Source organism: Hyperolius riggenbachi, chromosome 1 (genome assembly GCF_040937935.1).
Source record: "Hyperolius riggenbachi isolate aHypRig1 chromosome 1, aHypRig1.pri, whole genome shotgun sequence".
Classification (NCBI taxonomy): domain Eukaryota; kingdom Metazoa; phylum Chordata; class Amphibia; order Anura; family Hyperoliidae; genus Hyperolius; species Hyperolius riggenbachi.
Window position 1 is genome coordinate 214,629,622 of NC_090646.1, and position 72,089 is coordinate 214,701,710.

Below are 72,089 nucleotides of genomic sequence, written 5' to 3' on the forward strand. Positions count from 1 at the left end.
CCCCACTGTACAAGTGTGGTGACAATTTTACATGGCTTGCAGCAGTGGCATAACTACAAGTCATGGGCCCCCAGCAAAACTTTGATGGGGCTGCCAATGTTTACACCCTTTCCCTTACCTACCCCTAATGACCCTCACAACATCTGGGCACACCTTTCAAGCGTGATAAAACAAGTGTGCCCATCATAATGTTCATACCCTTATGAAGTATAGCCAGAAAAACACCTGATCTGAAGTATAGACCCCTTTATCAGAGGGAGTGAAGTAGTATTATGGGACCCCTTACAGCTCTCGGCGCTCTAAGCACCCCTGCAGTTGCTGGGCCTGCTCCCCTGTAGTTATGCCCTGGCCTGTACAGTAGTGCAGAAACAAGTCATTTTGCATGTTTTTTTCTGTCTTTTTATCTAATCATTTTTCTATTTGCAGCTCAACGTCATGACACAGGAACAATCCCATTTCCAGCCTGTTCATTGGACAACAGAGTACATAATTTAACAAGGTGGTTGTTTCAAGTAACTGGGTAGCACGTAGCAATTTCACTGGTGCTTACACCAGTTACAAGGTGCATTGCACAAGTGGCACAGCTTGCGTTACCTAGGTAACTACAGCATTGTCAGTGTAACACAAATTATGCAAGTAGTGTAGTAACAATGCGCATGTCACCTATTTGCACAACTGCAGTTACATGAATTAACCCCATGGGGTCCTCATTCTCCTCTTCGTTTCTGTAACCATGTTTCTTGTCCCAAAAATGATTGGTCATCTTCACCTTGTTGTAATCTGTTACAGGCTTCAGGTGTATGCATGTGCACAGTAAGAATGTGAAAAAAAACTTGATTTAAAAATGTCACACATATATTTAAAAATTTCCTCAGATTGTTGTGTATAGACAAATCAGGTCCACTATGACTTAAAAAGAAACACAACCTAACTACCTCAAAAATTACTTATTTTTTTTAAAGTAAACCTCCCAGTTGCATCTGAACAAGAGAGCTTTTCCAGAATGTGTAAGGGAGGGATAATGTGGACATAGGGCCAGTGCACACCAAAAAGTACCAGTGTATCTGCAAACACTAGCGTTTTTTGAAGCTTTTTTGTCAGAGCGATTCTAGCATGTGCAGAGTGATTTTCTACACATGCCTAGCATTTTTTGGAACATTTTGGTATAGCATATTTTATTTTTTGTTACAGTAAAGCTGTTACTGAGCAGCTTCTGTAACAAAAATGCTTGGAAAAACTCTCTGATCTAGCGTTTTTCAGAGCGGTTTTCCACTTTCCTATACTTAACATTGAGGCAGAATTGCCTCAGAAATCCGCAAAAATGCTGCAGGACCCGAGTTTGCGTTTGAGGAAAAAACAAATCGCTCTGGTGTGTACCCGTCCATTGAAATACATTAGCCAAGCGGTTTTCAAACCGCAAGCATTCTTAAAAATGCTCAGAACCTCTCTTGTGTGCACCAGCCCTCATACTGAGACTTTAGTTGAGATATATTGCGAAAACAGCAATCAGGAGGCTGAACTGTTGACTTTTTGGGCAGTTCAGCATCCTGTCTGCCACCATCGAGCGCCATCCGGGTACAATAAAAATGCAGATGAATGGCAGCGTTTGTAACACCTCGCGTGTCAATGCTTTACACACGGTGGCATTTCCCATTACGTGTCACCTTGTTACCATGTCACGTCTGAGCACAGTTGGGCTCCACTCTCATATGAGTTCATGGGGGTGCCTGTACTGCATCGGTACCAACTGCTGTATCGGTACCATGTGCTGACAAGCACTGGGCCTTCAGCTGCCCGTATGAAAAAGCCCTGCCAGTTTGCAAATCAGATGAATTTTGTAAGATAAAATCTATTTCTTGCCTGGAGTTTTGCTTTAGAACAAAATACTAAACATTACAGTGCGGCACATTGCACTATCTTTGACGCAGGAAACAGTTAAGTGCAATTTTGTAACTGATTGGAGCAAGTGCTAAAAATAAAAGGCAATGTGTTTATATCTCTCTCCAGAGAAATTGCAAGCTCTAAGCTTCAAGCATATCATTAACAGCGGTTCCTGCATTAATCAGACATAATCCTTAGCTCCCGTCCAGGAGGAAGCTTTCTCTAAAGTTTCCTAGGAGCGCGCTAGCAATTCATATTATAAAATTGGTTAGAGGATTATATGGGGTTGAGAAACATGAAGTCTACAGCTAATAGCATGAATTCAATCTTCCTGGAAACATAGCGGGATCTGACACTATTCACTCTGCATAGTCGAGAGATATGAGACTCACCCATAAAATTCATTTTAAATGATAATGCCACATAAGAAGTGTATACATTTGTCTTTCTCTGACTAGCAGAATAGTGGAAGAGAAATGTCTGCACTAAAAGTAAAAAGCACTGGCATAGATTGTTACTCTGCCACTGACTGCTATGAAAAAATATGTTCTGTATGGGTACAATTTACAAATCTTCTTGGAGAGATGTGTTTTTTAATTATCTTTTTTTTTTTACAATATTTTAAGAGACTAAATATTCCCATACAAAAGTGTTATAACAAAGAAATATCCAAAACTCGAGGGGTCTCTCTCATGAGAAAATACATAATTATATTAATGTTAAAAAAGAGATACAGTTTTACTCTTAAAAAAAAAAGAGAGAGATACAGTGCCACAGTTAGTCTGGACTGTTTATCAACTTATTTTTCGAGAAGGTTGAGGAGAAAGTCCATGATTTCCCTAAATACACATCCCCTGTTCTCATTTTTTGTCACTCAATTACCACCTTAGGGGCTCATTAATACCATAATACTTTTCTTATCTTATTCCTCTTCCACTCTCCCTTCCTCTTTAAGGCCTGGAACCCACTAGGAGTGCTTTTCTGAGCGCTTTGTGATTGAAAAGCTCTTGCTAATGTAATGTTATGGGTGTGATCCCATTTGAGTGAAGTGATTATAAAGATCCCCCACAGCATTGCATTAGCAGAGCTTTTTCAAATCAACAGTGCTTAGAAAAGGCCGCAAGTGGGTTTGAACCCTAAACCTTTGAATAGGTACTTTGTACCTCTGATCTGTCCTCCAAGATTCTCTCTGCAATCACCCACCCCCAGCCCCCCCTCATCCAACCATCCAGTCACTCCACCTCTTTTTCCATCACCCCCCCCCCCCCCGCATTCCTGCAATTTTCCAACTCTTCTTCTTCCTACAACATGTCGCTATGCCAAGATACTGAGCATGGATCCTTCTGCATGATGCAAAGGAGTCATTTATTGAAGGACGTACTGTATCTAAATACAACATCTTAAAAACACATGGCTGACATGTTTCAGACTGTTCTTAATCCTTAACCATAGCCAAGATGTCCCTTTTACAAGCTGTGTATCTTCTTAATGCTAATCATGAGCTCCTAGACAAGTGAAAACATAACTTGCAGGGTCTGGTTGTGGCAATCACTCTATACCCGCAGTTTGTGTATAAGCCACGAAGGTTTTGTGCGTTGAATTGCACTGTGGATGTAGTGGTGGAAGTGGCAAAATACCTGGATTAGCGACCTTATAGCCACATTGAAAATGCCTAGAAAATCAGTATATGGGGTTTTCGAGGTGTTGACACCACCAGTAATGTAAACTCAACCTTAGAAATGGTTAAATAAACAAAGGCCTATGTGACATCACTGAGTGTCCTTACTTAAAGATAGTTATGTCACATTACACAGACTAAAGAGTAGCGTGTGGAGAAGCCAGTCTATATAGGAAGAAACTGAAAACAAAAAGTGCAATATAGAGTTGATTCTCTAAATGACATTAAAATTGCCCTGCCCAGTTTTTGTCAATTTTATCGGCTGTTGTGCAACATGAATTATATATACAACATGTGCATTGTTTCTATAACATAAAGTGTGTTATAGTAGAAATGTGCACAGTTTAGACATATCAGTGGCACCAGTAGAATTGCCGTACTTGTGCACTCTCTGCACAATTGGGAACACTAAGAAATCCGGCCTCGATTTTTTGTCAAATTGGTATTTTGTCTAAAATGGTAAACATAGAATTGGCGATTCTTGGGGTACATTCAAGAGGCAGTGCGTGTTATTGTTGCAATACATGTGTTGTATATATAATGTGATTTGTGCTTGGAAGAACAAAGAGAAATCGAGAGCCCGATATGGTGTAGTATTGTTAAGTTGGTTGTGGTTAAAAGCAAAATATTTAGATATACTCACAAACATGGGTTACCCATAGGCAACCACTTCAAGTGCAGGTGGGGGAGTATTAGAACCTGACCCCACTCAGGTTTTTAAGATGTCGCTCTCTGTAGATAGGAAACGTGGTAGCACCCCTCCACCGAGGGTGGACTCAAGATTTCAGCAAGGCTTGGTGTACAGAGGCGCCAGAGTAGAATAAAAATGTTTATGTAACGATCGGTGTAACACAGAGAGGATCTGATTATCGGTGATCTGCAGTATCACCGAGAATACAGATATATACCCGATTATTGATGATCTGCAGTATCACCGATAATCAGATATATCTTCTAACCTCTGGACACCTGAGTAAGATGAGTGTTTGGTGCAACAGTAATACTTTGAGGAGAGCACCCGTATCGAGGGTGCAAGGCAGTAAGAGATACTGCCCAAGAACAAGCTCCTTCCAATGGCCTAAGGCTCCCCAAGGGGAGGAGTCAGAATGAAAGTGGGAAGGACCAGAGTGTGAGTGACACCAATGGTGGAGTGTCTCTGACAGATCTGTGAACTATCTCTAAACAGAGAAGATAGTTATCGAGGTTGGACAAGCCAGGTCGGCAACAGACAGACAGATAAGATACAGAGGAAGAGATAGAGTCCTAAGGCAAGCAAGGTTTGGCAACGGAGTATCAGATATAGCGAAGTACCAAATAAGAGATCAGAAGAGAGGTCAGGAAAGCAGAAGGTCATAACAAATAATCAACAATGTCTAGTCTATAGGTGTGAGCTCCTAGATCATCGACACCCTGGAACTAGTTTGAAGAATAACAGGATGGTAATGCTAATTCCTAATCTTGGGTGTGAGCTCCGTAGTCATAAACACCCTGGAACTAGTCTGAAGTATAACAGAATGATAACACAGATTCCTAATCTTGGGTGTGAGGTCCTTGATCATCAACACCCTGGAACTAGTCTGAAGTATAACACAGAATGATGACACAGATTCCTAATCTTGGGTGTGAGGTCCTTGATCATCAACACCCTGGAACCAGTCTGAAGTATAACAGAGATAACACAGATTCTGACAATAAGGTCTGAGTGCTACCACGTAGTGATCGCAACGGCAGACAACCAGAGAATGATCAGCACCCAGTATATATAGCAAAGCACTCTCCAGCGCCTCCCCTAAGTGCTGGACCAATGGGAAGTGGTACTGCTGTCAGCTGACCGGCCTGGTCAGCTGACTCCCTTCTGGCTGTCATATAAGTTCTGCCTCTCAGCGCGCGCGTGCGTCCTTCTGAACCTGTGTGGACTATCAGTCCCAGCCACTTAAGACATGTGATGTAAAGCACCCGCCGCGCTGGACGCGGAAACCGCCGCACCGCTATGAAGGCATGCGGCGGTTTCTCCGCGTTCGGCCATACTACTAGATGTAGGCCTACGCGTGCCAACCGCCGCGTTGGACGCGGAATCAGCCGCCTTGTTCTGAGTACACGCGGCGGCTTTTCCGCGTTTTCTCACAGTACCCCCCCCCCCCCCCCGAGGAGTGGACTCCGGACAGCTCCTACCCGGCTTCTCAGGATGTAGGGTGTGGAATTCCTTCTTTAATTCATCCGCATGCATGCGGCAATCAGGTACCCATGTTCTTTCCTCTATGCCATAACCCTTCCAGTGAACCAAATACTGTACCGAGTTCTGTACTATACGTGAGTCTAAAATCTTTTCCACTTCATACTCAGATTGGTCATCCACCATCACAGGAGGAGGAGGAGTGGAACCAACATGTACTGCTGGCTTAAGCAGGGATACATGGAACGATCTTACCCCACGCATGCTGGCAGGGAGATCAATGGCATAAGTAACATTGTTGATTTTCCTGGTTACTGGGAAAGGGCCCACAAATCTGGGTCCTAACTTGGGCGAAGGCTGTTTTAAAGTCAAATGACGACTGGACACCCAGACCAAGTCTCCTGGCCGGAACTTCCACTCTATGAAACGTTTCCTGTCAGCTTGACCTTTCTGACTCTGAAAGGCCTTCTCTACATTTTCTTTCACGATTCCCCAAATGTTCTTAAATGACTCTTGCCAAGCCTCCAAAGCTGGAAACGGAGTGGAAGCTACTGGCAGTGGGGAGAACTTAGGCAACTTTCCAGTTACCACCTGAAATGGAGAGAATCCAGAGGAAGAGCTTTTCAAATTATTGTGTGCAAATTCTGCAAACGGCAAGAACTTGACCCAATCATTTTGCGCATCCGCGACATAACCTTAGAAACTGTTCCAGTGACTGGTTAATTCTCTCGGTCTGACCATTGGTCTGTGGGGGTAGCCCGACGAAAACGACAGTTCCATGCCCAATTGATGACAAAATGCCCTCCAAAATTTAGAAACAAATTGGACTCCCCAATCTGACACTATATTTTCTGGGATGCCATGTAGCCGGAAAATGTGCATGATGAAAAGATCGGCCAACTCCTGGGCCGAGGGGAGTCCTTTCAGGGGCACGAAATGGGCCATTTTACTGAATCTGTCGACTACCACCCAAATGACCGACATGCCTTCAGACCTCGGGAGCTCACCCACAAAATCCATGGACAAGTGGGTCCATGGTTCACTCGGGGTGGGCAAAGGCTGCAATGTTAATTTACAAAGAGACACGCACACCAAGCCAATTTGAATGCTTATAAAAGTGTATTCATAATTTATACATTAATAGTGCTACATGCTGGTCTGAACTCTCAGTACCAGTAGAAAGATTCATAACATACATAACATACAAGATTGACATACAAAATACAGTATATGGGATGACCCACAGTTAACTGGAGAGATGCTAAAGCAGCAGTATGAACTCATATAAACATAGTCCAAGGCATAGGGGCTATCTGTAGTTCAAGAGAGCATCTAACCAGAATGGGTCCATAGGAGAACCAAGTTCCCTGTAATGAATGTCCAGAGACCGAGTCCCAATGTGAGCATAAGCGTGGAACAATATAAACAAGCAGAATGAGATGAGGTGCTGTACCCCTCAACTTTTTACCCAGACGTCGGCGTTTCGGAAGTATTTCCTTTTTCGATGGGTTCAGAGCAGAATAAGTTACCACAGCAAGGCGGGTGGGAGGCAGCGTCCTGATGGTTATGGCGTCCAGTGCGCATTTAAATACACGCACATTATGCGGAGGCAGAGGGCGGAGGCAAGTCGTCACACCGGGGCCGGCCCAGTGACGCGATGACATCACGCGGCGTGCGCCGCCGCGTCATCGCGTCACATGCTGTATCCAAAACGTCTCCATAGCAGCGGTGGGCGGCGTATGTAGCAAAAGGCGCCGCCTGCATTCCACACACTGCCGTTTGTCATGGGGACCAATGGAACAGCATAGTAACAGGATCTACATGGGAGCACATAACAACACAGGCTTCATAGCGCTTTTCATCTAGTGATCCTGGCGACTTGCTATATAGACAACATGGTGATAGATCGGTGTGAGGACCTTGAAAATGCCTATAAATAAGTGGAAAAAGCAGATATTAGTTTTAATCAGGATAAGTCCTAACTTGGGCGAAGGCTGTTTTAAAGTCAAATGACGACTGGACACCCAGACCAAGTCTCCTGGCCGGAACTTCCACTCTATGAAACGTTTCCTGTCAGCTTGACCTTTCTGACTCTGAAAGGCCTTCTCTACATTTTCTTTCACGATTCCCCAAATGTTCTTAAATGACTCTTGCCAAGCCTCCAAAGCTGGAAACGGAGTGGAAGCTACTGGCAGTGGGGAGAACTTAGGCAACTTTCCAGTTACCACCTGAAATGGAGAGAATCCAGAGGAAGAGCTTTTCAAATTATTGTGTGCAAATTCTGCAAACGGCAAGAACTTGACCCAATCATTTTGCGCATCCGCGACATAACCTTAGAAACTGTTCCAGTGACTGGTTAATTCTCTCGGTCTGACCATTGGTCTGTGGGGGTAGCCCGACGAAAACGACAGTTCCATGCCCAATTGATGACAAAATGCCCTCCAAAATTTAGAAACAAATTGGACTCCCCAATCTGACACTATATTTTCTGGGATGCCATGTAGCCGGAAAATGTGCATGATGAAAAGATCGGCCAACTCCTGGGCCGAGGGGAGTCCTTTCAGGGGCACGAAATGGGCCATTTTACTGAATCTGTCGACTACCACCCAAATGACCGACATGCCTTCAGACCTCGGGAGCTCACCCACAAAATCCATGGACAAGTGGGTCCATGGTTCACTCGGGGTGGGCAAAGGCTGCAATGTTCCCACAGGTGCCAGACGGGAGGGTTTGCTTTTTGCACACACTGCACATTCTCTCTCATACTCCTTGCAGTCAGTTGCCAATGAAGGCCACCAAGCACACCTAGCAACAAGGTCCTGTGTTCTGGCAGCCCCAGGATGTCCAGCATTTTTGTGGGAGTGGAACATCTGCAATATCTGGAGACGAAATGGCAATGGTACAAACATGACCCCTTCAGGCTTCCCCTCAGGAACATCCTGCTGGAAGGGACTTAAAGTCTCCATCCAGTTCTTCCAGGTCTCTGTGGCTGCCAATACCACCTTCTGTGGGATAATAGTCTCTGGGTCTGAGGGCTGTGCTGTCTCTGGCTCAAAGCATCTGGATAAAGCATCTGCTTTAATGTTTTTACTACCCGGAGTATACGTAATTACTAATCTGAATCTCGAGAAAAACAGTGACCATCGGGCCTGACGGGGACTTAATCTTTTAGCCCCTTCAATGTATTCCAAATTTTTGTGATCAGTGTAAACTGTAATCGTATGTTCTGCTCCTTCTAGCCAATGACGCCATTCTTCAAAGGCCAATTTAATGGCTAGGAGCTCCCTGTTGCCTATATCGTAGTTTTTCTCTGCTGGTGAAAACCTACGAGAAAAATAGGCACACGGGTGTAATCTTCCCTGCAACCCAGAACGCTGAGACAGCACAGCCCCCACCTCGACCTCTGAGGCATCCACCTCTACGATAAAGGGATAGGATGTGTCGACGTGTCTCAAAATGGGTGCAGAACAAAATAGTTCTTTCAGAGTGGAGAAAGCAGCCAGTAGTTGGTATCTGCCCCTTTCTTAGTGAGACTGGTGAGGGGTGCAATGACTGTGGAGTACCCCTTTATGAACCTTCTATAGTAATTTGCGAACCCTAAGAACCTCTGGAGAGCCTTCAGTCCCACTGGCTGAGGCCACTCCAGGACAGCAGAGACTTTGGCAGGGTCCATAGAAAGGCCCGAGGTAGAAATTATGTACCCCAGAAAGGCGACAGATGTTACCTCAAAAATGCATTTCTCCAATTTAGCATAAAGCATGTTCTGTCTTAGCTTGTGCAAGACAAATCTGACATGAGCCCTGTGCTCTGAGAGGTTATCTGAGAAGATTAGTATATCATCCAGATATACCAGGACAAATTTACCCAAAACCTCCCTGAACACCTCATTAATGAGTTCCTGAAAGACGGCCGGAGCGTTACACAACCTGAAGGGCATCACCAGGTACTCGTAATGCCCATCGGGTGTGTTAAAGGCCGTCTTCCACTCATCGCCCTCTCTGATCCGCACCAGGTTCTATGCACCCCGCAAATCCAATTTTGAGAAAATCTTAGCATTGGTGATCTGAGTAAATAAATCGTCTATCAAAGGCAGAGGATAGCGATTTTTTACTGTGATTTTATTCAGACCCCGATAATCAATGCATGGCCGTAGGCCTCCGTCTTTTTTCTTTACAAAAAAGAAACCTGCTCCAGCGGGTGACCGGGAAGGGCGAATGAACCCTTTAGCTAAATTTTCACGGATGTACTCCTGCATGGCCAACTTTTCCGGCCCAGACAAATTGTAGAGATGACCTCTAGGGGGCATACAACCAGACCGGAGATCGATGGGACAATAGAAAGGGCGATGTGGAGGAAGTTTATCGGCTGATTTCGGACAAAACACGTCTGAAAATTCAGAATACTGATCCGGCACTCCCTCCATGTGAATCTTGGTCTGGCCCAAGGTCACCTTTGCTAAACAATGATGAAAGCAATGGGACGACCAGCTCGTTAGCTGACCAGTGGCCCAATTAATCTGAGGGGAGTGAAGTTTTAACCAGGGCATGCCAAGAATGATCGTGGAGGTTGTCATGTGTAACACAAAAAAATGCAAACTCTCCCTATGCAGCACCACTATAGTGACTCCCACCTCTGGAGTCTGCGACAAAGGACTGTTAGTCTGCAGAGGAGAATCATCCACTGCCGTAACTTGAATAGGTGGTTTTACCGGGGTGAGCGGAATACCCAATTTTTTTGCAAATTCGTAATCCATAAAATTTGCCACTGAGCCTGAGTCAACAAAGGCTTCAGTGACTTCAGATTTATCCTCCCATGAAATACTACAAGGAAGAAGCAATCGTTCATCATCTAGGGGTAAAAATTGTACGCCTAGGGTATTACCCCCAACTACTCCTAGGCAGTAGCGTTTCCCGATTTCTTAGGGCAATTCTGTACTCTATGACCCCCCTCTGCACAATAAAGACAAAGCTGCTCTGCTATCCTGCGTTTCCGCTCCACTTGAGACAACTTAGACCGGCCAATCTGCATTGGTTCAGGTGGAGGCGAAATGGGAGGAGGTGGAGTCACAGGGGGCGCAGCATGGGACACCATTCTCACATAGTTTCTACCCCGGGTCTGTCTCTGGTAGCGCAGCCGACGATCTATTCTGATGGCCGATGAAATGGCCTCATCGATGGACTTAGGTTCAGGCTGACTTAACATAAGATCAGAGACCTCATCTGACAACCCTGATAGGAAACAATCTAAAAGGGCAAAGGTATCCCACCTGGCTGATACTGACCACCTCCTAAATTCAGCAGCATAATCCTCAACCGGACTCTTGCCTTGACGTAACAGTTTGAGCTTCCGCTCAGAAGTCGAGGCAATGTCTGGATCATCGTAAATTATAGCCATTGCTTTAAAAAATTCCTCCACAGAAGTCAGGGCTAAGTCTCCGGCGGGCAGACTGTATGCCCAGGTCTGAGAATCACCTGATAACAAAGTTTTAATAAATGTGACCCTTTGGGCCATAGTTCCTGAGGATCTAGGTCTCAACTCAAAGTATGATAACACTCTACTCCTAAAAGAAGTCAGATCTGTGACCAGAAAACTTTTCAGGTACAGGCATACGTATATCTGTGCTAGGAGGAGATCGCACTTCATCCACAGCTGTCTGGAGGGTTTGTATAGACCCGGACAAAGCGTCAATGAATGCCCGGTGACTACCCAGCACATGGTTGATGTTATCCACCGAAGTGGTAAGTGTGCCCAGACGGCCGGTGAGTGCATCCATTTGCATTTGGTCTGCCGTTCTGTAACGATCAGTGTAACACAGATAGGATCTGATTATCGGTGATCTGCAGTATCACCGATAATCAGATATATCTTCTAACCTCTGGACACCTGAGTAAGATGAGTGTTTGGTGCAACAGTAATACTTTGAGGAGAGCACCCGTATCGAGGGTGCAAGGCAGTAAGAGATACTGCCCAAGAACAAGCTCCTTCCAATGGCCTGAGGCTCCCCAAGGGGAGGAGTCAGACTGAGAGTGGGAAGGACCAGAGTGTAAGTGACACCAATGGTGGAGTGTCACTGACAGATCTGTGAACTATCTCTAAACAGAGGAGATAGTTCTCGAGGTCGGACAAGCCAGGTCGGCAACAGACAGACAGATAAGATACAGAGGAAGAGACAGAGTCCTAAGGCAAGCAAGGTTTGGCAACGGAGTATCAGATATAGCGAAGTACCAAATCAGAGATTAGAAGAGAGGTCAGGAAAGCAGAAGGTCATAACAAATAATCAACAATGTCTAGTCTATAGGTGTGAGCTCCTAGATCATCGACACCCTGGAACTAGTTTGAAGAATAACAGGATGGTAATGCTAATTCCTAATCTTGGGTGTGAGCTCCGTAGTCATCAACACCCTGGAACTAGTCTGAAGTATAACAGAATGATAACACAGACTCCTAATCTTGGGTGTGAGGTCCTTGATCATCAACACCCTGGAACTAGTCTGAAGTATAACACAGAATGATGACACAGATTCCTAATCTTGGGTGTGAGGTCCTTGATCATCAACACCCTGGAACCAGTCTGAAGTATAACAGAGATAACACAGATTCTGACAATAAGGTCTGAGTGCTACCACGTAGTGATCGCAATGGCAGACAACCAGAGAATGACCAGCACCCAGTATATATAGCAAAGCGCTCTCCAGCGCCTCCCCTAAGTGCTGGACCAATGGGAAGTGGTACTGCCGTGCCGTCAGCTGACCGGCCTGGTCAGCTGACTCCCTTCTGGCTGTCATATAAGTTCTGCCTCTCAGGGCGCGCGTGCGTCCTTCTGAACCTGTGTGGACTATCAGTCCCAGCCACACCAGACATGTGATGTAAAGCACCCGCCGCGCTGGATGCGGAAACCGCCGCACCGCTATCAAGGCATGCGGCGGTTTCTCCGCGTTCGGCCATACTACTAGATGTAGGCCTACGCGTGCCAACCGCTGCGTTGGACGCGGAATCAGCCGCCTTGTTCTGAGTACATGCGGCGGCTTTTCCGCGTTTTCTCGCAGTTTAAAAACCATCTAAAAGAGGGGGATGTTCAGGTGGACTTACCTCCCTCAAACATATAAAACTCAATTGAGTCACAATATATCAATACAAAAATATTTTATTGAACTCCACTTAGTGCAACGCGTTTTGCAGGTGTGATGCAGAAGTGATGCAGAGGCGCTCACTTCTGCATCTAGACCCATTGAGTTATACTCCTGTTTGCCTGATGAAGCAGGACCACACCTGCGAAACGCGTTGCACTAAGTGGAGTTCAATAAAATATTTTTGTATTGATATATTGTGACTCAATTGAGTTTTATATTTTTGAGGGAGGTAAGTCCACCTGAACATCCCCCTCTTTTAGATGGTTTTTAAACATTTTTATTCTACTCTGGCGCCTCTGTACACCAAGCCTTGCTGAAATATAATGTGATTTGTTTGCACAACATGCTCTATGTAACTGGTGTAAATACTGGCAGTTTTTGCTTTGCGAATGTACCCAAAATGAGAAATCAGGAATTAGTAAAAACAAAAATTAACAAAAATTAGCTGCTGAATTGCTTGTTCAACCCTTTACAAATAGCACCCACAAAGTTATGACAAATTCCTGCAGTTCTGTTGCAATGCTTGTGGATTTTCAAGTAATTTTTTTTCAAAAATAATAAACTACTGTATGAATACAGAGTAGATAATACTTGGAAGTGAATATGTTCCAACAGAGTACATCCGGGATGGCTTTGGGCAAGCAGTGAATTGCACTGCAGGCTATTTATATGGAAATACACACCTATTCCTCTATGATGAGTGTTTAACAGTGTGTGGTATATTCCCTTTTTATAATTACTTATGATAAATGGCTTATGAAATTCTGGTGGTCTGAGTAATACTTTGCTATAGAAGTGGAGGCATATATTGTACATATAAGAAGACACAGGGGGGATAAAGAGGTGCCCAGAGGTACAGTGGGATGTGAAAGTTTGAGCCTTAACTTGAACTAAGCCAGTGGTCCTCTATTTCCTCAATAGCTGAAATCTCTCAGACAGCTTTCTGTATCCTTCCCCTAAACCATGATGGTGAACAATCTTTGTCTTCAGGTAATTTGAGAGTTGCTTTGAGACCCCCATGTTGCTACTCTTCAGAGAAAATTAAAAGAGGAGGTAAACTTACAATTGACCCCTGTAAATTCTGTTTCTCATAACTGGATTCACCTGTGTATGTAGGTCAGGGGTCACTGAGCTTACCAAGTCAATTTAAGCTTCAATAATTAGTTCTAAAGGTTTTGGAATCAATATAATGCCCAAATTTATGCACCTGCCTAATTTTGTTTAAACAATTATTGCGCACTTTCTGTAAATCCAATAAACTTCATTTCATTTCTCCAATATTACTGTGTGTGTCTCCTATATGATATATTTAATTGTCATTTTTTATCGTAGCAACCAACGATTTATACAGGAAAATCATGATGATTAACAAGGTTGCCCAAACTTTCGCATCCCACTATACATATATAAAATTAGATTAAAAACTACTAAAAGTGGAAAAAGGAGGTGATTTACCTCAATAAAGATAACGTCATATAGAAATTACATTTATCATGCACTGGCACCTTAAGGTGCCTATACATTTTCTGATTTGGCGGCCAATCGACTATCCGATTCGATAATTATTATTGGGCTAAAATTGGTTGGATGTATTGATCGGACATGCTGCAAGATGTTGGGCCAACATGCTCAGTTGGGGGTGCGGACTGCATCAATACTTTATCTCTCCTCTTGCCCCACTTGGTTGGGTCGGCAAATGTGTGGTATATTCCCTTTTTATATTTAAACTAGTTGACCTGAACCCGTTTAAAAATGGGCTCTAGGTCTGTCACCGCCGCCACATATCAGCCCGCCGTGCGCAGACACCCACACCCACATACACGCCCGGCCGGCCCCTGGCCCACCTGCTCCTGTCCCAATGGCTGTCCGTGTGGGACATGCACAGTAGCACAAACACACAGACTCACACACACAGGGACAGGACGCAGAGACACTTAGATATTATTATATAGGATGGTTTATGATAAATGACTTACAAAGTTCTGATGTAATTGGTTAAGAATGTTGCATAAAGTACGTTGAATGCCTACCTTCAGATCACACAGCCCTTTTATGAGTCTTCCAGGAGTTACGTATGAAAGATTTGCTGCCTCATTTAGCTTCACTTTCTTTATTCGAATATAGCCTGGAAGCTGAATGAGGAAGCTGGGAGACTAGGATATGCACTGCTATGAACCGCCAGACCTCATATTGATAATAAAACTCCTAAGCCTACATCACATAAGCCTACATCTCCTAAGCCTACATCACATAACAGAGCCCTGCATTCTCACACACGTGCGTGCGAACAGGCGCACACACACACACACACACACACACACACACACACACACACACACACACACACACACACACACACACACACACACTGTATATTATACACACACATATATTATACACACACCTATACACACACACACTCATATTTCATACACACGCACACATTATACACACACATTATACACACACAAATCATTTTTTGCTTAACCACCCTGGGGTTCTATTAAGATCGCCAGGGCAGCTGCGGGAGGGTTTTTTTTAAATAAAAAAAAAACTATTTCATGCAGCCAACTGAAAGTTGGCTGCATGAAAGCCCACTAGAGGGCGCTCCGGAGGCGTTCTTCCGGTCGCCTCCGGCGCCCAGAATAAACAAGGAAGGCCGCAATGAGCGGCCTTCCTTGTTTTGCTTAGATCGTCGCCATAGCGACGAGCGGAGTGACGTCATGGACGTCAGCCGACGTCCTGACGTCAGCCGCCTCCGATCCAGCCCTTAGCGCTGGCCGGAACTTTTTGTTCCGGTTACGCTGGGCTCAGGCGGCTGGGGGGACCCTCTTTCGCCACTGCTCGCGGCGGATCGCCACAGAGCGGCGGCGATCAGGCAGCACACGCGGCTGGCAAAGTGCCGGCTGCGTGTGCTGCACTTTATTTGATGAAAATCGGCCCAGCAGGGCCTGAGCGGCAGCCTCCGGCGGTGATGGACAAGCTGAGCTCGTCCATACCACCAGGCTGGTTAATATTTCAGCTCCCTTGATTTTTCCCCTGCCAGTGACAACTAGCCTGCAGATCAATGCGTATAACCATGCACTTGTTTCACTGGATAACTATGGTAATATAGGTGCTTAGGGGCGAAGCCAGGCCTCTCTGTTTTCCTGTCTCCAGTAAATGCTGCCACCAATGGTTCTCTAATAGCCCAGAGTAACATCAAAGCTAATTAGAAACAAATGAGATGTTTCTGCCAAAACTCATAACCAAGGGTTTTCTTCTATTACCTCTTTCCCATAACATTCAGGCTGGATATTGTCCACATGCATGTCTGTTCAGAGAGAAAACAGGGAAATAAACAGAGGACAGAGGGTCACAGTGATGTACTCTGTGCGAAAGTAAACACAATTCATCTTAGGGAGCACTGTGTCACATTCTAGGGGATGCATGCTACAGCTGAATCTGCCCTTGAAAAGCTGGGAAATGCATTCTACAGTATGTTACCTGATTTTACATTAATGCTAGGGTCAGGCCCTACCAAAGAAAAAAAATCAATGCATACATACTTGATATATGTATCTATATATTTTTCACTAGTGCTATTTGTTACCTTGTGGAATGTAGAGATTTGCTTGCGTAAGTATTCCTGTGTGCCACAACAATATTAGCAACAACAGATTTGTCAAGTCCTGTATGTTACAAACAGTGGCCTCTATGGATTTGTCTTATTTTACCAACACATCCCACAGGTAAATAATACACATTAACCCCTTGCCGACTGCTCCACGCCAATTGGCGTGAGCAGTGCGACAGCCCCAGGACCGCTCCACACCCATTGGCGTGAACGGCCGTCTATGGGGCTAGCAGGAGATCGCGCACCGCTCGGGAGACTTAGACGGCGAAACCACTGTCTAATAGGGTAGTACAGCGCTGCGATCAGCAGCAGCGATGTACTGGGGACAGCCGTGTGACAAGGCTGTCCCCCTGGGTGACACAGAAGCGATCGGCGGTGATAGGCTGAAGCCTATCACCGCCGATCGCAGTGATTGGCTGACTGGGGGACTGAGGGAGGAAGGGAGGAAAAACATTTGAAGAAATATGTTTTTTTATTTAAAAAATAATAATAAAAATATTTACCTAAAAAAATAAGCATAGGGGGAGCGATCAGACCCCACCAACAGAGAGCTCTGTTGGTGGGGGGAAAGGGGGGGGGGATCACTTGTGTGCTGTGTTGTGCGGCCCTGCAGCTTTACCTTAAAGCTGCAGTGGCCCAATTAAGTAAAAATGGCCTGGTCACTAGGGGGGTTTAACAGCGCAGTCCCCAAGTGGTTAATTAAATCATCAGCATGATCCAAAAGGAAATGTAATTCATCAGACCAAACCATTTCTGCATTCTGAAGTTCTGATGTTTACACACCTATTGTAGGCATATTTATTGGTGGACATTGTTCAGCATGGGCACTAATAGCACCATATGCAGTAAGCTACAATGCATTGGTCCATATGCAATTCACTTTTTTCTCCTGGGTGATATTTTCACAACTTTTAAATAAAATGCCTTAACCACTTAAGGACCGGGCTTGTTTTCTTAGCTTTGTGGTGCGTGGGCTCTCCAGCCCGCAGCACAGATCGTGTGGCAGCCAGGGCGACCAGACTTCCACCCTTTTTTCCCCACTAGGGGGACGTCCTGCTGGGGGGGTCTGATCGCCGCCGGCTATGTGTGACAAGCGGGGGAGCTCCTTAAAGGCCCCCACAGCAGTGATTTCCGCCCTCCCTCTCCTTCCCCCCCCCCCCTCTACCTTTTGCTGTGAGCGGCACAGGACGGAGATCCGTCCTGCACCGCCTCTGACAGGCTTCAGCCTATCAGATGCCGGCGATCCCCAGCCAATCAGAGGCCGTGGATCGGCGATCTCCTTTACTGCGCTGCTGCATGTTTACATTTAGCCTGCGAGCCGTGATCGGAGGCTCGCAGGCTGTTCACGGAGACACCATACGTGAACTGACATGGAACGGCCGCTCGAGCGAGCGGCCGTTTCCATGTAAAACCACTAATGACCAGCCGCCAAAATTCACATGCAATTGTGTGCTAAGCACACTAAGACACTAATGAAAAAAGTTCAAAAACCCGTAATTGCAAAAGTATAAATCCATTTATTGCTACATAATCTATAAAAGACAACGCAGTGTGTGCCCCAAAGTGCAAACCCCCCATAAAAAGACCCAGGATTCAAGCCCCAACACCACCCACAAGCAATACCCCTGACATAGGAGAGAAACCACCACAGGTGAATCTCCCTGCCTTCTACCCTCAGAGCTCTTATGAGACAGGCCTGCCTAACAAAGTTCTTGGTGTTGTCAGCAAAGCAACATGCTATATGGCATCTAGCTGGAGAAGTTCATATTATGGCATGTAACACAATTCCTGCATGCAGACTAAAGAAGCAAAACGCTATCCTTCAGTTCACCAATACAGATGAAATTTCTCAGTCTCTCCAATAATGATGGCACAAATACTCATCCAGCACGATCGCTATACACAGCTTAAGCGGCAGGTAACAGTTCATAATTCAAATTTATGGACATGGTGCAGTTGTAATCCAAAATGGGGTAATACTGTTGCTTACCAGCACCCTCCTATCGGCGTTAGGCGGTCGTTTGTGTAAGTGGTGTAACTATACACACTTCAACTTAACCACTCCAGCACACAATAAACCCCACTAATAACAGTTCTGCACACTATACACTATATAAATCATAGTTCTAAGTTGGTAAAACAGACCTAACTATAAGCTATCTCTCTCTGGAGTATACACTTCTCTCCCTGTCTGTCTCTCTAGATGTAGCTAGCACACAGAGAACACTAAATGAAGTGAAACCTCCTACCTTCAGCTCCATAAGCAATACTAGCCCACTTGGGATAAAAAAATAAATTAAAAAAAAATAAAAAAAATAACAGCTTAACATTCTGGCTTTGTAAAACATACTTCAAGAAATTAAATGATGTTATTACTGGCAGGAAAAAATTATGGCATTACTTTATTATGAGAAGACAATCAAAAATCATTAAATAATCACAATCAGGATTTTTTGCACCTTCTATAGACAGATTGAATTCATTGAGGCATGGACTTCACTAATGAGAAACAATATTATTCATCAATCAGGTGCCAGCATCTGGAATAGCAGTTGACAGACCAGCTATGCAGGCTGAAGAAATTTACTATTTGATTATTTTGAGAATGTGGATTCTTTTTTTATGTTTTTTTTAGGACATGAGAATCGGAGCAATATTCGCTAAATGGCAGCAAAGTTGCCATACACACCACACGCAGGGGGTGCAGAGCAATTTTACTGTTAAGCTAAGTTTCTATATATGCAATCATTCTGCATTTTCTTGAGTATTAATTATGTTATATGCAATGTTTGCTTTAACCAAATGTTTTACTACAAAGTAAAGCAACTGAACATCCTCCAAATGTTGAGCTTCCATTTTTTCCAGGACCAGGAGTTGGTTATTTATGCATCACAGTCAAATAGCCACCTAGAGACATACATTTGTTTAAGGCGTCTGTTTAATGGCGGATAGCGGTAGTAGAATATCAGTAAATTTACAGATATTCTACTACTTCATTCATATAGTAAACCATGATCTCTTCATTTCTAACTCCTTCATCTTCCTAGGCCTTACTGAGACATGGCTAACTCCATCTGATACTGCGTCTCCAGCTGCCCTCACATATGGCGGGCTTAAATTTGGCCACACTCCTAGATCTGATGGCAAAAAGAGGGGCAGGGTGGATATTCTCCTTTCTGAACACTGTTTCTTCAAACCTCGTACACCTGCACCTTTACTATCACTCTCATCATTTGAGGTCTGTGTCTCCTCTCATCACCCCTTCCAGATTGGTGTCATCTATCTTCCCCCTGGACTAGACCATACCATTATAGACCACTTCTCTGCATGGCTTCTCCAGTTCGTCTCCATCTGATATACCATCTATCATTATTGGGGACTTCAATGCCCATTGATAGCAACTGCCCCACTGTCACGAACCATCTCAGACTAGCCTCCTCTTATGACCTATCTTAGTGGTGTTTTGAGTATAGACTTAATCTTTACTCAACTTTGTTCTGTTTTAACCCTTAATTATTCTCTATCTCCTATTCCAGATCACATACGTATAACTTTCACTGTCTGTCTCTCTCTGTCTCCTCCTTTCCCACCACTCACTTTTGTAGGAATTATCACAACCTTGATCTCCAGTCCATGGCTGATTCTGTCATCCTACACCGACCCTAGCAATCCACTGACCCTGAAAAGACAGTCCAGAGTGGCAGTACAATGGTGAAGAAAAAGCACTACTGCTGAAGACTTTCAGCATTATAAAAAAAAAGCACTGCACCAGCTCAGGGACACTTTTTCCCTTGCAAAGCAGTCATACTTCTCCTCACTTATTTCTCCCCAGTCCCATAATCATAAAAAACTTTAACTCCCTACTCCACCTCCACCCCATCCCACATATTCATATTTATCAGCTGAAGATTTTGCATCATACTTTATTAGCAAAATTGATACCAAATGGAATAGCTTCAACATGCAACCCCTTTCACCAGTTCAATCATCTACTCCAACAATGCCAAGAGAAAAAAGGGTTCCAGGACCAGCTCATCAAACAGTAAAATTCAACTTTTAAAGAGAATCTGTATTGTTAAAATCGCACAAAAGTAAACATACCAGTGCATTAGGGGACATCTCCTATTCCCCTCTGTCACAATTTCATGGCTCCCCGCCGCATTAAAAGTAGTCAAAAACAGTTTTAAAAAGTTTGTTTATAAACAAAAAAAATGGCCACCAAAACAGGAAGTAGGTTGATGTACAGTATGTCCACACATAGAAAATACATCCATACACAAGCAGGCTGTTTACAGCCTTCCTTTTGAATCTCAAAAGATAATTTGTGTGTTTACCTTCTGTCCCCTGCAGCTCTCATGCACTGAAGAGTGACAGGCTGTGAGGCTGATTGTTTCTTCCTGCAGACAGCTCTGCCCGTGTCTGTAATTCCTCAGCATGTGTCAGCCCAGCTCCTTTCACAGCCTAACAGAGGAGGATTTTTATCCAGCTCTCTTCTCTCACTGATATCAGAGAGCAGAGACGCTGCTGGCTTATGTAAATAACACACACACAGGAGTGTGCATAGAGTCGCCTGGAGGGGGGCGTGCATAGCAGATCACACTGAAGAGTTGGCATCCTTCCAGACACAGGGCAACAAGTCCGACAGGGGAAAGATACATTGATTTATTACAGAGACGGTCATATTAGAAAGTGCTGCAGTAAGCCAGAGCACATTAGAATAGGTTTAGGAACTTGTAGGATGGTAGAAAACAGGATGAAATTTTTGTTACAGAGTCTCTTTAAAGAGATAAAGAGACTCTGAAGCGAGAATAAATCTCGCTTCAGAGCTCATAAATAGCAGGGGCACGTGTGCCCCTGCTAAACCGCCGCTATAGCGCGGCTTAACGGGGGTCCCTTCACCCCCAAAACGACCACTGCAACACTTGGTCGCAGATTTGGTCGTGATTTATTGCTTCCTGGAGGCAGGGCTAACGGCTGCAGCCCTGCCTCCAGTCGCGTCTGTCAGCGGCGCATTGCCGCCTCTCCCCCGCCCCTCTCAGTGAAGGAAGACTTAGAGGGGCGGGGGAGAGGCGGAGATACACGCTGACAGACGCGCGTGGGGCAGGGCTGCGGCGGCAAGCCCTGCCCCAACCAGGAAGCGCTCCCCGGGTGTATCGAGGGGGATTTGGGGGTGAAGGGACCCCCGTTAAGCCGCTCTATAGCGGCGTTTTAGCAGGGGCACACGTGCCCCTGCTATTTATGAGGTCTGAAGCGAGATTTATTCTCGCTTCAGACTCTCTTTAATCAACTTCCTTAAAAAAAGTGATGCCAAGCAGCAATAAAAATAGTAACTATAATAGATATAAATAGATAAATACTTATCAGGCACATGTAGTATGAGTCATCTTCCACACCTCTATCTCACTACATGTGCCTGATAAGTATTTCTCTTATTTATAGTTACCGTATTTTTCAGACTATAAGATGCACTTTTTCTCCCTCAAAAGTTGGGGGAAAAACTTAGTGCGTCTTATAGTCTGAATGTACGGTATTTTACAGTACAAATTGCAGAATGCGCAGCGGTAGTACTATCAACCTATCTGGCCATTCGCTGCAAGTCCCCGGTCTCCAGCCTTGATCTTTCCCAGCACCTCCTCTATCTCCAGCCAGGATTGGCACCACTTCCTCCCCCAGCCCCAATCAGCACCAGGGCCTCCTCCACTTCCAGCGCCGATCGGCATCAGCGTTTCCTCTGCCTCCAGCCCTGATCGGCATCAGCGTCTCCGTCTCCTCCGCCTCCAGCCCTGATCGCATTAGCGTCTCCTCCGCCTCCAGCCCCGATCGCATCAGCGTCTCCTCTACCACCAGTCCCGATCCTCCATTTGCATCCACGATCACCACCGCCTCCAGCTCCTTCACCGCCTCCAGTCCTGTTTGCCACCATCTTCAGTCACGATCACTACTGCCTCCAGCTACGATCACCTCTGTCTTCACCGCACACTTATTCCTCTGTCAACGCACCCTCTCTCTGCGTGAAAGGGCAAGAAGCAGCATGGCGGCTGTGAGGGGGCAAGAAGCAGCATGGCGGCCTCTCTGCCCCAGACTCTGGCAGCCCGCAGAGCAGAGTCGAGACAGGTAACACTTTTAAAAATAGCAGGCTGCTTCTGTGTGGGCACCAGGTGTTTACAAATCTGCTGTTTGCTTTTTGATTGAGAATTATGTGTTTCTATGTTTACCGTATATGTGTTCATATGTGTGATTTGTAATCTTAAGTGCTAGGCAATCAGTGAGGTCATTTTACTTTTACATGCTTGTTTCAATATCTTCAAAGTTGTTTAGGGTGCTTACTTATGAGGACAAAGTATACTGTACTTCTATCTTTCTGATTATAATGCCAGTTTGTATGTATCTTGGTTTGAACTCTGTAGCTTGTGACATAAAAATCAGCTAAAGGTTCCACAGACATCAAATGTGCTTTTATCAGAGGTGATGGGCAGTATATAGAGACAGAGTAGTGTGTGACAGGGGATATAGACAGGGAATGTATGTACAGAGGGGGTAGTGTGTGGCACAGTGGGATATAAATAGACCGCTTTGGGTGAAAAGGTCCACAAGATGCTTTTGGACCATGGACACACCAGGTTTGGTATATTTTTCTTTTTCCATGGATTTTGCCCTCTAAACCTAGGTGCGTCTTATGGTCCGGAGCGTCTTATAGTCCTAAAAATACGGTAATATTTTTATTTTATGGCATCACTTTTTTAAGGAAGTTGATTAAAAGTTGAATTTTACTGTTTGATGAGCTGCTCCTTGAACCCTTTTTTCTCTTGGCATTGTTGGATGTATTATGTACTTTTCTGGATGTTGCACCATCTTTTTGAATGTTTTTGCAGCTGATATATAGTGTGCACTCGCTACACCTAACCCCTCTACTATACTCAATCATCTACTCCACCTTCCTCACCTCTGCCTGGTTGCACACCCACTAGGAAATATCCCTCCCCTCTCTACCTCACAACCCATGCACTGGACTCTATTCTCTCCCCTCTTATTCCCCAGCTCCCCTCTTCCTTCATCGCTGCTCTTACAACTATTTACCTCTCCATCTCAACTGGCATTTTCCCTACCTCATTTAAGCAAAGCAATCATAACACTACCAATCAAAAACATTCTTTCGACCCTACAGTCCTCTCTCACTATCGTCCAGTCTCACTTCTTCCCTTTGCTTCCAAACTGCTGGAATAACACATTTCTCTGATTTCTTGCCTACTGACTCCTTTTTAGACTCCCTCCAGTCTATCTTCCGATCTCACCATTCCACTAAAACAGTCCTCACCAAAGTTGCACACTACACCCTCATTGCAAAACCCAAAGGCCAATTTACTGTACTAATACTTCTTAACCTTTCTTCTGCCTTTGAAACTGTTAATCCCTCTCTGCTTCTCCAGACACTCTCATCACTGGGTGTCAAGGGCCTAGCTAGCATATTTTTGGATTAGCTCCTACCTGTCTGGATTCTCTTTCACTGTTTCCTATTACAATACTTACTCCTCTCCACACCTGTTATATGTTAGTGTACAAAACTGTTTCACTACCGAATTAGGAGTACTGGTAATAAATAATCTGTTACACAATGCCCATAGGGCTAGACCAATAAGTACAAAAGTTTGATCACCAAATGGGACCCGTCTCATGTGTGTGACGCAATCTCACTTGAACACACGAACGATTTATTGTTTATAAAAATGAGGACATAGGGATCTTGTGATGTGGTCTATATAGTGTTTGACAGTAGCCAGGAGATGAGGGTCTTTGCTGATCCCCCCCACTGAAAGGTACAGGCAGTGGGGTGTAGCTATCTCAACCCTGGTCTGCTTGCTAAAGACCTATACATTGATCCTATTTGCCTCTAAATAATAATTACACAATTATAATATATATACCCCAGTTCCCTTCCGTGAAGGGTTACTATCTTGCTCATGACCCCTATGGGGTCTCCTTTCATGCGGTCTACTCTACATAGAGGTGTGTGCGAGACATTTATGCCCTGAAACCAGGGCGACGCACACTCAGTTCTGCTACTAATTGTGTAATTATTATTTAGAGGCAAATAGGATCAATGTATAGGTCTTTAGCGAGCAGACCAGGGTTGAGATAGCTACACCCCACTGCCTGTACCTTTCAGTGGGGTGGATCAGCAAAGACCCTCATCTCCTGGCTACTGTCAAACACTATATAGACCACATCACAAAATCCCTATGTCCTCATTTTTATAAACAGTAAATCATTCGTGTGTTCAAGTGAGATTGCGTCACACACATGAGACGGGTCCCATTTGGTGATCAAACTTTTGTACTTATTGGTCTAGCCCTATGGGCATTGTGTAACAGATATGTTAGTGTACCACAAGGCTCCGTTCTAGGACTTTATTTTCTCTTCTTCATCTATACTCCTGACCTGGGACAATTAATACACCTGGGACAATTAATACATTCTTTGTTTCCAGTATCACCTCTACGCTGATGACACTCAAATCTATCGCTCAGCTCCTGACCTCTCTACACTATTACCTTGAGTCCTTGGCTGTCTGTCTGCTGTTTCTGCATTAATGTCATCCAGTTTCTTCAAATTTAACATGAACAAAACAGAGATTGTGACATTTCTTCCCTCTCTCTCTGCCTATAGTTACAATTAATGTAGAAAATACCCCAATAACCTCAACTCCTAAAGCATGCTGTCAGAGGGTAACTCTGGACTCGGAGCTCTTATTTCAACCACATATTGTGATGATTTGCTCAGCTGCCTGTGCAGGCAGGCAGCTTTTTGACCATTGTGTAGGTTTGCATGCTGCAGGACTCTGGAAAGAAGAGCTTCTGTCAGTTTTGCAGCTTGTGCTTGCAGAGGAATTTGCATACGTTGTCATGCAAATTGCCTGGCCACATTCATTGGAGGCATGTACTATAAGTACTATGTCTTTCCCACAATGCTTGGCTGGTCATAAGGAGTCTTCCTGTGAAACACTCTGGAGAGTGTCAGCCATGCTCTTTGTTTGAGGATCAGCTTAGAGTAATTCCTGGAAACTGTGCTAGGCAGATTCCCTAATGCAGTTAGGATTGTTTATCTGTTTGTTTGTTCTGTTGCTGTTGTCCTGTCCCAGCGGTGGTCGACAGGAAATGGTTCTGATCTCTGTTCTTGGAGTATAGCTGGTGCAGCGGTTGCTACCAGCTATCTCTTCTGTTCTGTCTCCTTGGATCGCGCTAGCCACTTTTCGCTAGCGCTGTGGATCCTTCTGTTATGTCTCCTGGGATCGCGCTAGCCACTTTTCGCTAGTGCAGTGGATCCTTCTGTTCTGCTACTCTGTATCTGGATCGCGCTAGCCACTTTCGCTAGTGCTGTGGATCCTATCTCTCGCTTGTCCCTGTTTTCGTGTGTCTGTCTTGTCTGCTACGGACACTTGCTGGAGGCTCGGTGAGGTAACCGTTAAGCAAGCGTTCGCGTCCTCTGTTTCATGTTTGTCTGTCGATGGTTAGTTAGGCGTGCTTGTCTCTATTGTGCTTATCACGTGGAGACCGCGCATAACCGCGTGCACTGTTGCGAATGAATGCGGTGTTCGCGGTTAGCTAGCGTTTGTTATTTTCCGTATCTCCTCATTGTATGATTTGCTGTGCCTTTGCTACTCTCGTGCTCCGCCTTGCTGTAGCCTTGTGTCACGTCTGGCGATCGCACCTCTCGCGATCGCGTTCCTACTTCATACCTGCTGTGGTGTGTGCACAGTCGCAGGTTGGCGACTGGTTTTATGCACACACACACAATCTGTCTTTGTGCTCACTCTCAATCGCTTCTCTTGCGATTACGGTTCTTCCCTTCGTACAATTCCTGTCTGGCGTGTGTGGTAGGGCAGAGGAGCCGTTCCTCTGCACTCCACAGCTCCACCTGCCGACGGGAATTTCCCTCTGCAGGTGCATTGCACCCACTGCTGGGTTCCTGCAAATTTATATGCTTGTGGAGGAAATCCGCCGTGTCAGCGCACGTCTGGTGCGCTGACCGCGGAGACGATTCCACATTCATTACACATATTAACACATTAACAACCTCCTTCCACTTCTTTCTCAAAAATATCTCTAGAATGCATCCCTTCCTTACACAAGAGGCTACTAAATGCTTGTACTCGCTCTAACTAATCATGTCTTGATTAGAATACTTTAACACCCTACTCTGTGGCTTACCAAAAAAAGACTGGTATCTCTGCAGCCCCTGCTAACTCTGCTGCTCATCTCATTCAACTCTCCTCCCACTCCTCTGATGTTGTCCCTCTCTGCCAATCCCTCTATTGGCTACTAATCCCCCAAAGGATCCAGTTCAAACTCCTAACACTATCATACAAAGCTTTACATAGGCTATCCCGTCCATACATTTCTTTGCTAATCTCCAGATATCATCCATCCCAGAAACTTCACTTCTCCCAAGAGACCCTTTTGTTATCCAGGACTTCTTACGAGTGTCACCTCTCCTTTGGAACTCTTTCCCACAGCCATCTGTTATGCTCCAAGCCTAGACATTTTCAGACCTACCCTCATGACACACCTATTCAGACAAGCTTATAATTTGCTATAGCTAGAATTTAAAGTCTACTGCCTCATCTGTTAACCCATTGTCTACTTTCCCGGTGTCTGAAACCCACTACCCTCTTGATTGTAAACTCGCAAGTGCAGGGACCTTCCCCTTTTGTTTCCTGTTTCTGTGCAATTTATCAAATGAACAACTATCAGTATCGGTGATGTTGTTCAATGTACACATCAATTGTATGTATCAGTATTGTGTCCCTGGTTGTCCTGATTGTACAGTACAAACTGCTCAAGTATCTATGCTCCCCATTGTTGCATGTTTTGTACATTGTACAGCATTACAGAATATGTTGGTGATCTATAAATAAAATATCAGTAATATTTACCTATATTTTACTATGACCTAACTTCACCATACTTTCACACAGAACCCTCCCCTGGTGGTGCCTAACCTTAACCTCCCCCCCCCCATGGGTGCCTAACCCTAACCTCCCACCCCCGTGGGCAACTAACGCTGACCCCCAGTGGGCAGCTAACCTTAACTTTCCCCCACACCTAACCTAAATCTACATTTCCGGTCCAGTCCAGTCAGTTTTGTATCAGTTTTGTATGTGTTTCTCCGTCTTTGTTCACATATAAAAGGTGTACATTTCCAGTCCAGTCAGGTAAAACTGATAGAAAACTGATGCAAAACTGACAGGACAGGCCTGGACTAAAAATATGCAGATTTATGTGTAAACCAAGCCTAAGCTACTCATGGGGGTTACAGTGGACATGGGAGTTTTCTGAATAATTTCCTAACATGCTTTACTTGGGAGGCAGAAGTAGGGCCTAGCAAATTACTAAACTATTAATACAGCTACTGGTTAAATGGGTCAACTGCTATAATAACTGCTTTCATTTGCTAATCCCAAGATCTGCCTTCTGGATGTGGCTAATTAAGTAGTAGGATCATTTTTGCTCATCACTAGTAATCAAACAAGGCTCACAGTTACTGGTTAGTTAGGAGCTCTGTTTATTGTTCTTCACAATGACAGATTCATGTTTTTTTCACAGAACTGTCGGTATATGAGTTTAGGTAATAAGCATGCAAAGTATAGTCAATTGAAGGCTCTGCACTGACTGTACTGAGAGCATCTCCCTGGAATTGTCTGTGGTGCTTTCCTGTATCTCTAGGTTGACATCCTCTCTACAGATTATAAGATGCCCGCCTGCACAGAAGAGCTGAGGTGCCATCGCAGACGGAGCAAACCACACAGGCTTTGCACCAGAAACTCTCAGATAACAGGAATGTGATGCATTTATTCAAATCTTTGCTTTGCAAAGGAGAAATGTTAGCAAGATTCTGAAGTGTATAGGATGCACAATGTTTACTAATGGGCACCGCAAAAAGAGGAGGCACATTCTGACAGCTGATAGACAGTGAATCATAATAGACATAATTACAAAGCATATTCTTTTTCTAATTCACTGTGTAGCAGCCTGTCACACCAATCATCCCAAAATAAGTAATTGTCATGAATAGCACAAGGCAAAGCGAGTCTCTGCTATAACTTCATCAGTATGACATAATGTCACTAACAGCGCTCTCAGCTCGGAGTTCTGCAGCAGCTCTTCTCTGTCTTTCTATCACTGCCCTGATGGCAAGTGGCCTACAGGGTATAAAACATGTGATGGGGTCCAGAGCAGAATCATAGCAGGACCCTGGATTCTCTAAGCTCCATTTCAAAAGAAATAGACCTGTGTCATTCCAGAACAGTAACAAGCACTGTAGTACAGAATACTACATTCATAACTGACCTGCATACACAACATTAAAGAGGCACTGTAGTGACATATAGTAGAATGCAGAAAATGAATATTATTATTTATACCCAATTGTACGGTAATTTACCAGGTTTCAGCACCAACAACATAATGCTGGCCACAGGAGAAAGATGTCAGAAGACACAGTGGGCTATGCACAATTCACTTTTTCTTCTGAGTTTTCTTCTAGCAGATAATTGTTAATCTTCAAGTTAAAATAACGTTTTAGCACTTTGCAATGAAAAAAGTACCAATAAGTAGGCGAAAAAATACTGTTAAAATGATTTTGAGTATTTGCTTGTTGGTGGTTTATAGTGAGTCTGAAGCAAATTTAAAAAAGAAAAACAGATAGAGGGAAGGTCCTATAGAGTCTTCCCGTTCCTTTCCTGTTCCCCTCGTTCCACAGCTGGCTCCTTCATTCAAATCTCCTGCAATGGGAGTGCTCGCGATGACGGCCAGCTCCATACTGCTGCGCATGTGTGAGGGCACACTAGAACATGTTTTCACATGCGCAGTACGAAGTGGCCCAGAGACTGCTAACAGGTGAACTAGCACTGGAACGTGGGGACCATGAGAGGAACGGTAAGGCTCTATAGGACCCAGAGCCATCCCTCTCCTTAGGTATCTGTTTCTTTTTTTTTTTATTTCCGCTTCAGACTCCCTTTAAAGAGACACTGAAGCGGTAAAAAAAAAATATGATTTAATGAATTGTATGTGTAGTACGGATACTTACTAGAATATTAGTAGCAAAGAAAATATTCTCATATTTTTATTTTCAGTTATATAGTTTTTTAGTTTTTTTTTATAACATTGCATCATTCACTAATATTTGCAGTTTGCACACTACTTAGCATTCTAAATGATTTACAGAGCAGCAGTGAACTTTTGAACCCCTTCTCTGCAGAGAAAAAGAAAATACAGTGACTGACAGTTGAAATAACAAGCTTCAGAAGACAGAGCTCTCTGTGACTTTGAAAGTCGTAGAGCTCAATGGCTTTTTTGCATAGATAACAACTGGAGTTTCTTAACTCTTCCTGTACTGGAAACAATAGTGGACTCATGTCTCTACTCCTTATTTCTTAGCTGTACTACACATACAAATCACTTTTCTGGAAAACTACCAGGTCTTTTTGGAACTTTTCCCCACTTATTGCCACTGTTCTTAGTACATACCGTACTAAGCAAATTTGGTGGTTCTAACGTATAGGAGCTTTGCTATTAACCTCTCATGTTGGCCCATTGACTTTAATGAAATTGGTGAATTACCTTCAACGAAAATTAGCAGTATCACCTGATGTTCCGCCAGAAGCATTCCTACTCATTCATATTAAGGGTCTGCTTTGAAGACATTTTAATCAGGGCTAAATATGTATTCAACAGGCACAAAAGTCCTGAGTCTTTAAACTTTGCCCCTCAGCAGGTGGCATGCTCTTGGTCCTGACCCTCTTAGATGAACACGAGGCCAACCTCGAGTACTAAAGCACATACGTACCTAAGAAGAGGGATGCTTCTGGATTCTGTAAAGGCTTCCCATGCCATCTTCCTGACTCCCGTTGCCAAACGATGACCTCTTAAAACCGACTAGTGCTTGTTGGTTGCAACATTGGCGCTGCACTCCTCTTCAGGCATGAGCACGCCCATACTACACGTGCTTGATTGCGTTCACTACTGCGCAGGTGAGGCCGTGCTCGTGTAGGTGCAGCACAGTCACACTTATGTCAGAAGAGGAGTGTGGCCCGATGTTAAGGAAGCTTCCGGTGAATGGCAGCAAGAGCAAGGAGAACCAAGAAAGCCTCTAAAGGATTTAGTGGCTTCCCTCTTCCATGGTAAGTGAACCCGAGCTTTAGCATTAACCTGCTGGGCGTTCCGATTATGCGCAGCCGCACGGCTGCGCATAGTTTTTAATACCTAATTTTTTTTTAAATCATGTAGCTAGCCTCTCTGCCGTATCCCTCCCACCCCTCTGATCGCCGCCGGCGCCTATGCCCGTCAGGAAATCCCGTTCTGAATGGAATTTCCTTGAGGGCTTCCCCCGTCGCCATGGCGATGAGCGGTGTGGCGTCATCAACGCCGTGACGTCACAGGGACTCCCGATCCACCCCAAAGTGCAGCCTGGTGGCGATTAGCCAGGCTGCACACGGGGTCTGCGGGGTCGGCGGCGAGCGGCGGCGATCAGGTAGGACACGCAGCAAGCAAAGTGCTTGCTGCGTGTTTCCTGAGCGGTGGCCTCCGGCGTCTCTGGATGAGCCTAGCTCGTCCAGAACGCTAGGGAGGTTAAGCCATCAGACACAGTCAAAGAATTATGTGGAAATAACATAACTTTATATAAAAAAATTTAACAGGGGTGGTAATAGTAGAAATATTAGTGTGACAGGCATGCTAGTTTTAGGTATAGTTAATAACAGCCTTATATGAAAGGATTATTTATCTGAATGGTCTGTGCCTGTAAAGGGAGAGAGAGTGAGATAGAGGAATTTCCATAATCACATCTGATGAATGATCTTGGTCCAGAAAAAGAAATCACCCTGTACATTCCAACCACTAGAAAGCCCAGTGAAAACTGAAGAGAGACAAATGTTGAGACTGTCTGTCTGTATGCATAGTCTGTGCTTTCTGGCAACCGTAAGATTTCACTTTTTTATTTTCAGAACAGAAACTAAAAAGAATTATGTCAGATCAGAGCAGTCATCGTGTTTATTTTTCCACTTTGCTACTGCTAGTGCAACCACCTCTCCATAATGGAGCTTTTTTTTATTTTTTTTGCTTCAGTTTCGCAGACATACACAATATAAGTACCTTTTTTAAGGGTAGATAGGGCATTTAATATCATTATGACTGTCACTGACTTATTACGTATTATTATTAGTGAATTAATTATGTTATATTCAAGGGTTGTGCTAAACCAATTTTTTTGGGCCATGTGGGCTTGTATTGATCCTATTTTTAAACTCTAGGCATCCAGATTCCTGAAGAATAAAGGTTTTCATGGGGTAAAAATGATTTGAAGAAGGGACACCATGCTGTCCATTTTTGCAACGTGTTTTTACAATTGCAGAGAGAGACAGAAAGGGAGAAAGATAGTCTGGAAAAGTGTTCAATAGTGTTTATGTCTGTTCCGGACTCCCTAATCTGTCCTGACATTTTAATCCATGCCTAAATGTTGTGTCCTTTGTGAAACAGGTGCTAAGATAAGCAAAGGGATGCACACCTGGACTTGACTGTTACTCCTGAGAAGACTGATGAGCTGGAAAATAAAAGGCAAATCAGTTCAGTATGGGTGAGCCTGATCTTCAAAAGCATACATGCTTTGTGCTCAGATGTAGAAGGGGTGTGATTTGTGCCGCTATTTTTTTGTTTGTTTGTTTCAGGACATGTGTTAGGCTGGTTCTATGTAGAGAGGATTTCTCAGTGTTAAGTTTAACAAGACGCCCATTAAAGTAAAAATGAAGAGCGTAATTTTTCATCGCACGCTATGGCTGCATAGCATGCGAAAAGAATCATTAACAAGCGATATAGTCATTAAGATACGCTACTGAAGCAGCGCAGCTTTGTGAATAAACTCCATAGTCTTTTGCACCACACTGTAGGAAGGACATACTAGAACAGGTACAAAGACATGCAGCTAAATTCATTGGAGGAGTGGATGGTTTCACTTACCAAGAATGGTTGGACAAACTGGGCTTATTTAGCTTGGGGATCACCTAATGCCGGATACATGTGTTGTTTGACAACCGGCCAAAATAGTGCCACACTCTCCCCTGAAATACTTACCGAGGCTCCAACAAAGTCTGGCAGTCTCCCTCTATCTCCCCGCAGGCTTAGAGCGGCTTTCCGGCTTCCCCAGTGCACGGAAGCCGGAGTGTCAGCTGACCCGATGCGGAAGGCTGACCCAAAGCTGGAAAGCAGCTTCAAGCCCACGGGCAGATAGAGGGAGACTACTAGCCATCACTGGAGGCTCGGTAAGCCTGCCAGCACCCACAGAAAGCCCCCCAAAAGAGGTCCCTGTTATCCCTCAGGCATGCCAGTTAGTTGAGACTTCTGGATGCCTGAACTGTGCTGTACATAAGTTTGGAAGATACGCTTTTTGTCTCTAGGCTTGTACAAAGGACAAGGGGGCACAATTTGCGTATGGAGGAAAAAATGTTTTGCCATCTATTTCAGAAGGGGTTCTTTACAGTAAAAGTGATTAAAATGTAGCAGTTATTATAGCAAGTTCTAAATCTGCATTTAAAGGAGGCTTGGGTGCTTTCCTTGTATTGAAAGACAGCCGCGGCTATAATTATTAGGTAATTCATGGCAGACTTAATCCAAGGATTTTATCTCACTGCCACCTGAGGTGGGAAGGTATTGTTACCCTTAAAATGTTAATTGGCCAAGCTTTGTAAGTTGTTTTTTTTTTTTTGCCTTTCGCTAGATCAATTGTGATATGTGAAGGTGCAGGACATAAATGTACAAAATTATTATTACTATTATTATTTTGCCTAGTGGAACTTGATGGACAGATAGATCTCTTTTTTTCAACCAAACTAACTATGTATTTTTGAAAGCATTCTGCAGTGCCTGGAAGTCATATTCTTGTTCTAGTGACCTACTGGCCATAATATTCTCCAGATGAGCTTGAAGCATTATTTACTCTTACTAATGCTTGCCAAGAGGTAGATTTTCCTAGAGTTTCCTTGAAAAATGATTTTGTATTCACTACATGTAGCCGAACAGTGTAAACACAAAAAATAAGATATAACAGAGATTCTCTGGTCTTGCTATAAATTATCCACTATGCATTATTATTTCACTAACTTCGTGGAGATTCCGAGTCTAGACCGTCTAATTCATATTTTTGCTAATACGTATTATCAAATGTAGTCAGAGAAATCAGTTGAATTGTGATCTGCAGTGTGGTTTATTTATATTGTATCTAACTGCAAACTTTTTAAAATGATTAATGCTTTTAGAAAGGTGGCAGTCATTGTCTTGTATCCATTTTTTAGTCCAGGCTATACACAGTTGCTGCATGCATGACTCGCAAACAAAGTGAAACTGAAATCTTTATTTGTATGCCTTGAAGCAAAAATATGAAAGCCTGCACTGGTCTATGTAGTACATAATATTCATTTTGTAACACAGTAAAGAATACTGCAGGCGGAGATCTGAAGACTGCTGCTGCAGAAATGTTAAAATAGAAAAATAAAATATAGGAGCCTTTTTTAAACAGAGGCACGGGCGCCTATTTCATTAACTTTCCTTCAGGCAGGGAACACACTACATGCGTTTTTGCGCGTTTTGCCGCGAACGGCAAAACGCGCACGATTTTAAAGCCTGTTGAAAATAATAGCCTAGCTCGGGAAACGCTGCGCCGCATGCGTTTGTGCGCGTTTGCGTTCGCGTTTTTTTACGCGTTTTGTACCCGCACAGTTTTCTGCTTTTTTCCGCACATTGCATGACACTACATGCCATGCAAACGCAGAAACGCAGAAACGCACGTGGAAAAACGCACGCGTTAGACGCGACCGCAAAACCCGACGGAAACCTGGGAAACGCAGGGAAAAACGGCCCTGCAAGTGTGTTCCCTGCCTCAGAGTTTTCTCACAGGAGATACAATTTCATCTCACCTACAAAATACATTTTCAGCACCTGGCAATTGAAAAAGTACAAAAAAGGAGACATAACATCAAACTAGTTTTCTTGCTTGTTTGGGGCTTAAAATATGTGTTATTGATATGATGTGGAAACCTCTTTTGTGAGAAAGCTCAAAAGAAAAGTCAATTGAATATGGGCCAATATGTTAATGGAGGGCTATTTTTTTTTTTTTTGCTGGGGAACTGGGCATGATAAGTGGCTAAAAGTAGTGCTCTACATTTCCTAAACTGGAGAAAAGAAGATCCACTGAAAAAATCAAATAAAAAGTGATGAACAACTAATGTAAAAGTAGTTGAAAAATGGTGAACAGGAGCCCTAATGATTTGCATTGAAGCAACCATGCCCTGGTCATCCTCACCAAAACCCTGCTGGTCCATTTCAAGCTTAGTCTATACTCTACGAGTGTTTGCCAAAACATGTTTCTACAGTGGCGACTCCACTTGGCCCTCCCTATTGATACCGGTATTATAGAATCCAGAGTTTCCTCAAAGCTGCTCACTTGAGTACCTAAACAACTGGAGAGTACACAGAAATTTAAAGTGAACACGAGGTGAAAATAAACTGATAAGATAAGCAATTGTATTTATCCTCCTACTACCCCCCAAAAACAACTTTTTTCGATATTCCATAGTTTTATTTTATATTTAAACATTTACAAAGTAGAATTAATGTTCTGTTGTCTCTTCTCATCTTCCTCTGCTCTCAGAAGTTATATTCTGCCAGGAAAAGTTGTGTTTTTAATTTGCTTATCAGTGATGTTTACTATATTCCTGACAAAGACAAGACATAATAAAACAGGTAAAACAGCCTGGTTATTAATATGTTTTGCTGTCTACATACACATGTTTATCTCATCATGTCACATGTGGCCTCGGGTACACTTTATGAGCCAGAGATTTCTGCAAGCAGAGGGGCTGGCTCTCCATCCAAGAAATGAGAGATAATTAAGTGAACCGAAATTTGCACTCATGGGGGTATACACAGCTCATACATCTGTTACATAATCTAGGGGTGAGACCCCACAAATCCAGAGAACTATCTGATTTCGCATATGTGTCACATGGATGGGAGTTATGTAAGACAATGGCCTCAATTTATAAAGCATTACGGCATGCGGTAATGCTGAAAACAGCAGACTTTCCTGAGCACTTAGCAAAGTGTCAATTCAAAAAGGCTGTTACCGCATGAAAAACTGCAATTACCGAGCAGTGAGGTAAATTACAGCCTTGGCTGTAATTACCTCCAACACATGTCAGTAAATTGTCAGCAAATGTCAATTCATAAAGCCTTCAACAAGCGGTAAGTCAGACAATAATTACCATCACCTCTGGTGAGGTCTTAACAATGCGAAGTCTCTGTGAGTCGGTGCAGGGAACCGAAGTCTCTGTGAGTCTGTGCAGGGAACCAAAATCTCTGTGAGTCTGTGCAGGCACACTTCTGCTGTACCGCTCAATGGGCTATGGTAATTTACTGAACTTCAAAGGCAGCTGTGAAAATCTTTATGAATTCGCATACTAAGGTCTAAAATACCGAATGCGGTATTTTCCCTCCCAGATTTTACTGCAAAGCCTTTTATGAATTGTGGCCTATGTCTGTTATCAACTCTACACTCGATCGATCTACGAAGATGCTTAGATACTTCTCTTCATGGGAAAGGAATTTGGGCATTGCCTTTTGTAGTAACCATAAATCAAAAATGTATATTTTTGCTCACAAAACTTCAACTTCTGTTTGAATACAAAACATTAAGTACAAAATATTAGTTTCATGGGACTATTAGCTCAGATCTTTCAGGATAGGGACTCTAATTGTTGGAGAGGTGGAAGGTTTACTTTTTCTTACTAATTGTAAATAACTTGCGAATTGAAATTCTACAAAGATTCAGTAGTGAGACACATACTAAATGTGGGCAAAACAATAATACTGAGAAACAGGGGATCGACTCATATACCAATGCTAGAGGAATTAGTACGCGAGCTACCAATGGTCTGATGACATTAAACAGATGTTAGCACAATCATGTGTATTCTTGGGGAGTCCACTCCCTTGGCATTGAGTTGCAGATCTCTTGGACCCACAGTTATATTACAGTTTACTGCAAGTTATGTTTTTATTTCCTTTAAATTTTAACAATTGCTCATCGTGTTGATATTACACTAAGATGATATAATGTAATAGTTGAGCACATGGGTTTGATGACACCATATTACCATTTAGGGAAACTGCCAGTTACTGATGACAACCATTATGGTTATCAGATATGATTACTCAGCACACAAAAAGTTTGTATTGATTGGTATTTGAGAGAGAAAGTGGAACTCCGCTCAATACCTCTGTCAGCCGACAGTGCAGGAAAACGAGCAGCTCACACCCAGAAATCCATGTAGTGAAGGTGAAATCCGCACTATGTCGGTTGAAAAATTCCTTTATTTCATCAGATACATATCAATCCAGGACACCACATGCTAGCATGTGGTGTCCTGGATTGATATGTATCTGATGAAATAAAGGAATTTTTCAACCGACATAGCGCGGATTTGACCTTCACTGATTGGTATTAGAGATGGCTCGAATGGTTTGCCAGCGAACGGTTCCCAGCGAACTTCCGTGGTTCACGATCACGGCGAACCAGGAACTTTTCCAGAAGTTCGGTTCGCCCCCATAGTGCATCATGAGGGTCAACTTTGACCCTCTACATGAGTCAGCAGGCACATTGTAGCCAATTAGGCTACACTCCCTCCTGGAGCCCCCTTTATAAAAGGCAGGCAGCGTCAGGCAGTGGACTCATTCGTGTGCCTGCAGTAATTAGTGAAGGGATAGCTGCTGCAGACTCTCATAGGGAAAGCTTAGTTAGGCTCTTGTAGGCTTGTTAGCTTGCTCCTGGCTGATTGTTATTGCTAAAAAAGCACCCCACAACAGCTATTTTGAGAGCTAATCTTGTTCTTGTGATCTATTTTTTTTGTGGTCCATTTGCATTAAATACAGCCCTGTCAGTCAGTGTCACTGTGCCTGTCTGTGTGTGACAGGTGCACATGTAATACCCATCACTGCATATACCTACTACCTGTTGTGTTCACTTCAGTGCACCCACCTACCTACGTGAGTGCACGCAGTGTGATATACCACTCCGTGCATACCTGTTAACAGCACCTGTGTGACTGACTGCACATTGTATTAGTCAAGTCAGTACATACCTTTCACTTTAAACCCCCCCCCCCCCCCCAATATGGACAAAACAAAAGGCAGAGGTAGGCCACCTGGCAGGTCTGTTCGAGGTCGCGCTGTCATGATTTCATGCCGCACTCGACCAAAGTGCAGTGTTCAGAAGAAGGCACGTGTCATCAACCCCCCAATATTGTCAGGACGTAGTTGACTATTTAACACAGAACACTTCATCTTTCTCAGCTTCCGCATGGAAGCGTGACATTTCTTCCTCCTCCTGCTCTGATTCTGGCTCCCCACTTAACACTCAGTTGGCCGCCACCACCAAAGTACCATCATCCCAGGGCACAGCGGTGTGTACATTTTTTTGTGTGTCTGCCTCAGATGAGAGCAATGCCATCTGTACTCTCTGCCACTGAAAATTGAGCCGTGGAAAGACCAAGACCCGCGTAGGGACAACTACCTTACGAAGGCACATGATTACAAAGCACAAACTGCAATAGGATGACCACCTGAGGGAAAGCGGCACACAAAAGCAAATCCACACACCGTAGTGGAAGATATGCAATTATTTCCAAAATAAATCCTGAATAATCTTCCTGCACCCTTATAGATAGGCCTTTAAAGAGGGTTGCAATATAAAAAAATGCCCAAAAATATTTAGTGCCCCAAAATATATGTAAACCCATTTTTTTCTAAAATATCTCCCTATATGTCCCCCATTTTATTTTTTTACCTGGTCTGAGTACCTTTGCCTAACTGCAAAAGCTTTGCAGTGCCAGTGGGATTGTGGGAAGTTTTTTATGTTTTAGCTACAGTAACAAGCTTTTCCTAAATCAGAAAGCAAACACTAAAAACAACAAAATAGGTAAGCTAAATAAGTAATTTCTTACTGTGTGATTTTTTTTCAGTTAATATAAAGTTTTATCCCACTTAGGCCTCGATTTATAAAGCATTACCGCATTGGGTAATGCAGAAAACATTTACGAGCACTTAGGAAAATATCCCTCTACAACAGATCCTTATCAGAAGGAAAGGTCCCCTCCTGCTTCAAAAGGTCCACAATCATCCCAGTCCCCAAAAAACCAGGGAACACGGAACTCAACAACTTCAGACCCGTGGCCCTAACCCCCATCACCATGAAAGTATTCGAGAGGCTAGTGCTGGCCCACCTGAAGCACTCCACCAGCACCCTCCTCGATCCACTCCAGTTTGCCTACAGGGAAAACCGATCAGTTGACGATGCCATCAATGTCAGCCTGGCACACATCTATGAACACCTCGACAGTCCAGGAGCCTACGCTAGGGTCCTTTTCCTGGACTTCAGCTCGGCTTTTAACACCATCTGTCCGGACATTCTGATCGACAATCTTGAGCATCTTGGGGCAGATTCCCTCCTCTGCAGGTGGGTAAAGGACTTTCTCTCCAACAGAACTCAACGGGTCAAGCTTGGCAGTCGCATCTCCAGCGAGAGAACCACCAACGTCGGTGCCCCGCAGGGCTGCGTGCTGTCCCCTCTCCTGTTCTCTCTGTACACCAACAATTGTACCTCAGCCTCCGACTCTGTCAAAGTTATCAAATTCGCAGATGACACCACGCTCATCGGCCTCATCGACAGAAACGGGGAGGACGCTTACCGAAACGAAGTTGCGAGGATCTGTAACTGGTGCAAGGACAACAATCTTGTCCTCAATACAGCAAAGACCGTGGAACTTATCGTGGACTTCCGAAAAACTTCCTCCGGCCCCACTACCTGTGTTCATCGACGGGTCCGAGGTCTCCCGAGTCCAAAGCGTACGGTTCCTAGGTTCAACCCTAACAAGCGACCTCAAATGGGGGCAGAACACCACCAGAACCCAGAAGAAAGCTCAGCAGCGGCTTTTCTTCTTACGCCAACTGAAAAAATTCGGAATGTCACGGGATCTGCTCACCAGCTTTTACTCTGCGACCATCGAATCCATCCTCTGCTGCTCCATCATTGTCTGGTACGCAGGAGCAACCGCCAAAGACAAATACAAACTCCACAGAGTGATAAAAAGAGCAGAAAAGATCATTGGCTCCCGCCTGCCCTCGCTAGATCTCCTCTACTCCACGAGAATGAAGACAAGGGCCTCCAAGATCTTACTCGACCCCTCCCACCCGGGCAGACGATACCTTGAGACCCTTCCACTGGGACGCCGGCTCAGATCCATCCCCGCCAAGACCACTAGGCGCATGAACACCTTCTTCCCCCAAGCAGTCCTCCTGCTGAACTCACTGAACTCAAAACTCCCCCCCCCACCCCCCTGGCCTACATCCCAGGGACACTCCAGCCCCAGGCATCCCCTCCTCTCAGCTGCAATCTCGGACTGACACGCGGACTATCACAGCAGCAATCACTCCCCCCCCCCCCCCCCGAGGACTCTATTTAAGACTAAGATGCTCCAAATGTATTTGTATGTATGCCTTTGTTATGTCTGCCATGTGTCGTTATATGTTAGAGGCCATGTGAACCACAAGCAATTCCGGGCACACCACTTGGTGTGCTTGGCGTTAATAAAGATGATTCTGATTCTGATTCTGATTCATAAAGGCTGTTACCGCATGAAAAGCTAAAATTACAGAGCAGTGAGGTAAATTACTGACTTGTGCGGTAAATACCTCAACACATGTCAGTAAATGTCAATTCATAAAAACTAGAACATGCGGTAAAACCCAGGAAAATTACCGGCACCTCTGATGTGGCATATTCAGTGCGAGCCTGTGCGAGAGCCGTGACTCTGAAGCAGAAGCAGAGACAGCTATGACTGACAGGAGCACGGAGCCAATAGAAACAGCCCCGTCTCCTACAAGTCCTGCTGATCAAATGTTGATAGGACCCGTAGGCTTCTCAGGAGGAACTTTTCTACCCCCAGGTAGTGAGCAGAGAGAGCGGAACAAAACAGGTTTCCTTGAAGCTCTTTGGCAGTTTAAGGCATTAGTTTACTGTTTGAAGATGCAGAGGAACTAGTGGGGAAATCAACTAAGCAGGGCATGTTTAAAGTCTCCTGGAAGTTCATCTAAGCTGTGGCAAATAAATAAAATGTTAAGAAAGACTAATAGACAGATTCAAAGCGAGCAGAGACAGTATAACAAACATGTACATCTAAAGGGATGTCAGGATGCCGCTTACTATTTTAATGCCCTCACTGCACAGAACAGAATGTAACAAAACAACTAACTCCACACTGCTCTGCTGTGTTACTGCACAGGTTTTTGTCAATGGGCTTCGGTAAATTACCAAACTTCTACCGCACCTGTGAGCATTTTTATGAATTAGTACATTTAAGTCTAAAATACCAAATGCGGTATTTTAACGACCAGATGTTTTTTTTATCGCACAGCCTTTTGTGTTATGTCCTTCAAATGGAACATGGATGCAGGTTTACAAGAGAAAAAGAGTAAAGAAAATAATTAAAGGACAACTATCAAAGTAAATGGATTTGCCAAAATCCCTCCTTTACTCCCAGAGAATGGCATTATATTCATATCTTTGTGTGTGGTGTGGCAAAGACAGTTGTTCCTACTCACCACATGCTGACTGAAAAAGAATGTAAAGCGTGAGAGACAACCACTCACACACAGGTACAAATATAATAATGTCCCCTGTGAGCAATAGACACTGCTGCTGACTGAAGCTGACTCTACTTTTATGGAATGCTGTTTGTGAGGTAAAGCTACAAATAAAATGAAAAAATAATTTACTACAATATACTATCTTCCCTTACTCACTCTTCTCTGTTGAAGGGGTTCTGGCAAACACATTTACTTTGATAGTTGTCCTTTAATATGATTGGTTGTCCAAGACAACAGCAGCCTCACTTTCATATGCACATTGCAGAACTGAGGTTTTGTCCAAGTTATTACTATCTTGAAAGCAATTAAGGAGCGAAGGAGGGGCCTAAAAAAATTAAAAACAGTTTAAAAGGTAAGAATCACAAAACACATAGTGACATTCAATTTAAGGAAAAATGTTTCTCACCTTCTTACCTTTTTTTTTTTTTTTTGTAAATAATTTTTATTGCATTTTTCACATGAGAGAAAAAATACATGTAACATTGTTTTATCTTTGTCATTGAGAAAAGGTTAACAGTGACCAATTCTAAATGACATATAACTAATCACAATGTCAATCATAAATCCGCAGTCGGGAGGGATACCTCCTGCTGCTTTGTGACCTTAGGAGATTATTACAACTTGAAAAATAAACACATAACATCATAATCAACTTGTAACTGCAAATTAACACTTCGTAGTTATATTCCTAATATAAGCACAAGCTTAGGCCTAAATAATCTTACCGACAAGCAGCTGCAGGGGTCCTAGTTGTCAAACTTTATGACCTGGGTGTACAGCTAATAGGAGGGTGGGTCAACCAGAGGGCAGAGAGGTTAAAGAGACTCCGTAACAAAAACGGCATCCTGTTTTTTATCATCCTACAAGTTCCAAAAGCTATTCTAATGTGTTCTGGCTTACTGCAGCAAGTTCTACTATCACCATCTCTGTAATAAATCAACTTATCTCTCTCTTGTCAGACTTGTCAGGCCTGTGTTTGGAAGGCTGCCAAGTTCTTCAGTGTTGTGGTTCTGTGATGCATCTCCCCCCTCCAGGCCCCTCTCTGCACACTGCCTGTGTGTTATTTAGATTAGTGCAGGTTCTCTCTGCTCTATTATCTTTTACAAGCTGGATAAATCCTCCTCTGAGCTGGCTGGGCTTTCACATACTGAGGAATTACATACAGGCAGAGCTGTCTCCACTCTGCAGGAAGAAACAGCCTGACACTTCAGTGGAAGATAGCTGCAGGGGGAAAGAAACACACAAATGATCTCTTGAGATTAAAAAGGAAGGCTGTATACATCCTGCTTGTGTATGGATGTATTTTCTATGTGTGGACATACTGTACATCAATCTACTTCCTGTTTTGGTGGCCATTTTGTTTGTTTATAAACAAACTTTTTAAAACTGTTTTTAACCACTTTTAATGCGGCGAGGAGCGGCGAAATTGTGACAGAGGGTAATAGGAGATGTCCCCTTACGCACTGGTATGTTTACTTTTGTGCGATTTTAACAATACAGATTCTCTTTAAAGACAGGGTGGGGAGGAACACTGTGTCTAATGGTGGAGATCAGGGTACTATGTGTTGATCTTAAAGAGTAACTGTCAGGCAAAAACACTGTTCACTGTTCACTGTTAAAGTGAACCTAAAGTCACTAAAAAAAAACGAGATTAACTCACCTGGGGCTTCCCTCAGCCCCCTGCAGCCGATCGGTGCCCTCGCAGCTCCGCTCCGATCTCCCAGGACCCGCCGGCGAGCACTTCTGGTTTGGCCGTCACCGGCCGACAGGCATGGGAACGCGAGTGATTGTTCGCGTTCCCAGCCTGTATATCGCCCCTATGCTGCCATTGCGGCCAGGAGGTCGCAATAGCAGCATAGGGGGCGATATACAGGCTGGGAACGCGAACAATCACTCGCGTTCCCATGCCTGTCGGCCGGTGACGGAGAAACCGGAAGTGCTCGCCGGCGAGTCCTGGGACATCGGAGCAGAGCTGCGAGGGCACCGATCGTCTGCAGGGGGCTGAGGGAAGCCCCAGGTGAGTTAATCTCGTTTTTTTTTAGTGACTTTAGGTTCACTTTAACAGTGCAAGAATGGCAGCAATGTAAATATTCCCCTTGAAAATCAATAGGTGAATTTTGATTGGTAGGCTCCACGCACTTTTCTTAATATTAACCCCCAGTCACCCAGTGACCAACTGTGCAAAGTTTGAGAACCCTGCCATTAACAGTGTAAGAATGGCAGCAGTTTACATTTTCCCAGTGAAATTTGTATTTGTCTACGCCCACTTTTTGGTTATAGGAATAAAAAGTACCCTATATGTTATTCCATGTAATGGCCTCAATTCACTAAGCTTATCTCCTGTCTTTAATAACTCTTCTAGATTTGTTACCATGGTGATAAGGCATGTAGTATTCAGGAAACATTTTACCTCAGGCAAACCTAAAGTTAACTCTTCTGTCTTTAAGTTAACTCTTTAATCCTTAAAATAACTCCAGAGTTAAAGACAGGCTGTTTAATAACTGCATGTGAAAATAACTACAGAGGAGGTAAATTAACTACAGAGGAGGTAAAATAACTACAGAGGAGGTAACTTAACTACAGAGGAGGTACCTTAAGGAATGAAGAGATAAGATAACTCTCTCTTATGTGCAAGTTTTCTCTTGCCTTATTATCTCCAGCATGATCTTAGTGAATTGAGGCCAATGTACTATGTATGTGCCAAATTTCATTCAAATCCGTTCAGCCATTGGCCTCAATTCACTAAGATCATGCTGGAGATAAAAAGGCAAGAGAAAACTTACCTCCACACAGTGAGAGAGTTATTTTATGTCTTCATTCCTTAAGTTACCTCTTCTGTAGTTAATTTACCTCCTCTGTAGTTAATTTACCTCCTCTGTAGTTATTTTCCCACGAAGTTAATAAACAGCCTGTCTTTAATTCTGGAGTTATTTTAAGGATTGAAGAGTTAACTTAAAGACAGAAGAGTTAACTTTAGGTTTGCCTGAGGTAAAATGATTCCTAAATATGACACGCCTCATCACCATGGTGATAACTCTTGAAACGTTATTAAAGACAGGAGATAAGCTTAGTGAATTGAGGCCATTTTTGCGCGATCGAGTAACAAACATCCAAACATCCGAACTTTCCCATTTATAACATTAGTAGGATATATATATATATATATTTCGCTTCAGTATCTCTTTAAAGAGACCCTTCTGGTCCACACTTTCTCTGGTGAGTGACCAAAACACCTGAGGATCCATATATTTCATCGGGTGGCTGGACCCACCGGGTACAAGTTATCTTCTGTGGTTGCCATTCTGCAACCAGGGCTTATGGGTACCATTTTATTATCTTTCATTGCCATAGATCAATGACATACTACACTTATAAAGGGCTCCAGGCTCTCTTCTGTGTTTTTACTCCTACCTGGTAGATCTACAGCTATTCCAGACCACCTTTATCTCTAAAGCCAGAGAGTGCCAGTTTGTGGGGCACTGAATTCAAGCATCTCAAATTAGCCATTCTGAATACATGAAAAAATGAACTCTTTTCTTTTGCATTATTACATTTAAGTTATACAGATTAATTCACTATTTATAAAAACAGAAATTACTTTGGCAATATACATAATTCAGGCAATCTAAATTCTATTTTAAATAACCTTATGATTGGCAGAGTGTTTGCAAATTAAACAGATTATATCCCCAAAGGCTTTGCGATTGGGTTCCTAACCCTCAGCCTATAGCCGTGTCACATGCATTCATTATATATTGTTGTCTACAATAATTCTAGCACTACAGAAGCAAACATGCTGGAAAACAGCCTTAGAGATACAAGCTTCAAAAATAGACGACAGAAATAAAGGTTCTGTTCACAGGAAAACATATAATGTGCAACTCGCCAAAAGAAGGGATAAAAACTGTTACACCCCGCTGATCCAGCTTCTTTTTATGGAATATCATCATCAGGAGGATCAAACTATTAATGGCAGTAGTACATCATCTGACTGTGTCACAATGAGGATCCTGATGCATCACATAGACTTGTGGTGGGACATGTTGCAGCCGTGCTTTCAGCAGGTCTCAGCATGCCAGCATTAAGCACAGACAAAACCTGTGGGTGTCACCTTGGGATTAATTATAGCCACTGAAGCAATGAAGGGGAGTGCACACTATCAGGATACTGTAAATAATGTGCTGCATTTTTATATATTGTCAAGGTGCTTTGTAAGGTGCTGCTTTGTCTTGTTGCTTATGACTAATGATTAATTATGCAGTACTGTAATGATCTGCTCAGCTGACTGTGCAGGCAGGCAGCTTTTTGACCATTGTTTAGGTTTGCATGCTGCAGGACTCTGGAAAGGAGCTTCTGTCAGTTTTGCAGCTTGTGTTTGCTGAGGAATTGGCATACGTTGTCATGCAAATTGCCTGGCCACATTCATTGGAGGCGTGTACAATAAGTACTATGTGTTTCCCACAATGCTTGGCTGGTCATAAGGATTTAGTCCTGTGTAACACTCCTGGAGGGGTGTCAGCCTTACTCTCTGTTTGAAGATCAGCTTAGAGTAATTCCTGGAAAACTGCACTAGGCAGGTTTCCTTAGTGCAGTTAGGATTGCTTATCTGTTTGTTTGTTCTGTTGCTATTGTCCTGTCCCAGCGGTGGTCGACAGGAAATGGTTCTGATCTCTGTTCTTGGAGTATAGCTGGTGCAGCGGTTGCTACCAGCTATCTCTTCTGATCTGTCTCACTTGGATCGCACTCGCCTACCGCTAGTGCTGTGGATCCTTCTGTTCTGTCTCCTTGGATCGCGCTAGCCACTTTTCGCTAGTGCTGTGGATCCTTCTGTTCTGCTACTCTGTACCTGGATCACGCTAGCCACTTTCGCTAGCGCTGTGGATCCTTCTGTCCTGTCTCCTTGGATCGCGCTAGCCACTTTCTGCTAGTGCTGTGGATCCTTCTGTTCTGCTACTCTGTAGATGAATCGCGCTAGCCACTTTCGCTAGTGCTGTGGATCCTATCTCTCGCTTGTCCCTGTTTTCGTGTGTCTGTCTTGTCTGCTACGAACGCTTGCTGGAGACTCGGTGAGGTAACCGTTAAGCAAGCGCTCACGTCCTCTGTTACATGTTTGTCTGTTGATGGTTAGTTAGGCGTGCTTGTCTCTATTGTGCTTATCACGTGGAGACCGCGCATGAACGTGTGCACTGTTGCGAATGAGTGCGGTGTTCGCGTTCAGTTAGCATTTGTTATTTTCCATATCTCCTCATTGTATTATTTGCTGTGCCTTTGCTAACCTCGTATTCTGTTCTGATCTGCCTTGTGTCACGTCTGGCGATCGCACCTCTCGTGATCGCGTTCCTATTTCATATCTTGCGATTGCGTTCTGCGCTTCGTACAATTCCTGTCTGGCATTTGTGGAGGTACAGAGGATTGGTTCCTCTGCACTCCCCAGTGCCATCTGCCGACAGGAATTTCCCTCTACGGGTGCGTAGCACCTTTTGCTGGGTGCCTGCAATTATACGCTTGTGGAGGATTTCCGCCATATCAGCGCACGCGTTGTTCGCTGATCACGGAGAAAGTTCCACAATCGTTACAAGTACAGTCCTCAATGCGTACTACAACTATCTTCTAACTTAGAGCTGGGAAGTCAAGTGGTGCTATTAAGTATTTTATTTGATAAAGAATGTAGCCGATACAACAAGATGCCAAATTGAATAAGCTTTCAGATAAAAAATATCACCTCTGTGTATCTTGGTGCACTCTGAATATACTGTAGGTTTACCTGACAAGTGCCCATTCATTGAGGCCAGTTGCAAACCTAATATTAGTGGTGTTATGCGGAGCAAGCACCACTTTGCACCACAGAAATCAGCCATGGTGCGGTGACAGGATTATATGCATAGTGCCACTCTCCCTGATGATCGCGTCTTCTCTCCACTTCCTACTTAGTTTGAATGAGTCCGGCAGCCAGCCAATTACCATGCGGCTTCAGTTCCCGCATGGTGATTTGCTGGCTGCAAGACTCTTGCAAACTAAACAGGAAGTGGAGAGAAGACGGGAACGCCAAGACCAGGTAATGTGTGAGAGATGCCGCTAATGACATCTTATTACTAAAGTTATGTAATGTTTCAGGACATTTCTGAAGCGTTAAATAACTTTAGTAGCAAGATGCCATTATCGGCATCACCCCGTGCCTTTTTTCACAGGCGCTATTTTCGACTGTACCCTGGAGAAAGCACCAGGTAAGTTATTATTATTATTTATTGTATTTATAAAGCGCCAACATATTAAGTTAAGTATTCCATTTTGCAGCACTGCTCAAGGTTCCTTTCACCATAGTTTCCAACTGTCCCTCTTTTGGAGGGACAGTCCCTCTTTGGGAACCCTGTCCCTCTGTCCCTCTTTCTACATCATTTGTCCCTCTTTCAAGACTGATCTACAGTTCTGTGTTAATATATGTATTTGTGTACTGAAAAATGTGTTAAACTGACTCTAAACCGTATTCCCATCAATTAAATTGATATTTCTTATTTTCAAATGTTAAAAATGAAGAAAAACGATTTGATTATAGAAAAGACCAGCGTGGTTTAAATAATAAAGCAACATGTTTGGATTCTTAATCCTTTGCGATATGCATTTTGAGGGCTTTGGTGCGGCATGTTTGGAGGTGTGTCAGGGGCGTGATTTACAGTGTCCCTCTTCCTTATCTCAGAAAGTTGTGAGATGAAGCTAAGATAAGAGAATTATTTAATGATTTCCAGATATTCACCTAGTTAATACTTGGCCAATGTTCCACATAGCCAGTGGTTACTGAGTTGTCACGGTTACACTTGTGGTCTAGTACAGAATAGAAGCAGTCACGCCTGAGTATTTCACACCTGCCCACTGATTATGATGCTCCTTAGTGCTGTATCAGTCAATCTCAGTCTCTAGCTTCATAGGAGTTATTTGACAACTACCTATGTGTTAAAAAATGTTCACAGTTTGTTCTGAGAGTGATATTGTTTTGACATATAGGGCTTGATTCACAAAGCGGTGCAAAGTGTTTGCACGCCTGTGAAAAGCCCTTTATCCCGCCTAAACTCAGTTTAGGCGTGATAAGAAGAAACTCGCGCGATCTCCCGCGCGCAAAGTTTTGCGCGCGTAGCGCACCGCGCTGCGCGCGCAGTGTGCCGTGCTTCGCGCGCAGCGTCCATTGAGCCCTATGGGACTTTGCGCGCGCAGCGCGGTGCGCTACGCGTGCAAAACTTAGCGCGCGGGAGCCTCGCGCGAAGAGCAGCACAAATCGGTGATAACTCAGCTTTGCACCGCTTATCACGCCTAAAGTCTTTTAGGCGTGATAACTGAGTTATCACCGCTTTGTGAATCAAGCCCATAGTCTCTGTGCACTATACTGTTATCGTTAATTGTTTTAACAAAATGTGCAATCTTGGTAATAAAAGCTTCATTTGGGAAAAAATACACTTCACTTTGACAACTCAGCTGCTGTCATTACTTTCAGTGTTCCAGATTGTTGTGAGCATGTGGTATATTCAGCAAACTATGGTAACATTTCCATGTGCAGGATGTGTATGGCAATTTTACCAGTAGATTTTATCTTAATTTGGCAATTTTACTGCAATTTGATAAATATAACTCCTTGTGTTTTGAGAGCAAAGGGTTAATGATTGTTTACATGTGAATTAAACACTGTGGTGTAGCTAGAAATTATGGGGTCCCATAGCAAAAGTTTTCATATCTAGGCTCTCTTGAGCAATGCTACCTGTCCCTTCCCTATGGATATGAGTTGATACCAATGGATATGGATACCAATATGAATCGGTCAATTTACATTCTCATGCAATGCACATTGTGTATAATCCATGAGCACTGAGAAGACAAAGTCAGAGGGCGGAGCAACAAAACAAAGCTTATAGTGAGCACATCAAGTAGCATCTGGGCCCCCCCTCTACTCCAGGGCCCCGTAGCAATTGCTCTGCCCCTGATTAAAAACATCCCTCTACCCCCTGCACCAGTTTTTCCCTTATTTCAGTCCCAGCAGGATGAACCTAGAAACCCCAGTAAATGTTCAGTGCGCTGACAGTGCATGGCAATTTTACAAGTTCTTGCGCCACCTACATAACATGTGTTGTACAACTAGCTCTATGTATACGATGCAAATGCTGGTTGTATACCTGATGTGGCGCAAATGGCAATTTTACCATGGTTTTGTGAATCCACTCCCCTGTATGTGTAATTCCCCAAACCTTAAAGGGCCGCTCCCCAAACTGTATAAGGGAGAGAGGTGGCCACTAGACACCAGGGAACTGTATAGGGTAAGGAGGGGGCCACTAAACACTAGGAAATTGTATAGGTGAGGGAGGACCACTAAACATCAGGAAATAGTATAGATGAGTGAGGGAGGACCACTAAACATTGGGAACCTGTATAGGGGATGGACGGGGCTATCAGACACCAGGTAACTTTATAAGGGAGAGAGGTGGCCACTAGACATTGAGGTCGACCCACGACTTGGTCCCAGAGCTCAATTTCGGCCCACTTTATATTTGAGATACCCCTGCCGTAGCCAGTGAAAACCTGATCAATCTGACAGATTTTGTAGTAGTCTATCTCTTGGCGGTTTCTCAGTATTTCCTTTAAACTTTACAACAGCAATATGTTGAAGCCAGCTTCCATTCTTGTTTGCACACAATTTTGGCAGATGGACTGAACAACTGCAGTTCAGTAAGTGCATTTTTGTAAATAAAAAAATTACTGAAAATTACCCAGGAATAGATGGACTTGTCCAAAACCTGACAGATTTGTCAGCTATTCACTTACTAGTGTAACATAGAAAACAGTAATTTATAGTTCTATAGAAGAAGACATTTCTTATGTATGTGTAACGAATGTGGATTCGTCTCCGTAGTCAGCGCACCAGACGTGCGCTGACACGGCGGATTTCCTCCACAAGCGTATAAATTTGCTGGAACCCAGCAGTAGGTGCAATGCACCTGCAGAGGGAAATTCCTGACGGCAGGTGGAGCTGTGGAGTGCAGAGGAACAGCTCCTCTGCTCTACCACACACGCCAGACAGGAATTGTACGAAGGGAAGAACCGTAATCGCAAGAGAAGCGATTGATAGTGAGCACAGAGACAGATTGTGTGTGTGTGCATAAAACTAGTCGCCAACCCGCGACTGTGCACACACCACAGCAGATACGAAGCAGGAACGCGATCGCGAGAGGTGCGATCGCCAGACGTGACACAAGGCTACAGCAAGGCGGAGCACGAGAGTAGCAAAGGCACAGTAAATCATACAATGAGGAGATACGGAAAATAACAAACGCTAGCTAACCGCGAACACCGCACTCATTCGCAACAGTGCATGCGGTTATGCGCGGTCTCCACGTGATAAGCACAATAGAGACAAGCACGCCTAACTAACCATCGACAGACAAACATGAAACAGAGGACGCGAACGCTTGCTTAACGGTTACCTCACCGAGCCTCCAGCAAGCTTCCGTAGCAGACAAGACAGACACATGAAAACAGGGACAAGCGAGAGATAGGATCCACAGCACTAGTGAGAAGCGAGTGCAATCCAGGTACAGAGTAGCAGAACAGAAGGATCCACAGCACTAGCGAAAAGTGGCTAGCGCGATCCCAGGAGACAGAACAGAAGGATCCACAGCGCTAGCGAAAAGTGGCTAGCGCGATCCCAGGAGACAGAACAGAAGGATCCACAGCGCTAGTGAAAAGTGGCTAGCGCAATCCCAGGAGACAGAACAGAAGGATCCACAGCGCTAGCGAAAAGTGGCTAGCGTGATCCCAGGAGACAGAACAGAAGAGATAGCTGGTAGCAACCGCTGCACCAGCTATACTCCAAGAACAGAGATCAGAACCATTTCCTCTCGACCACCGCTGGGACAGGACAACAGCAACAGAACAAACAAACAGATAAACAATCCTAACTGCACTTAGGGAATCTGCCTAGCACAGTTTCCAGGAATTACTCTAAGCTGATCTTCAAACCAAGAGCATGGCTGACACTCTCCCGAGTGTTTCACAGGAAGACTCCTTATGACCAGCGAAGCATTGTGGGAAAGACATAGTACTTATAGTACACGCCTCCAATGAATGTGGCCAGGCAATTTGCATGACAATGTATGCAAATTCCTCTGCAAGCACAAGCTGCAAAACTGACAGAAGCTCTTCTTTCCAGAGTCCTGCAGCATGCAAACCTACACAATGGTCAAAAGGCTGCCTGCCTGCACAAGCAGCTGAGCAAATCATCACAGTATGTATTTACATTTTTTTAATCTTTCAAGATACTGTAACTGTCCTTTAAAACAGACCGAACTGGCATGAAACCTATCAGGATGGAAAGATCTCATATGTATTTCCCCCTGCATAAGGCCATGCTCTAAAATCAGCATGCTTTGTCCTGATTAAACAGTGTACCAAAACATCAGAGAATAGTAACTGTAGTGAATTACTCATAGGGATATACAATACAATAATACACAAACATGTGTGAAGCGCTTTTTTCCCATAGAACTCAAAGCTCTAGAAGTGTTGAACGAGTCTCTTGGGCTGGTGATACTGCAATGATGACTGAAGCTTTGCTAAGGCTAGGTTCACTGTGGTCAGTTGCATAAAGCAGGTGTTATAATGCGTTATTATGACTGTGAAATGCAATGGAGACTGGACATAGACTTTAATACATAGCCTGTATGCAGCGACTTAGAATAACGTGATCAGTTACAACGCAGTACTGTGAACGGCCCCATAGAATTGTATGGGCAGTGAGTTGGCATGCAGAAATATTCTGTAACACAACTGACCACTGTGAACAGAGCCTATAAGTCTGTGAGATATCATCTTTATAGAGAGCAATGGGACTGCAGTCTGCCTTGCCTTCGACTTTTCAAGAAAGATATGACATATAAGAACACCCATAATACATGAATCTCAGGGATGTCTTTTGATGTCTACATGTGTAAGTGGCACTGGCATATACAGTATGTGTGTTTTAGATAGGGAGCTTCAAGTTCTAACATATTGAATATGATTCAGATGTGAAAATGAGACAACCCTTTCAGGGTTTTCTCCAGAGAATCTGTTATTTTTACTTCAGCATGCAGTTCTGCCTTTCACGCTCTCTAGAGCTTTCATTAAGAAAGTGATGCGGAAAGTAGAGCCATGGCAGCCTTCTTTAGTGAGTTCTGAAGAAAATGCCCATTTTAAAGGGGCTATATCCTCTGAGTCTCACAAACTTTTATTGTAAAGAACAGGTTAACGTATGCCAGTAGATCCCACCCAAAAAGGCGACAGTGGGGCATATTCACAAAATGCCAGTAAAAGTACTGACATATGGCATGGCAGATTTAGTAACAGTACACGTTGATCACACAGCAAGCAGTGACCAGCCATAGTGTATTGGCACACATCTATTTTTTGGGGGTGGTACACAGAGATTACCTAGAACACACTGTACGGTCACACAGGTTTTAAAATGACATGGTAACAGCACACATTGATTACACACCTTTTTCTGGCGTATCAGCGGTTTTTGCAACAAGCTTTGCTACTATGATCATGCAGAACTTTGCACTCATCATTGCTCCTGTTGCCTTCAAGCTGTGTGTATATACACTATATGTGATCTTGCGCAGTCATTGTAAGAAATAGCGGAGATACCGCCGCTATGACAAGCGACATGGCGGCTATCTCCGCGGATCAGCATGCGGCCTCTGCCGCGCGGTTACACGCTCAAGTTATGCCTGGACCTTCCATTACTCACAGGCTGAGGGCTACGCGCGTGCGAGCAGAGCGACAGGACCTTTATGCAGCTAAGAGGGGAGGCAGCTGATCCGACGGTCAGCTGACTCCAACTAGCTTCCGGATTGGCTGAGGGACTGGGGCGGCGCCGTGGAGCGTGGCTGGGTATATATAGAGCAGGCCTGTCAGTGCCTCCGCGTCTGCTGTTGCGAATGCTTGAGTGTGTTTGCGCTCAGACCCTAGACAGTTCCCAAAGTGTGCTAGAACCAACCGGAGTTGGGGATCCACACTTAGTCAGATCTGTTGATAGCTTAAAGTACTAATTTGAATTGTATTATTTGTTATGACCTTCTGCTTCCTCTGACTATTCTTCTGATTATCGATTCTGTACCTTTGCCTATCTGATTCACGTTGCCAACTCCGCCTGCCTCTGACGTTGATTCAGCCTTTCGCTCCTGTACTGTATCTGTCCGCTTGTTGCCAAACTCTACCTGTCTGACTATGCCACCCGCACCAGTGGGCTCTGCCACTGGTGAGGGGTCATAGTTCTACACCATCAGGTGTAGGACACTATCATTTACTGGTGATACCAGCACATTGGGTATCCTAGCCTGCAGTACTGTTAGTGCCACTAGGCAGCAGCACCAATAGTATCAACTACGCCTAGGCTACAAAACAGTCAATACCACCTATTCCCTCCAGGGGAACAGTGGTTAGCCTATCTGTGGTTCCTCTCCTTGTACTGTGCACCAAACACTACCAGTCTGCAGTACAGTCTAAATCACTTGCTCCACAGGTGATCAGCTGTACTGCATCCTTGTGTTTCCTCCTTGTGGGTTTACACATTACGTCTCTCGGCTGCAGTAAGGTCTGTCTCACTCGCCCATAAAGTGAACACCAGCTGCAGTCCTATTGGGGTCACCCGCTCCTCGGGTGGACCCTCTCTTCTTAACCACTTGCCGACCGCACGCTTATACCGTGCGTCGGCAAAGTGGTAGCTGCAGGACCAGCGACGCAGTACTGCATCGCCAGCTGCAGGCTGATTAATCAGGAAGCAGCCGCTCACGCGAGCGGCTGCTTCCTGTCAATTCACGGCGAGGGGCTCCGTGAATAGCCTGCGGGCCGCCGATGGCGGCTCGCAGGCTAAATGTAAACACAAGCGGAAATAATCCGCTTTGTTTACATTGTACGGCGCTGCTGCGCAGCAGCGCCGTAAGGCAGATCGGCGATCCCCGGCCAATCAGCGGCTGGGGATCGCCGCCATGTGACAGGATAGCGTCCTGTGCAGCCCGGATCACCGGGGGTGAGAGGTAGGAGAGGGAGGGGGGTGAATGTCACCGCGGAGGGGGGCTTTGAGGTGCCCCCCCCCGCAACTAGCCTGCACGCAGGAGCGATCAGACCCCCCCTGCACATCATCCCCATAGGGGGGAAAAAGGGGGGCAGAGCCCACCCAGCACAGATCACAACAAACAGCGCTGGTCCTTAAGGGGGGGTAAAGGGTGGGTCCTCAAGTGGTTAATACTTTAATACTCATACTCGTCCTGCCTTTGGCGGTCCAGTGTCAAGCTATACTAGTATTATTGGTGATTCTGCAGATCACCACATAATCAGAATATTCCGTGTGCTGACACCCATCGTTACAGTCATCCACTTTATAGATTGCTATTCCTCCTCCTATTCCCGTTTCAGAGTTTGGATTTCTCTTTACAACCAATGGAATACTCCTGCATGATCATTTTCTTTACAGGCTTGCCATTGATTTACTTTGATATTCACGATGAGTCCATTCGGGAGAATATCCCAGCTTTTAATATGTGTGTCTTTTTATACATTGTGATGGTGTAAAATATATCATTTTTACTTTTCTATATGGTCTCCTGCATAGTCTTTTTATTTATTTGCTCTTTTCTTCACCATAAATTACTTTTCTGCAGTGATGGTGGGCTATAACAGTGACACAGACACACTCTACACTGTATATGGGGGTGTTGTGTTGCTACAACACACCCCACGAAAGCAACCACAAATAATAAGAACAGAAGGGTCAGTGTCACTGTCAGTGGGGGGGGAGTTGGTCCCTAGCTGGTGAACTGCAAGTATCAGAACACCTAGGAAGCACCTACACAGCACACTATTCACACAAATCACCAAAACAGCCTATCTCTTAAGGCTCACATGTCCAACTTAGTGCACAACCAACCGCACAACATGACCAACCACACAACAAGTTGTTTACCTGACAAGTATGTACACACACGCCAACCAACTTAATAACCAACTCACTTAAATAATATGCATGCAAGCTAAATGACAAACTGCACATGTCAGCATTTAAAAACAAAAAAGTTGTTCAAAAGACTTGTAGACACGTTCCAACCTGCATGATAGTTTGGCAGGTTGATTAACTGATTGGATCTGGCAAACATGGACAGAGGCGCCAGGCAGGTTAAAATGATCTAAAAACAACTAAAAAGGAGGAGTACAGGTGGACTTACCTCCTGAACTGATGGACAATCGAGATTGTTCAAATCACAAATAACAATTTATTTTGGCACTCCGCAACGCGTTTCGCAGGTATAACCCGCTTCATCAGGCAAGGAGTGCAAGCTCAAACAGGTCCAATAGTGGCAATGCGCCTCTGACATTGTCCATCATTTCAGGAGGTAAGTCCACCTGTACTCCTCCTTTTTAGTTGTTTTTAGATCATTTTAACCTGCCTGGCGTCTCTGTCCAAATTTGCACAGTATATAGTCCACCTTGGGTGGAGGGGACTGTCCCCTTCTTTCTATCTACAGAGAGCGACTTCTAAAACCTTAGTGGGGTCAGGTTCTAATGCTCCCCACCTGCTTTTCAAGTGGTTGCCTATGTGGTAACCCGTGTTTGTGAGTATATCCACATCTGTTAATTATTTCGCCAACAATTGTTAGACTTACTGCACTATATTGGGCTCTCGGTTTTTCTTTTTGTTCCAAGTGGATCTGGCAAACAACCTGTTATTTAGTTTGATAGTTTGGAAGATAGTTGGACAAATTGTCAGTACGTGTGTATGAGCCTTTACTGTCCCTCTAACCTCAGAAGCACCTCTCCCTAGACTGACTAATGCATATTGAAAATGGCCATCGGAATCATGCCTTTTTTGGGGGGTAGGGGGGGGGGGGGGAGAGGCCAGGTGCCCTGTCCTAAGTCAGGGTTTAGGGTGAAAAAATTAAGTGGAAAGTATAGAATGGGTACAAATGGCCCACAATATCCGTGCTACTCCCAAACACATGAGTAGCGCACGTTCGCCAGCGACAGTGTTCTGTCATCCCTATCCAGGAATATTGTCTGTATAAGATTTGTGTGTTCTCCCTGTGTGTTTCTAAGTTTTTTTGTGGTGCACTGATGCCCTCCCATAAATGGTGATAGAGACACTGGCGCAGACACTGCTGCAGACTGTCCCATGTTTCCCAAGCTAACAGGTTGTGAATAAAACAATCCTGGAGTGTAAAGTCTACCTGCCAAATAATCTTTCCTGGAACTCTGATGGTTGGCTTCAAGGCAACACCAGGCTGTGGTCCGACTCCTTATCCATAGTCTGGAGCTTTGTTCAGAGTTAGCAGGTGCTGAAAGCAGTAGGACCTGGATGACCCAGATCTGATTACTTCTACAGTAGAAGTAACAACAAAAACCATAAGATGTGGTGGAAAAAAACAAATCAAATACATCCATAGATCGTTATAAAGGCCTAACTTTTTAAATTATAAGTAGCAAAAATGCTTTTTTTTGAAAGGAATGATCAAAATAATAATGTTTTATGTTTGAATGTTTTCTGCATACTTAAAGGGACACTTAAGTCAAACAAAAAAAATAAGTTTTACTCACCTGGGGCTTCCAATAGCCCCCTGCAGCTGTCCGGTGCCCTCGCCGTCTCCCTCCAATCCTCCTGGCCCCGCCGGCAGCCACTTCCTGTTTCGGTGACAGGAGCTGACAGGCTGGGGACGCGAGTGATTCTTCACATTCCCAGACACATTAGCACCCTCTATGCTGCTATATGGTATAGGATATATGCTATAGCAGCATAGATGGCGCTATTGTGGCCAGGAATGCGAAGAATCACTCGCGTCCTCATCCTGTCACCGAAACAGGAAGTGGCTGCCGGTGGGGCCAGGAGGATCGGAGGGAGACGGCGAGGGCACCGGACAGCTGCAGGGGGCTATTGCAAGCCCCAGGTGAATAAAACTCATTTTTTTTGTTTGACTTAATTGTCCCTTTAATTAGTGAATTGCATCATGTTTTCAGGTTACTACAACTAGTATAACTGAACCTAAAAAAGAAGATGTACAGTGAAAAGAATAAAGAGTAAGAGGCCGTTCACCTTGTCCTAGTGTTTTATACATATGATTTTACACACATGCACAGTTCTGCATTTTTAATTTTTGTATTTTTTTTAAATAAATATTTGTCTGCATTTTGGATATTTTTATATACAATTGTATGTGAAAGGTTGCATAACAATATTTTCATTCAGACCAATATATTATTTTACATCTCATTAACTGGAAAAATCAAATTTTTGTAATGCAAAACTGCACTCTCATTGACTTGAATTGAAAGACGAATTCCCCCATCATCCGAGTTTTAAACGCAGAAAAATGCAATTGCAAATTCTCATACCAATGCAAATAATATGTGATGCCATTTGAAATACACTGGATTTATAAAGTTGAAATTCGGACATGATTCTTACGTATGACCCCTTGCTTAAAGATTTGATAAAAGATTTTATAGGTTTTGTAACTTGGTATTCCTGTATTTACTAACTGTTATATTTAGATAGGATTTTATCCTGGAAGGACCATGACTTCTGGATATAGACTACAATAGACATTTGTCTAAACTCAGGGCCGGAGCTCCCATTGAGGCAAGTGGGGCAATTGCCCCAGGCCCCCCGCCCCCAACGCTGCATGCCCACTGAGCTCTGCTGCTCCCCTTCCCTAGCTTTCCCCCTTCTTCAAGGATGTCATCTCCAGTGCCCCAGCAGTGTTGTAAGCAATAACAACTCACCGCTGGTCCGTCCGCACTCCCGTTTGCCTGTATCCACACTGGCTGCCTCTTCTCAGTGGCCTGGCACCTGTTATTGCGTAAAAACATGTGCCAGGTCATTAACCACTTTAGTACCAGCAGCCTGTGCCCCCTTAAGGACCAGAGGCTGCTGGATCGATCAATGTAAGCCAATGTTTGGTGATGACAGGGCCAGGAGGCAATTAAAACGGCTCCTGCCCGGCTCACAGTGCTCTGCCATCATAGAGACGGCAGGGCAAGCAAATTGCGACGGGGACAGAGTGGCAAGATCGGCGGTAAACGGCGGGTACGCATGGTCAATGCGATGTATAGTTTACATCCAGTCAAGGGCGCAGCACCACCTGCTGAGCATAGATTCGTACTACGTTGGTCCGGATTCGGTTAAGAAGAGGTAGCCGGGATGGATAGAGGAAGATGGGAGCATGGATGGACCAGCACGACAGGTGAGTTGATATTGCTCACAACACTGCACTCCATATTTCTCTGCTATGTTCACTTAACCTTTTTCAACTATAACTGAACCGCGACATATAAATAAGAGCATCTGTCTTCCAATTGTCTTCCAATTGTTTATTCTTTTGTGTGAAATGCCATATTGCATGACTTTATGAGGAAGAAACAGGACAAACACTGTGTCGTCAGATAAACAGATTTACTATTAATAAACATAAAACAGATGTTTCCCTAGCAGAGTGTTGCTGTACCAGCATCCGCAGGTCACATGCCTGGGACTCTCCATGAGTCACTTATGGAGCTTTAAAACTAAATCTTGTGATGCCAAGAGACTATTTTAGTAGTTTAGTAGTAGCATATGACTGAGGACTGTTTTACACTGAAAATCGCAAAAGCAACGCAAATTTGCTGTGAATTTCACCGGATGCTAAGATCACAAGGACAATTTGCAGAAAAAATGCAGCATGCAGGACTTTTGCGATCAGGCATAATCATATCGCATTAATATAAAGGATTCCTGTAATTTTCATAATCTTACGGGCGTCCTTCCATGTTGTGATTTGCAAGCGATTGGAAAATGCTGTGTGCTATAAAACAGCCCTGTGTGTTTTATACCAAGGTTGGGGGGGGTTGATGAAAAACACAGTACATTACTGCAACAGCAGTATGATAATAATACAATGGTTAATTTCATTTTTACTCACTCTAAATCTATTCAACCATGATTTGTCATGAGATGGATTATTATATCCATCCTGGTCTGGTACGCCAGCTCCTCCGCCAGCGATAGGCTCAAACTGCAGAGGGTCATCAGATCTGCGGAGAGGATCATCGGGAGATCCCTTCCCACTCTGGACCTCCTCTACCACTCCAGGCTGAACACCAGAGCATTAAAGATCGCATACGACCCCTCGCACCCAGGCTACCGCTTCTTTAATCAGCTCCCCTCGAGCCGGAAGCTTTGGTTCCGAATCATCTACACCAGAACCTCAAGACACAAGAACAGCTTCTTTCCCTCGGCTGTCAACCTCCTGAACTCTCTCCATGGGAATGCCCATCCCCACCCCACAATACCATGACGCACTGAAGCACTCTGCACATAGACGGCGCTCCAGCTCAAGCATACCATTCGATTGTTTTTTTGTATTGTAACTTATGCCACATTGTCTCCCTCTGCATAAAGGTTATATAATGTTCTGTATTCTGTAAGTTCTGTTCCTACTGCATGTTCTGTCCTGTATCTGTAACTATATTGTGTATCAGTACCCTGTACGTGCCAAGCCCAATTCCGGGCACGACCCAGTCGTGCTTGGCAAAATAAAGATTCTGATTCTGATATGGCTTTTTACATTTAGTTCTTTAGATTTCTGGCACAGGGGTTGATTTACTAATGCTGGGGTACACTGGAGAATGCTGAAGAACATAAATGATCCCTATACTATATAGCACAATATTAAAGTATTATTTCAAACTTGTCTGCTTCTATGTTGCAAAGGTTTAGAGGCAAATTAGGGGGTGGGGGGGGGCTCCAGGAGGGAGTGCAGCCTGATTGGCTGCCCTGTGTCTGCTGACTGTGATGTAGAGGGTCAAAGTTGAGCCTAATGATGTAGTATAGGGGGCGGGTGGAACTCGCATAAAGTTTGCGGTTCACCGCAAACGCAAACCACCGATGTTCGCACGAATAAGTTCGCGGCTGAACAGTTCGGGCCATCTCTACTTAGAACATGTTCAAAGATTATGATGCCAACATTTTAGGTGTTTCCATTATTTTGTCCAACCCCTGTAGCTGCAACCTTGCCGTGGTGAAGGGGCTTGCGTATCACAATGAAGCAATGACCGCCGGCTATAGGAGTGTGTTGGGAAGAGGGGGCACACCCAAGATAATAAGGTCGTTGCTTCATTGTGGACAGACCAAATTCGATCAGCTGGACACTCAGTGTTGTTCTATCATTGAGCTACCACAGCCCAGCGACCATATGGGCTTGAAAACCGCTATAGACTGCACTCTCGCCATGGTGCGCACCAGTCCAGCAAGGCCGTCACTTTGCGGTGTGTTACATAGTGAGTTTGGTTTGTCAGTGTGAAGCAGTACACTAATTACACTACCTGATTGATGTATACACATGCAAGATGTTTTAAAAGCATTGTATTCCTCCAATTTAGCATTGCAACGTGATTTCTGCCCTTAAAACCCTGCTGTGCATCAGAACCTGATTTTTTTCCCTGGGACTTTTGCCGTTTATCCCACTCCACCATGCAAAACTCCAGGTGTTAGACTCCTTGAAACATCTATTCCATCACTTTTGTGGCCAGCAAGCCCAGCATAAAGGTTTGTAGTTTTCAAAGTTTGCCTCCCCCATTGAAGTCTATTGCGATTCACAAAGTTCGCGCTAACCCAAACTTTTGCAGAAGTTCACGTAGGTTCAAGCCATCACAAATTTTAAGCAATTACAACTTGACATATGTTAAATTTTTGGGGGTTATTATTTTTGTTATTTGATATGTTTAATTAAAATAATTGTTTTTTAAAAATATTTAATCCAAAGTTGGTTATAATTTATAAAAATAGCAGATCTCTCAGACTTTCAAAGGGGCCAAATTGTTGGTGCTCGTTTGGCAGGCACTACTGTAACAAAAACCGCCCGAATGCCTGCCTTTGAAAGAGAAGGAAAAACGTCCTCAGCAAAGCACAGTTGTGGCCGAAGGTCGAAGTTGTCTGAGAGAGACCGTCGGACTCTAAATCGAATTGTTAGAAAAGCTCGCAAGACCACGGCTCCTAAAATCACTGCAGAGCTGAATGAACGCCTACAGAACCCAGTTTCCACAAAAACTGTTCGGGAGCTGCACAAATCTGGATTCCGCGGAAGAACTGCAATTAGAAAACCTCTACTCTCAAAGACAAATGTTTCAAAGAGTTTAGAGTGGTGTAGAAACCACCAGAATTGGTCAGTGGAAAAATGTGATTTTCTCTGACGAATCATCGTTTACCTTATTTCCGACCTCTGGCCGAGTGTATGTCTGGAGACAGCCGAAAGAAGCATTTCCTGCAGACTGCCTTCTGCCAACCATAAAACATGGTGGGGGTTCTGTGACGATCTGGGGTACTATTTCTTGGAAATCCGCCCGGGCCAATGATTTACCTTCATGGAAGAATTAACAGTCGAGACTATTTAGGAATTTTGGGCGACCAAATTTCTGGAGGGGAATGCCATCTTTCAAGATGATAATGCCCCAATCCATACAGCTAGAATTGTTAAAGAATGGCACGAGGAACATTCTAATGAACTTGAGCATCTTATCTGGTCAGTACAATCCCCAGACCTCAACATTATTGAGCATTTATAGTCGTTATTAGAGATTCAAGTAAGAAGTCAATTTCCGCCGCCATCGTCTCTAAAAGAACTGGAGGGTGTTTTAACTGAAGAATGGGCTAAAATTCCTTTGGAAACAATTCACATTTTGTATGAATCAATACCTTGGAGATTTGAGGCTGTAATTGCCGCAAAAGGTGGACCTAAACCATTTTAAAATATATTTTGGTGTTTCCATTACATTGTCCAACCCCTGTATGTTAGCTGATCAGCAGGTCAGGGCAGAAATGAAGTAAGATGAAATGGGGCCCTAGGAAAGGTAGTAGCTTTGGCTGCCCCTTGTAGTCCTTTTGATAAGATGTAAAAGAGGTCAGAGAAAGTGGCAGATGGGCCCACTAACACTTACTAGGCCCCAGGCACCTGCCTAGGTTACCTGGTGGATGATCCAGCACTGGGTCAGAGGCTGAACTGTTTGGCAAATGTATAGTTCAGTTTTCAGTGTGAAGGACACCTAAGTCATGAATAAGGAGCACAGGGCTTCTTTTTTTTTTCTTCTTTTTTCTTTTTAGTAGACATAATAAAGTTGTTATTTTTAATGAGTCTGATAATGATGAGCAGCAGTTCTCTTGAGGAAGTGACACCTAGCCTGGCAGCTGTGACCTGACACACATCTCAGCTGCTTGTGAGCTGTAACAGTGAAAGGCTGCACATTTCATACTTACTCAGATCAACGCCTTCAAAGGGACAGGCTTTTCAAGCATTACAGATACTGTATTATTTTCAGAGAGATGTAATAATTCAATTACGTTAAAATCATAATTAGAAAAATGTGATTACTGCTTTAATCCAGGGCTGCGGTTCTGAAACTTTTGGATGGTTTTAACTGAATTTAATTATTCAATTTTCCCCACTAAATTGTCTCTGTTATGCTTAAAAATCAGTTTGAATTCATCGATCTGAGTGAGTTTGAAATGATCAGTCCTTTCACCGCCACAGGTTACAAGTAGCAGTGAAGCTGTGATGTGTGCTGGGTCACAGCAGCTGGGACAAGAAGCTCATATGGACAGGGCCATCTTCAGGGATGGTTTTGGACCTTTTATACCCCAAGGCCCACTGTCACCAGCCCTGACTCCTTCCCCAACCGCCCCGTCCTTTGCACCACCTATCTATCCTGTGTGCTCCCCCGTCTCGCTTTTTCTCCTGGTCCTGTGTATTCATTTTGTGGCACTTCCCTGCCCTGTACTCCTCCCATTATATACTGTGTTTGATGGGGAGCACAGCACAGGATGGGGAGAGCAAAGGACCAGTGCTCCACTGCTCGCCGATGTGGAAGCAGAGCAGCCGTGGACTGGGTTTGTGACTGCTGCGGTTTACATGTTTGGCAGTTTAACTGCCTTAGTGTGCCAGCCCGCTGTCCGCCTCTTGCTTCCTAAGGCCCTGTGGCTTTTTAAAGAGGAACTCCAGTGAAAATAATGTAATAAAAAAAGTGCTTCATTTTTACAATACTTATGTATAAATGATTCAGTCAGTGTTTGCCCATTGTAAAATCTTTTAAATCCCTGATTTACATTCTGACATTTATCACATGGTGACATTTTTACTGCTGGCAGGGGATGTAGCTGCTGCTTGCTTTTTTGGCAGTTGGAAACAGCTGTAAACAGCTATTTCCCACAATGCAACAAGGTTCACAGACAGGAAACTGCCAGGAGTACCATGGTTCTCAGAGTTTCTTGTGGGAGGGGTTTCGCCACAATATCAGTCATACAGCGCCCCCTGATGGTCTATTTGTGAAAAGGAATAGATTTCTCATGTAAAAGGGGGTATCAGCTACTGTTCGGGATGAAGTTCAATTCTTGGTCACGGTTTCTCTTTAAATTCGTCATGGCCATCTCTCCTATTGTATTCTGGCATTGCTGGCTGGCCTATTTAGGACCAACCTCTTCTATACAACTGTGTTTTGTACTTGTATTTATTGCTTGTGTTTGTTTGTGTAACTTGTTTGTAAAATATTGATCTGTACAGCACCATAGAATATGTTGGCGCTATAGTAATTAATAAACAACAACAATAATAATATCTTCCAAGTCATGTGTTCATTTTTCAAAAAAAAAAAAAATACTTAAAGAGGCTCTGAAGTCTCATAAAAATACTCTTTTTATGTAAAAAATGTCTTTAACATTATAGCCCTAACTAAAATGCCGCATCCCTGTGGCTGTAATCTAACTAAATCCCCCCAAACTCCCCGGGGGGCAATCCGGGCAGTGCTTCCATGAGAAACAGAGCTTTCAGCTACAGCTCTGCCTCTCCACGCGTCTATCAGCGCTGATCGCCGCCTCCACCCGCCCCTCTCAGTCTTCCTTTACTGAGAGGGGCGGGGAGAGGCAGAGATACACGGCTAATAGACGCGAATGGAGGCAGGTCTGTGACTGAAAGCTCTGCCTCCTACCAAGAAAGTCGTGGATTTTGCGGGGGAGAGGGAGGGGGGAGTTAGGGAGGATTTAGTTAGATTACAGCCGAGTGCGCAGCTGAGCGGAGCAGGCTGCCATCTTACCGGCATCCATCCATGCGTACTGGTATCCAACTTCACTCTGCTTCCTGTGACGGCACAGGAAGCAGGAAACCAGATGCCGGTACGCATGGATGGACGCCGGTAAGATGACAGCCCGCTCCACTGCGCAGTTTACTCTGCTAGCAGAAGGACACAGGGGGGCAGATTCCAAGGGAGGGAGGTAGTATTGTATTGCCGGAATCCCGCATCCCACTTAGGTGCGGCTGGCGCCTCGATCATTTTTTTTACCTTCTACAGTGGCACCCTCCTCCCCACTCACGGCCACCCTCACCCTCTTCCCCACCCACGGCAGGGTATATGAGGGATATATTTATTATAAAATATAAGGGCATTGATATTAATAAAAAAAAAAATCTTCAAAAAACTTTATGGTAGGCGTGACTAGGGTGTGTGTTGGGAGTGTGGTTAGGGGTGTGGCCTGTGTCCCGATTTCTAATTTTAAAATGTTGGGAGGTATGGCTAAACTGTCTGACAAATGCAAAGTTTAGCTTCCCATGTGAGGCCCAGTGCACACCAAAACCGCTAGCAGATCCTTAAAACGCTAGAGGTTTTTGGAGCAGATTTCAGATCGATTCTAGGCATGTTTAGAGACGTTTTGTAAACATGCCTAGCGTTTTTTGGAGCGTTTTTGTGTAGCAGATTACAAATATTGCTACTGAACAGCTTCTGTAACAAAACGCCTGGAAAACCTCTCTGATCTACCGTTTTTCAGAGCGGTTTGAGCTTTTGCTATACTTTACATTGAGGCAGAAACGCTTCTGCAAACCGCAAAAGTGCTGCAGGACCCACGTTTGCGGTTTGCTAAAAACCTCAAACCGCTGGTGTGCACTATCCCATTGAAATACATTAGCCAAGCGTTTTCACAGGCAGAAGCAGTTGGAAAACGCTACAAAAACCGCTCGGTGTGCACCAGGCCTGAGTGAGCATAAAATCACAATTCCTGTAAAACAATTCCTGTAGAGTAAAACCTCTTTCGCACATTACATGTGTGATCTGTCTTTTTGCTAATCCGCCCTCACCACACATCTAATACAAGTTTGGCATGGCATTCGACTTGCGTTGTGTAATTTTTATTTTAGATGCAAATTTCCTGCAGAGAAAATTCGGCCAGCATGTACGTTGTTTTTTTTTTTCAAAGGGTATACGATTCACATGTCATTGCAAACCAGTGGAAATTGGCAAAAAACACAGATTTGAAGTTATTAGATATTTTTTCATGTAAGTAAACTTCACTGGTATGCATGAAAAATTTGCATTCCGAAAATTCACATGAAAAAGCACTTAGACAAAATGCAGAACCACAAAAATGAAAAAAGCAAGTACAAAAACGCGGTCAGAAATCGCAGAGATAATTGTGAAAGCTGCCTGAAATGAAAGCATGTCTACACACTAAGAGGTGTAAATTGGACTGCAGTAGCTGCAGGTTGAAATAGAAGGGCTCTTTCAAGTGGAGCTAAACTATTGCACAGGACAGAAGGAAAACGTAGAGAAATGCATCCTGTATGTATTTAGACAGTTTAGCCTGTCTAATTCTCGCTCATCTGTGACTAATCACAACTGTAATTTGATCTATCAGCTGTGTCAGCTGGCTGCCTCGGCAGGGCAGCTAATTTGTAAACACAGGATGTTGACCCTATGTCCGCTTCCAGGAAAGCAGAAAGTAGACACATTGCAGATGTATTGCAGGATATGTAACAGCTGTAACACAGAAATGTTTTTCTTTAAAGGTTATTATGCTGGTGCTTATCTCTAGAGCAGAGAGGAAGTTCTGAGTTCAGGCTGAGTTCAGGTCCGCTTTAATAACATGTAATTTTAATGGTGTTTTGCTATTATCTGTCTGATTCAAGAATCTTGAGCCCTGGATTGATGATATGTTTCCCTTCTACCTTTATTTAATTTAAATAATAACTCACATGAATAATAACTAGCTTATGTGCATTTCAAATTGTTCTTTAAAATTTGACAGCATGCAGTTGATGTACTTTGTCTTGTACTGTGTAGCACACTGCATGATATGGAGAGCATGCCGCACTCTGTCTGTTATTTGGCATCTATCAAAAAGCCCATTTGCATTGTTTATGGCTGAAGGCTATTGATGCCCAGGTAGCAGGTGCAAGAAATGTGAGACCAAATGGCAGCAGCTGAATCAGTTAATTGTAAGTAAGGAGGTTCCATACTGGAAGTGTTGTACACTAAATACATTTCATATAAACACTGCCTGCTGGCCAATACAGTTGTCCTGTACCCAGGGCCGGATTTGTACTTTTTACCGCCCAAGGCCAACTATACCGTCTGATTGGTTGTTATCTCTGTGTGCCCTAATGAGAATTCTACTTACTTCTTACTTACTTTCCATCATTGGATGTCACACACAATAACTATTTTAGTAATACGTGTACAGATTATTAGTTATGTTTTCCTTAAGAACTTTTATGTTATGTGTGCCATCTCATTAATGATGGACCCATTGTGTCACCGTAAGAGTTAGGCTGATGTGTACCTGCAGGATAGAGCTTACAGGTCGTGCAAGGACGAGTCAAGTACAGGACAGAGAGTTCAAAGAATAAAGCTGTCTTTGTAGATAGGGATGGCTGCATAAAACAGCTTTACTGCCCCTCACTGAGCCGCCCCTACATTTCTGGTGCCCTAGGCCATGGCCTATGTGGCCTTGCCAGAAATCCGGCCCTGCCTGTACCTATATTATAGAAAACAGAAGCTTTAGATCAGTGGCGGCTCCAGCTTCAGATTTTTGGGGGGGCTCAAAAGGGGCACAATGGCTGGCAGGTGGGGCTCACAGAGGCGGGGCTTCAAAGTGGGGGGGGGGGGGTTGTTACGACCTTTTTTTTCCATACTAGCACTAGAAGATTTTGCAAAGTGCTGCAGATGATGTCACTGCTATATAAATACATAATAATAATAATAATAATAATATGTTAGGACATTAGACTACGGTAGGGATTAGATTGTGAGCTCCTCTGAGGACAGTCAGTGACATGGCTATGTACTCTGTAAAGTGCTGCAGAAGATGTTATTGCTATATAAATACTTAATAATAATATGGTAGGACATTAAACTATGGTAGGGATTAGATTGTGAGATCCTCTGAGCACAGTCAGTGAGTCAGTGACATCAAAAAAAGTGTACTGCGCATATGCAGAATGCTCCTGGGGACAGAAGCGCAATCTAGGAGGCGTGCAGACATGACCATGCATGTGCAGTAAGCTGCGACTAAAGCACTAGTAGCAGATCTTTCAGACGGGGCAATTGCACAAGGAAAGGGACCAATAGGATGCAGAGGGACCTGACTGACTATAGGGGGGGGGGGGGGGGGGGTAGGAATATACCCCAGGTAAGTAAAACAACGTTTGGGGGGCTAATTCAATGAAATCCTAATGTAATATGAACTATGGTGAAGATTCCTCACCATGCCTCCTATGAACCCAAATCCTCCCCCTTGCTGGAGTTGTTCTCATACCATGCTGTCACTATTCCTGCTGGCACTTCCCCACTGCACCTCTAATCCTCAATATCTGCATGACTATGCCTCCTAAGGACGCCAAATTTGGAGAGTACGGAGAGGACCCCCCGAGCCATCTTTGTGTAAAATTGCAGACCCCAAGCTCTGCTGATTTCCGAGTTATGACATACGAATCTTTCTCAAGAATTAGCTGGGCTGGGGGAATGAAAATCAGCACATATGTGGCTCAGGGGGTCCTCTCCCTAACCTCAGAATTTGGGGTCCATAGGAGGCATGGTCACAGAGATCAGAGGTGCAAAGCTAGGTTAAAGTGGTCAGGAAGAGCCAGCAGGAATAGTGAAACAGCATCGTAGTGAGAGCAGCTCCAGCACGGGGGAGGATCAGATATCCTGCAGAGCAGTGCTGGAACGGCCCTGTGAAAAGTGTAATGAGCTTCAGGAGGATACATGTGCAAGCATCGTCAGCACCTTTGTGAATAACTGAGCCTGAGGAGCGGGCGACGGCTGATGAGACAGAAGGCTGGATGTAAAGAGTGGTTGCCTGCCTACCTCGGGAGAGAATTACACTGGGTGACCCAGGCTCCCTGGACAAGTCTCTGCACCCACACGCAGACTGCTGCTCAGAGTCCAGGCTCAGCTTCTGCCTGTGTATCTGCTCGGACAGAACAACCACGAGTGAATCGCATGCTGATGGGCGTGTGGGGAGCGGGCTGGCTCAGCTGCCTCTACATTTTCATTGACAGCAAAGACACCCAAGGCTGTCGCTGATTGGAGAGAGCTGAGGGATGAAGGGAGGGACACAGGACGACTCCTGGCTCAGCCGCCCGGGTGATCGGCGGCTTGCTAAAGAAAAACTGCACATGCGCATTGAGGAATGCTGGGGAAATCGAACATTTTAAACGAGCGCTTGGCAACCCTGTCGGGGGGGGGGGGGGGGGGGGGGGGGCTTTTGGGGGGGCTGACAGCTTGTCAGCTGGGGCTTAAGCCTGGATAAGCCCCAGTGTAGAGCCGCCACTGCTTTAGATTCATCTATTTTGTTACATTTATGGAATAGGTGCTGCAAACAATTCCAGCCTATCAATGCCATAATACAACCTGCAGAAGTAGTAAGTCATACCCTGCACCTTTTTTTTCGTGTTCAGAAAAATTTTAGGCCACGTTCAGAGTGGTGCGTTGTGGTGTGGTTATAATGGCTGCTCTGTAATGCCTCTGGTGGATCGCGGTACAACGGAGCGTGGCATGGTAAACACACTACATGCAAAACTCACGTAATATTATTATTATTATTTATTTATAAAGCGCCAACATCTTCTGTGGCGCTGTACAATGTAAGGAAACAAACATGGGATCATAATGATACAGACAATGATATACATCAAATATGAACACTGATACAAGATACAGCACTGCTGATTACAATTTGATTTAACATGATGACTAAAATGTATAAATTTATGGAAAGGGTAGGAGGCGCCCGGTGAACATAATGGTATATTTACTCTATACGGTAGGTACAGCATTCAATAAGAAAATGGTGTGATCCTACCTTCTAGATGTCCCCTCTCGGGAAGTATACAAACGGAATTTTTTTGCTTTTGAGATTCTATTTATTTTGCATTCAAGACAAATAGAAACAGACACTGGTAGTGTGAGGGTGGGTGGGTACAGACCTCCTACCGCACCACTACTACCCAGAACCAACTAAATCTCACACACACACTATGAGGGAAGAGATCCCAAACGGGCTCAAATGTGTTTATTGTTTTTATGAGGAATGTATTTTAAATGTAATTTAAACGCATTTTAAATATAACTGGCTGGGCCAAAAGACCCAGCACTCATGCACACTAATTCCTGACGCGCAGGTTTATATCAGAACATATTTAGTGTTCAGGATTAGATATGAGACACAGAATGTATTATCCCCCTGTATTTATTATTATTTTTAATTTATCATTCAACCCTATTTAGATCCTTACATGACCTTAGGCACAAACAACCAGTGCTTGAGGGCACCTTATGTGTTTAATCATGTGTTTTTAATGCTGTCTTTGTGCTTCTTATATTTCATATATTCTTGCCATATATATTGGTTTTTACATATGTGTATGTGTATTTTTATGTTCTTATGTTTGTTCATGTATATGTGTGTATATATGTGTATACATGTATATATATATATATATATATATATATATATATATATATATATACATGTTTTTCTACTATATGTTTTTTATGCTTTGAAAACTGATTATATCTGAGTGCCGTGTGTTTCTTGATAATTTTTGAAGGCATTGTCACTGACCTGAGGAAGCGGTTTTGACCGTGAAACGCGTTGTCTTGAATGCAAAATAAATAGAATCTCAAAAGCAAAAAAATTCTGTTTGTATACTTCCCGAGAGGGGACATCTAGAAGGTAGGATCACACCATTTTCTTATTGAATGCTGTACCTACCGTATAGAGTAAATATACCATTATGTTCACCGGGCGCCTCCTACCCTTTCCATAAGTTTCACCCAAACCCCTAGCTTTAGGGGGAGATCCACATCGGGTACTTTCCGATAGATCGATTTTTTTGAGCAGCGACCAGGAACAAAGGCCGAGTGGGGACGGTACTTCCCCACAAGCGAGCACGAGTGGTTGCCTCACCCAGCAACCCACTCTTGTGAGTATAAAATCTATTGTTTTTATTTAATATCCCCGTACCAACTAACGTACTGCGCCAGATTGGGCTCCTGGACCCCCTGTGCTTTCTCTTCCACTACCTCTACAAAATATATAAATGTCTAACAGTGTGCAAGCAATTAAATTAATAACATTCCATGACACAAAAGGGTGAGAGCCCTGCCCTTGCGAGCTTACAATCTAAAGGAATGGGGTGGAAACAAGAGGTGGGGAAGTATACAGTATATGTACAGGCAGTGCGTAATTAGGTTATTTAGTGGGTGCATGGCCTAAGCTAGAGAATATGCTTGTCGGAAAAGGTGGGTTTTGAGGGAGCGTTTAAAGATTTCAAAGGTGGGAGAGTGGCGGATGTGTTGTGGAAGGGCATTCCAGAGGAGGGGTGAGGCACGTGAGAAGTCTTGTACACGTGAATGTGAGGAGGTAATTGTAGAAGAGGATAGAAGAAGCTTGTGTGCAGATCTGAGATTGCGGTTGGGTTGGTATCTGGAGACTAGTGAGGAGATGTACAGGGGAGAGAGATTGTGGAGAGCTTTGTAGGTTAGGGTTAAGAGTTTGAACTGAATCCTCTCATTAATTGGTAGCCAGTGAAGAGCTTGACAGAGAGGGTCAGCAGAGGAAGAGCGATAGGAGAGATGAATGAGTCGAGCAGCAGAGTTCAGTACAGAATTGAGCGGTGCTAGTTGGTTAGTTGGAAGTCAACCAAGCAATATATTGCAATAGTCCAATCGAGATATAATAAGAGAATGTACTAACATTTTGGTTGTGTCATGGGAGAGAAACGGTCGGATACGTGCTATGTTTTTCAGTTGGAAATGGCAGGAGCTGGTTAGGGAGTTAATGTGAGGAGTAAATGAGAGAGAAGAATCAAATATTACGCCCAAGTACCGTGCTTTTGGAACTGATGTTATAGACGTGTTGTTAACATTTATTGTAATATCAGGCAAAGGGATGGTGGAAAGACTATTAGTTCAGTTTTATTCATATTAAGTTTTAAGAAGTGAGAGGACATGAAAGAGCAAATAGCGGACAGGCAGTCGGGAACCCGTGTGAGGAGGGAGTTAAGGTCTGGGGCCGAGAGGTACAGTTGTGTATCATCTGCATATAGGTGGTATTGGAAACCAAATGAGCTGATTAAGTTACTAAGACCGTGCATGTAGATGGAGAAGAGGAGGGGACCGAGGACAGAGCCTTGAAGTACCCCTACAGACAGAGGATGTGAAGAGGAGGCCTGATCTGAATAAGAAACAGTGAAAGACCTTCCAGAGAGGTAGGAAGATATCCAGGAGAGAGCGAGGTCCTTTATTCCTATAGATGAAAGGATCTGTAGGAGTAGAGTGTGGTCGACAGTGTCGAATGCTGATGACAGATCTAGAAGGATGAGTATAATAATAGCCTTTGGATTTAGCTGTGAGGAGATCATTAGCTACTTATTAACAATTACAGTGAAGCACACCGCTTTCTCCTATCACAGGAATGCAATGCCATGGACTCTGCGAACGTGGCCTTAGTGATATTGGTGAGGCCTTGTTCACATCTAAAATCGAAATCGCTGATGCCAGCATT

At 44.1% G+C, this 72,089-nt stretch overlaps 1 long non-coding RNA gene across 1 annotated transcript; it reads left to right on the top strand.

Annotated features, from left to right (window-relative positions):
* Nucleotides 1-27,944: 27,944 nt before the first annotated feature.
* Nucleotides 27,945-32,099, top strand: LOC137547072 (uncharacterized). The gene is made up of 2 exons (XR_011026465.1): nucleotides 27,945-28,019; nucleotides 32,009-32,099. It is a non-coding gene; the product is annotated as an uncharacterized lncRNA (long non-coding RNA).
* The last annotated feature ends 39,990 nt before the right edge of the window (nucleotides 32,100-72,089 follow it).